We start from the raw sequence: 72,089 nt of genomic DNA on the forward strand, positions 1-72,089 counted from the left end.
ATTTCACGCCAATGTGTTTAACTCTTTCACTACCACAGAGAAACCTGCTGTGGCAAGGCATTCTAAATAACTAAACGCTACCCATCCCTCATTCAGCTACAGTAAGATATGTAGATACTACTTACTGTTGTGGCTCCCGGGAGGCCTGTGGGGAGGGCTGCTGGGGACTTGGATTCATTGCACCCTCAGTGTCTGAAAAGTTACCCTGCTGCCCCGTCACAATCTTCCTTCTATCTGAATAACTTTTACAGCCACTGCAGTATTTTCTAAACTGTTCCTAATAGTCCCTTCCAAGGTCTCTGCTCACAGGTATCACCCTCCTGCTGCGGTGACAGCGAGGAACTAAGCAAGGTTCAGGTTTGCCTCTGGTATGCATTTTCCACCGCACCTTTCAGGGTGGATCCTGTGATGAAAAAAGTCACATGACAAAAAAGAAACTTTACAAGAACTCGGAAAAGGAAATAAATCAAATACACACACTTTATATTTACTTTACAAAAACAGTAGACTGCTTTGTTGCTGCTTAGGATGTAGCATACGAGCTCTGGTATATTATTGTATATATTATTGCTGAGGACATACCATATATTTGTGATTAAATATTTATGTGTATATATATATATATAACATCCAAAAATAGTTACCGGCACTCCAGGGACTTCTTTAAATAATCACTCCAGAAACTGCAGTTTCCTAATCAACGTTTCAGTCTATTTATTAGACTTTCATCAGGACATGTTTTTGGATGTTATATGATTTGCTGTTGCAGCTACTTGGCACCGGGCTAAAAAAGTGGTGATTGGTGTGCAATTGTTGATTTTGGACTTTATATATATATATATATATATATATATATATATACATATATATATACACACACGCACACATATACATACTCATACATTGCCTAAAACAGTATTTGCCTGATTATTTATTCTTAAAAGATCAAACTAACTTTAAGATTAGAAAGAAAAAGAAAAAAACGTGAGACCAGCGTTAACTAAAACCATGAAATTCTATAATGGTACAATAACCACTTGAATAAATTATTATTATTAAGTATTTTTAGTATCCAATTGAGACTATGTAGTTATGTAGCAAAACACAATTAGTCACGACAGAATGGATAGAATACAATACAGCACAGTAAATCAAATGTATGAAAAGTGTTCATATAAGCAAATGTGTATTGTTCCTGCATGATAATCGCTTTTTCCGCAGTTAATGGTGGTTAGGACACTCCAAAATAGATATCATTACTTGGTTACATTTCACAAAGAATTAGTTCATCCATGTACAATCTACAATTCAGTTTCGGTATAATAAAAATTGGTGATGTTCAGAAAGCTTCGCCATTGATTACTCACAGAGCTATGTATAAGCCACAGAGCTACAGATGTTCAGCGTCGGTATACTGTCAGCATTCAAAGGAAAATGACCTCCTCCTGCTTACTCAGCTGCTAATACATCCACCATCAGGGAGCATAAAGGAAGAAAGAATGCCCACAATAGTGAAAGATTTTAAAATCAGTTCCTTATTCTCATCAATAGCACAATACTCACAAGTGGCACTCTGTTTTGCAACTCACAGCAACAGATATGATTGTATTCTAAAGTGTTATAAAGTTACCACCAGCCGTGCTGATAACTCTATATCTATATGCATACTGGGGAACGTCAGTATTCAAAGTAATTGGCAGCTACCAGCAGCCCAAGTGACCAATCAGCTGCAATGATTCACTAGTGTCTCAACTAGATGCGCAAGTAAGCCAAATATAAAAAAAAGGAAAGTGTGCTGCATCACACTTAAAAAAAACAAATTGACATTTCCATTTGAGTATGGAGTAAAAAAAACTCCAAAACCAAGTGAAAGAGAAAACATACAGTACTGTTGAAACGTTTTAGGAACCTGTAAAAGAAATGCTGTAAAATAAGAATGCTGTTAGAAAATAGATATGTTAATAGTTTATTTTTATCGTTTAACACAATGCAAAGTGAGTGAACATTAGAAAAATTTAAATCGAATCAATATTTGGTGTAATCAACCTTTGCCTTCAAAACAGCAGCACTTCTTCCTGGTAGAGTTGCACACAGTTTTTTAAGGAACTCGACAGGTCGGTTGTTTCAAACATCTTGGAGAACTAACTACAGTTCTTCTGTGGATTTAGGCAGACTCAGTTGCCTCTCTGCCTTCATGTAGTTTCAGACAGATTCAACAATGTTGATATCAGGGCTCTATGGGGGTCATACAATCACTTTCAGGACTACTTTTTGTTCTTCACACTGAAGATAGTTTTTGATGACTTTGGCTGTATGTTTAGGGTCATTGTCATGCCACAGAAGAATTTAGGGCTAATCAATCTGGAGGTATTGTATGATGGATATGTATCTGCTTGTACTTCGCAACATTGAGGAGACCTTTACTTCTGACCAAATCCCCAACTCCATTTGCAGAAATGCAGCCCCAAACTGGCAAGGAACCTCCAATATGTTTTACTGTTGCATGGAAACATTAACCTTGTACCTCTTTCCTGAATTAAAAAAAAATTTTTTTATACATAATTATTACAACATGATCATATTAACATATTATACACATGTAGTGTCTACGTGCTCAGGGGAAGTGGGAGATTACTTTTTGTGTTTTCTTTTATGTTCCAGGTATGACAGCTTGCAGCACCGATCCCAAAATGTGACTGAAAGGTGAAAAGGTAGAACAAAAACCTCAAATGAGAGGGGTGTTACAGACTACCAATCAAGACTTTTTTTGTTCTTTCACATATCCACTCAGGAGAATAAGCATGGTGAAACTGCAAAGTGGATGTGAAAAATGCTTTCTTTCTTTGTAACACCAACTTTGAAAGGTGTTGGTGTGGAATCAGCTGTATGGGACAGAGTGATCTGTCAAAATTCAAAGTTTAAAAACCGAAATGCCCATGTTCCAGTTTTGAAAAATGCAAAGCCAAACACTCAAAGGTGCACGGTGCCAGCTAACTGGTCGGGAAATCAGCTGGCTGACATACTGATAAAAAATAATGATTCCAACTGTCATACAGAGATCAAGGGTTGTGAAGTCAGTCACCGTAGTGCTACAATTAAAAGCTGATGATAAGTGTTGTAAAGGATTTGAGTTCAAAGGTTGGAATTGAGGGGTATATGGACTAGGAATGAGTTTCCCATTAGGGTTTTTATATATGAGGTTATGGGTTGTTTATTTTTAGATGTGTTTGTAAACTGTGTTTGATACAGTTTAGAGGTATTTGTGAAAACCTATGGTCTAAGGATCAAAACCAAATTACATTGTGACATTTTCTTTGGTGTATTGTGACATTTTGCTGTATGTGTGATGTGCGAAGCCAGAGAATCCATGCTAAGGGGCTTGCGGTATCAAAATTCAGCCTGGTGTATTCTGCTTCAAAGTTTAGTTGCCATTACCTAATACTTTATTTATACGTTTTCTTGTTGAAGCTCTCAGGAATACTGAACAAATTCAGATTTTCAAAGGGTCTGACATTAGCAATTAATCAGCTGTGAAGTACATGTTTATAAATTAGCTGTCTAAAGGACAGAAATTTCATCCCTGTACACCACTGTACTGTTTCCATGGCAACTCATATCTTGAAGAAATTAAGTAAAAACTAATGATAATGTGGGAGCCAGATGTATCTGCATTGACCTTGTCACAAATATGGTTGTACGTGTTAATATAAATCAGTAACATTATATGTTGTTGATGTGGTGTAGACGTGCGCCAAGATGGAAAATAGAGACCGATAGAAAAAGGCAGAAAAAAGCAGCTATGATCACCAGAAAGTTATTCCCACTACTCTCAGGAGAAATGCAGAAATGGAGTACTATTGGTGAAAGTGCTTAAAAGGAAAGGAAGGTGATACTGCTATAGTACAATACAATACAAAAGAGGCAGGTAGATGCAATAAATGGGCAATTTAATACAATAATAAATATACAAGACCAAATGGGTGGAGCCCTAGTGCGACACAGGAGCCCTGACACATTAAAACATTTAAAAGTTTAAAAGTTAAACCATATTAAAATTAAAATATGAATACTTCAGATACAATGAGTTACATAAATTATTCCTAAAATAAATTAGCAGTATAAATATAAATACAAATAATACATTTGGAATATTAATAAATACATTTCAATCAATTTCAGGATGATTAAGTCATCTACTTCTAAAAACCATTGTTTCTCCTTTTCCTTCCAGTGATTTGATTTGCTGTTTTACAACTCAAGCTCAAAGTAAGTATCCTTGTGAATCGCTCCTTGACTAACTCTCCTCTAAAGCTCACAAATAAGGCAAATATGTGAGAGCAAACATTAAGGAGCTCTTCCCAGTTGGGAAATAGAGCTAGTGACGCCTGATAAAGTCAAACAGGGGCTACTTATAGAATTACACATTAATTAAATGTTTTAACTTGAAACAGTGTCCATAATTACGATAATAGATGTTCATTTTAAAACATTTTTGAAAGGTTTAGGATATTTTGGGAAATATATACCATATTTGCTCGATTATGCTCTGAAAAATACCCCTTGTCTTATAATCGGGGTCGTCTTATAATCAGACCTCGACTATGAGACGACTAAGATCCATGTCCCCTCCTGTCTAATAGGGTCGTCTTATAATCGAGCAAATACAGTATATACTGATTTTTTTTATTTATTTTGCATTCCTCGTGTATTAAAGTATACAACGTTGTTTACAGGGACTATCCACAATTTCTAAAGCCACCTTCAGAGTGAAAATAAAGAAAAACTTGTGATGTCTTCTTGAATGCCACGCACCATCTGCTTGTAAAGTAAAGTTGTTATTGCAATGATTGCAGAATACACCAAGTGATGGATGAGTCTACTGTGACTGCTATTACTGAATTCTGGATATATTTTCTATAATTCTTCTGTGACATATAGTGACCTTTAACCAAACTGAAAATTCATTCTCTCTTAGCTGCATTCCAAAATGGTTTCATTTCTCCTTACATTCATCAAATGATCACTGATACTGCTATGGCTTCTTGTCTTTTCAGAAACAATATTGATTCTTTAAAACCACTAGTATCTTATAGAAAATTTAAACTAAAATGATTTAAATACTGTATATTTTTTATTAATTGCTGACATTTTATTTTCTTTTATATTAATCTTATATTGCCTTGTGAATATATATAATCTTATATTGCCTTGTGAATCTTTATTTAATCTTATATTGCCTTGTGAATATATATAATATATATATATAATATATAAATATCAAATTTTCTTTTATATTAATCTTATATTGCCTCGTCAATTTACTTGTTAGCGGTTAACGGTTTGAGTGCATGATGTGCTCTACACAGTTCTAAAGTACTAACATCTTTGCATTTTATTAACCTTTATTTATTAAGCACTAATATTCCATAACACTGTGTTTTCACATCTATTGTTTTGCCTTGTCCTGTTTTGTTAGTGTTTGATGTTCAGACAATGTACTGTCTATGGTTTGACATGGTTCGTAGAATATATGTTGTTAATAGTGTGTGTTGATTTTTGGAGTTAGTATGCAAGTGTGTGTGTTGGTGTTCTTGAGTAAGTGTATGCTGTTAGCATGTGTGCATGTTATTTAAGCGTTTTCTCTCACAGCAATTACTGAATGTTGTCACCAGAGGAGAAAACCTGGGAACTTGGGCTCTGGCTACCAGGAGCCTACCCTTGCGGGACTCGGCCAGGACTACCTGCCAACGTCAGTGGGCATTTCCGCTGACACAATGGGCAGGGAGTGGGGCGTGCCAGGACCTCGCTCACACAACCCGGAGAATTTGGGTATCAACCAGAGAAGCAGGGAAACCGGGAGAGTTCCAAGGCATGCAAAGGAGGAGCCCCGCACCCCACTAAGGATGGCTACTTGCCAATCCCCAGCTTTACAACCAGTGACTACAATCAAAATTATGTAACACACCTATTAATTGGTATATTAAAAAATGGATACTTATTTTTCTTGTGACCACAATATGTAATATAGCCTTTCTATGCTTTAGTAGTTAGTTTTGGGTATCTATATCATATCTTATAATCGCAATAGACACAGATATTCTGACAAATATTGGATTAAATGTAAAGTATGACAAAATAATCATTTGGGATAGCTATTGCATCAAAGGTATAGGTTTTCTAGATTTTTCTAAACTGCAACTCCCATAATGCATTTCAAGTAAGCTGGTGCTACTACTTTAACACCAGACTAAAACATATTGTTTGGCTGTACCTGTTGTAAGTTTATCACTGATTTTCTCACACAAGCATTGTGTGTCAAGAAGAAATGTGCTAATAATTACTCTAAACCTTGGTGTACATGCAGCCATTAATGGCCCTTAAACTACAGGATGAACTGGTTTTGGAGTATAGAGTTTGAGGGAAACATACTACCCACAGTGGCAATTCATTCATTAGGTCAAATTAAATTACAATGTTCTAGAGCATGTGAGACAAGACTACAAGCATGTTAACACTTACATGAAACAGAGGTTAATTGAAGTTGCGTACTCTGTCACTGATTTGTTCAAAGAATAATGATTCCAGTAGAGAAAGTGTACTTAGAGATAACAAAAGGTGAATGAAAAAAGCAGTAGCTTTGTAAAGCTAATTTAGTCCCCTATTATCATTTGGCCAAAGCAATCTAATGTGTTCTCTGTAGGTAGTAGGAATAACAGAAATGTATTTAAAAGGATTTCTGACAAATCACAACTCTTGTTGAACTACTCCAGTTTCTTTATCAAGATATCATCCAATAACTCATGGTATAAACTATAAATTGGTTTACAATTCTGAAGTAGACCTCTTAGGACATGCACTAGTCTTGTCATATACAGTTGCAAGAAAAAGTAAATGAACTCTTTGGAATGATGTGTTTTTCTGCATTAATTATTCATAAAATGGTATCTGATCATCATCTCAGTCACATGTATTGACAAACACAATGTGCTTAAGCTCATAACACACAAACAATGATAATCTCTCATGTCTTTCTGTAAGGACTCAAATGGAGCCTCCTGTTAACTGTTCACTTTGTCGGTCCACTTTTCTTGTGACGGGGCAGTCTCTGGAGGGGATCCCTCACAGCTGCACTTCTGTAGGGTCTTCACACCCATTACACTCACACAGTGCTGGTGGAAAATGTAAGTTAGCCCTTGGATTTAATAACTAGCGGAACCTCCTTTGGAAGCAGTAACCTCAAACAAGTGCTACTTTGCGGATGTTCAAGAGGAACATTAGACCATTGTTCCTTCCTGAATTGCTTGAGCTCAGCCATATTCTTTGGCTCTTTCGAGGTAATTCCACACCATCTCAAATGTGTCTGCACTCTGACTGGGCCACTCCAAAGGGCGGATTTTCTTTTTTTGAATGCATTCTGTAGTAGATTTACTTTGATGTTTAGGGTCCTTGTCCTGTTCATCACCTAACTTCTACTGAACTTAAGCCACCCTGACATTATTCTGTATGATACCTTCATAGTTTCATCAGTCCATTCTTCTTTACAGAACTGCTTAAGCGCAGCCATATTCCTAGGAAAAATTCTGTAGATTTACTTTGATGTTTAGGGTCATTGTCCTGCTACATCACCCAGCTTCTACTGAGCTACAGCTGGTGGACAACCATCCTGACATTATCCTGTATCATACCTTGATAAACTTGGATAACATGTATTGTCCCCGCAATGATGACATGATGTCCAGACCCCCCCGAGACAGAAAAATAGCCCAAATCATGCTGCTCCCTTCTCCATTGAGATTATGTCTTCATGTTGGTATGCGGTGCCCTTTTTACATCGTACGTAGTGCTGCATGTTCTTTCTAAACAATTCAACCTTAGTTTCATCAGTCCACAAAACATTCTCCGAAGGTGCTCCATGGTGTGGACTGATGAATTTGTAAACTCTTTGAGATTATTTTGTAACGCTTTCCAGCATTATGCAAATCAACAATTCTTGATTGTAGGTCTCCTGAGATTTATTTTTGTGAGACATCAGCAGATCCTCCTGGAGGATAGCAAACTCGGAAAGTTAGAGGGTTTTTTTTTCTTCTTTGAGCAAAGTAGCTCTAAAACACTTCTCCAATGCTGTCTCATTGACCAGAATCCAGGTTTGCTAACGCCTGACTATAATTAGCTTTTGTTGAAGTGATTATTCTAGGGGTTCACATACTTTTTCCATCCAACAATGCACATTTTAAATAATGTTTACAATATGGACAAGAACAATACAATGATTTGTGTGTTATTTGATAAAAATTTGTTTTTCATATCATATTTTAAGACAAAGTGATACATAAATTCCAGTCATTTGCAAGGGTTCACTTACTTTTTCTTGCCACTGTACATGTCAGACAGGAGAGTGTTTCTACTGAGTGTTTTTGCCTGGGACATAAATACTGTAGAATTGTAATGCAGGAAAAATAGCCATGTGAGAGAAGGTGGACACTGAAGCAATTATCAAAATGCACGATATTGATGAATACTAAGAGACTGAACTCATTCAATAAACATTTTCATAAGATTTTGGCACAATAATTTCCTCAGTAGTATTTTTTCCATACTTGTGTCGAAGATAAATGTGAGGTGTGCTGTTTAACTTTTCTTTAATAATAGGGCAGAGATGTGCTTCAGATGTTAGAGAGCAAAGCCTTCATATCAACAATATTTCTTTCCATTTCCGTAACGGTCTTAAGGGATATTTAAATGCGTGCAAAGCTTACTGTGTCTGACATTTAAAGTCTCTAGTGCATAAAACTAACTCTTGGTAACACAGCATGTGCCCAATTCTAGAGGAAATGTCAGAACAGGCTGTCTCATCCTCTTGTTATAAATGATATGGATGCCTCGTACCTGTAGGAATTAGGATAATGAACCAGAACGCTCACTGAACATATATTGTAGCTAAAATGTGCATCAGAAAGTTTTGCAAGAGAAGCTGCAGCAGAGCTCTGTGAAGCAAATAATTAAGAGATCCAGTGCTAATGAAATCCAAGCATTTAAATACAGTTCTAAAAGATGGCTTGTTTCTGCAGGGTATAGTCCTATGTTTACATGGAAATGCAATACAAAAAAATAGCAGGGTAGGTATTGTTTTACCCAGCAATATTAACCCTTTCTAGAATTATATTTAGGAAAACAACCATGTATTTATTTGCCTTGTGCATCAAAGTTAAAATAAATAAAATAAACTATCACCAGAAATGACTCACTCTGAGTATACATTAAAATACAAATGTATAGGTAGGCTCTAATTGTGAAGAACTGCATGTCATGGTTCAATATTCCACAACACTAAAAGTCTCTTTCTGTTTTAAATGCCCATTATTATATTACATTTGTTTATAGAGCGCCAGCTCTATTACATTAGTGGCGTGAAAATTAACAGTGAGATTAAATTTGACAAAATACAATGCGACAATAAGATTAACACACGTTAATATGTACTGTCACAGAGTGAGAAGAGGGCCATCCTGATGAAAGTTTACAATCTATTAGATCGCTCAGCAATGCTTTACAGTCCACAGATCAATTAGTCTCCAGGTTTGTGAAGAAAATGCTGCCTCCTAGATGATTTAGTCAAAAGGTTGACTTTTGGTAATTTTCCACACAGTCTCTTATAAATCCTAGTGGGTGCTAACAGGGCCAGCCTGGGGAACAAAAGAGGCACTGGTGCTTTAAGGACAGCAGCTGCAAAATAGTGTATGTGTGGCCACCGTCTGGATATGTACAACCACATTCAACTGCAGGTACCCAACTTGTGGCCGCACATTAAATTGCCAAATCAACCGTGTGAGAGACAGTACAAGTAAGCAACCTGGAACCAGCTCACAGGCCACCTGTCCAGTTTGCCAGTGTCACAGGAACAAGGGTCTTTAGCCAGGATCCCTGGTCACCGTGGTGTGTCCTTCTCAGGTCCTCTGGGAGTGGTCCTACAAAGCTCCCAGTCAACAGTACTCAATCTTCAGGAGTAGACTTGTTCTCAGCTTTTCCCACCCAAATAAAGCAGACAGACAACGACTAGTAAGGAGTGTAGCTAAACAAACACCAATGGATATGCAATAGACAAACAGAAAGATGATTAAACAATGAGGGGAGGACAACCAATTAAAGAAGTGCCTACCATCTCTGTGTTATTCAATGGCTATTGGCACAGGCATCCTGGATGCTCATAAACTGTACAGACTGCACAGGCTGCACTTTATTCTAGACGACCATTCATGTTCTATATTGAGGATTACAACCATCAGGAGCACCCACACCATGACATCATTCATAAATTACTTTTCCTGTTTACAAAGCCAATACACCTTCTTGCTACAAAAAGCATTGTAAACAGTTCCATGATTCTTAATGAGCCAATATAGTCTATCACAAAAATATAGCGGTTTACATGTGATATTGCTCGGAACCTTGCATGACAGAGGTGAATGCTTCATAAGCTTGACGGCTAATTGATTTACTTATGTTTAAGTTCAAATCCTGTGTGAAAATCAGCACTGTGTATATGCTTTGGTTAAAAATGCCTATCCCCTATCTATTATTTGTGTAAGGGTGTATAGTCAGTTCTGAGCGAATTCAAACCCTTACATTTCATTAGTAATTACAATGCTGTGGGAAGACTGAAATTATCTATTGATTAAAAGCTGTTCTTTTGGAAACCCCTGGTAGCTGATAAAATCTGTTAAATTTATTTTCAAATGTCTGTATAATAAGTATTTAATCAGCCTATGAATACGAAATTACAAGATAATTACTTGTTTGCACATCTACAGAGGAGGTCTGCATAGAACTGGAATGCAAACTATACTGTAAAAATATATATTTGGAGCTTTATATATGTCAGCAACTTCAGAAAACAAGTATTATTTAATTACACAATTTCAGTACACCACTTCATCCATATAAATTTTGATCTTAAGTAAAAAAGTGTGTTTGTAATTGTTAGTATCCATATGATCCAAATTAGGTGAAACAAATTGTACAATAAAATGCAAGGAAAGAGATATTATATTTTCTTGTATATATGTAGGGGATTTTAGTTGAGACGGTGACCTCTTTATGCCTCCATGAATAAATAGTTCTAGCGCAAAGTTTATTCTTCTCCCAATGACATGCTTTAGTGGGAACCATACATGTTCAATGTAGGAAAACCAAGAAAAATAATGGTAGGTCACATTAATATTAGTGTAATTGTTGAAAAGCTTGATATAATGGGAAGGACAAAGCATAAAAACATGCCAACAAGTTAAAGATCTGAAGGTTGGTCTAAAACCTAGAATTTGAAAATTATATGAAGTTTAATCAATTTAACACATATGCTGCCTGAAAATAACGCTACCAACATTATTAACAATAACCTGACAGATCAGAATTATTTTAATAGATTTTTAAGTTAAGCTTAGAAACTAAAATCAACTATTTTTGTTCTGCTATATGTAATAGCTTCACTGAAGACCTGCACAGAAGTCCACACCTAAAGGTGCTTGTGCAGGTAGAGACCAAGAAACGTCTTTGTAAAAGCCATCCTGGGATGACAGTAGGATTCCAATCATGGCCAGACTGAGGAAAACTAGGTTTCAGGCCACCTGCTAACATATGTGTACACGTACCTGCACATTCAATTTGTATATTCACAAAGTGTACACAGGGCAAGACCCAATCTTGGTGCAACAGGTGGATGAACATTTGAAAGCGTATTCTATAAATGCATTCAATAACTTCAAAACAGAATATGAAAAAAGTCATATATTCCCATCAAAGGTTTTGCACATTTCCTGGATACTCTAAGAGGACTGTAGTTGCCCCAAGAAGTTGAGTTCTATAGGTTTTTCTATAGATGCTTTCCATTTAATAAGGCCATACTTGCATTCTATAGAATGTGGCCACTAATTAGTTTATGAGTATTCTACAAAAATCATGAATATGGACTAAAGAACAGAGGAAAGCTCATTTTACAATCTTATGTGTGGGATGCATCATCTGTGTGCATGGGATGTGGGTTATGCACATGAGCTTGGCTTATGTGTGTGGGGAGTATGAAATGAATAGAGGTGGGTAAAACATTTTAAATGGTGAAAATGCTACTTTCTGTTAGCAGATACTTCCTCAGATGGCAAAATGTATTTTCCCACAATAGTTTCCACATCTTCTTTCCTCATGTGTGCCATGACTTTTATACCACAATGCATGCAATGTTTTAGGTAGACAGTCATCACATGCCTTAGGACATCAGTGAACAACGTCGATGTATTTGTATTATGTATTAGTATCGCCTAATGCCCAGCATTTCATAAACTAACTGCTTTTGCATGTTTTTTTCTTTAATATACATTATGTTACGTATAAAAAAAGTTTTTCTGTAACAATTAATATTTTAGTGTTGTCTGTAGTAGGAGTCTGAGACAAAACACCATTAAAACAGACCTCCGCTGTATGTACAAAGCAAGCAGATACTGTGACAATTGTAAAAACAGAATCTGGCAAGCAATGGCTTGTCAAACAACTTGTAACCGTGAAGCAGGCAGTGTGCAGGAAATAAGTAGCTACTTGTTAATGAATTTGAGGAGCATGGTTTTCTTCCCTTGAATTGAAGACTATTATTTTTGACACAGGTAATGAGTTGTATCAAATTAGCAGTAAACAGAAGGCTTTTTTTTACCTATAACATAATTAAAGTTTTTTTTCTATATATAAATGAGAACATTGAAAGTGCATACTGCTTCCGAAGTACTAATCTATTTTAGTTCATTTGAAAAAATAGCCCATCACAGAAATTAAAGACAGTAACGCTAGCAGGTGCTTCCTATCTGTTTACATGCTCTCATTACACCTTTCGGCAATAAAGCCTTAATGTATGAGCCTCGATCCCACATCGTTAAGCACTTGATCTTTACTTACATTCACAGTATGGCCTCCTGATACAAAAGATTATAACAGTCATCTTGTTAGAATCACTATATGTCAAGGCAGACTAATGAAGCTGAGCAAAATTCAAATGAAAACTGCAAACATGTGACTATCTCATTTAGTATGTTAATTGTACAGTTATAGGGAAGAAAATTACACTGAGCGTTGCTGTACCCGTAGTGACCATCAGAACAACGGCCGATCTCTTGCAAAAGTTGCTGCCTGAGCATTATGAGTCTCATAGTTCACATTTACTGATCTGAGGCCATCTACCTCTGCATCAGAAGGTCAATAATGTTCCCACTAACCTTGTCCCTTTGGTTAGGAAATAATCAAATCTTGATGCTCTAATATTTCATCTGCAAAGTCTCCCTATTTAACAGGAACTGTCCCACTTTTGGCCCGAAATATACCTATCCCTCTTTCCTTCCCTGATGTCCTTTTTATTCAGAATGTTTGGGGGTAAAACACATAACAATGTCCTACAACCTGAAAAGCCACAGTGTATATACACAGGAGAAAATGATTTTCTCTATAATATTGTCTGTGCTCTTTCTCTAGTCTGAGGTAAAGTATCCAAGTTTGACGAGCCCTATCTAATTTTTATGGCTCTATTGCTCACCAAGGTGAATCTGTTAGACTGCTTTGCATTTTAACTCAATGAGATTCTCAGGCAATTGAAAGCCTTTTCTTGACACCATTAATGAGCCGTCTGTGTGGCAGGAGGGGCTGCCCTTATGTTTGGTCAAAATATTCACAGCACATAAAATATACAAAATAGGGGAGCCCCCCAACCTAAAAAGCATACACATTCAGATTCCTGGGTTGCTGCTGAAAATATTGCCCACACAAGTCAAGTGCCTATCTGCCATTTGGGATCTGAAGTATGTATCCGTTGCCTTGGATTTAAGTTGCTCTGTATTCTCTCCTTTCATCGTTGTCCGTTTGATATGTAACTTGCCCAGCTTTACGGCTGTGCTAATTCAGTTCATGGCAGCAGGTAAATTCCATGCTTTATGTTCTCTGCGTTGGCGCTTGTTCTTGCATTTATGTGTTATCAGTCGAGGTCAAGATTAATGCTTAGACTTGTGAGTATAAGTAAAAACCTTGATGAGCTGACAAGCTTAATATATAAGGCCATTAGCTGGAACTAAGCTGCTACTGGTTTATCATCAGTGCTACATCCTTGTGCTAGCCCTGATTATTAGGTTCATGGACAGATTATTGTAGCATGTCTTTCCAATACCTGTCCATTAACCTGCATCCAGCATACATACATTGCATCACCCTAACGTTTGCTACTGTTATAGGTACCTGACATGTAGCCACAAAACCTGAGTAGCCTACCCATGGCCATGTACCCACGGGTACATTTTTGTGTCACTTGCATATCATTATAACTAGACTTGTGCACGGTGGTAAAACTTACACGAAGACGAAGACACACAACACGAAGAATCTTCGTGATCGTCTACTAATCTCCCTGGTCCCTTCCCCATCCGGCCTACCTTATCTCAGCAGCATCGCAGGGGTTGACGGAAGCAGAAATCTGTAGGTTCGCCGTCAGGGGTTAAGGGGCCGTGCAAAAGACTCTATTGGTCGCCTGCAGGCTCCTCCTCTGGCATCAACCAATGGCACTGCCTTTTTAACTCCTGACGGCGAACCTACGGATTTCTGCTCCAGTTAACCCCTGCGATGCTGCGGACACCACTGGTCTCCCTGCTATAACAGTTAAAGGTCTGTACAAGCGACTTTATTGCTTGTTCGTACGGACTTTTAACTGTTGTAGCAGGGAGACCTAATTACAACCTCCTATGGTCGTCGTACCTTCATTGTTTTCTAATGAACCGTCTAATATATCTAATGCAATAAGGTATGTATGTAGAAGATCCATATTGTTTTATATACAGATCTCCACTATTGCTATAAAAACAACATTTCAGCAAAAATCCTTGTAGTTTTAGGAGACACTAAGAGCAAAAGCTATGTATCTTCTAGTTTAATATTCTGTGAGTTTTTGAAGGGAAAACATGGGGAACCAGAAACTGTAAACAAATAATCCAGGTTCATAGCTATTTATTGTTTTATGAATTGCTACACAACATAAATCAAACATGCTTATGTAGACATCACATGTGGTGTGGTAACTTAAACCAGGTAAATTACCAAGTGAGATTTGACTCACACCTGTCATTATTTCCAGTATTTTAGTGGTTGTATTGAACAAATACTAAAACATTCTCATAGGAGAGCTTCATGATGTATGTTTCTGACACATATTTATATAGTCTGTTATATAGATATATTGTTTATTTCGTATCAGGCTCATGCTGGTGCCCCCCTAGTTTTTTGTCTACTTTATAATATGTTCATTTTTTCACCATGTAACATCCCGCTGAAAGTGTTGGCACATTATAAGTTAAAGTTAATAATAGTATTAGCAATCTGCTGCTACCTTGAAGAATTGATGTCTCTCAATAGGGTAGTTGCAGCTTTTTGAATCGCTATTCACTATGGGAAAATTTCCATCTAGTTATCATTTGTGATAGTGACTGCAATAAGGTTTTCCCAGGTTGGTAGTTTTTTCTATAAGGTGATTACTTCTTTAAGGCATAAAACTTAGCGAAAGACTCTCTAGCATGCAATAAGTCTATTTTGGTGCTCAAAGACGGACGAATAAAATGTTTCACTGTATTTTCACAGCAGAAAGTTATAAAAGGACATATGGATTTTTTAAATAAATTTAAAAAATGTTATTTACACAAAACCCAAACATTTGCACAGAAAAGGTGTCCTTCTAATGAGCCTTAATTTTAAGCCAATGACTAGATTTAAAAATGAAAAGAGAAAAACGGACACAAATTTCTCCACTTTGGAACAAAAGTAGAAATGAATTACTATTTGACAGGCATTAAACAGGGTATGTTAAGTTTACTTCTTACCCTGTTAGTGCCAAGATTGGGAGTGTTCAATTAATTCACACTATGCCAAATAACTCTGGGGACCTAGTAGACTTGCGGATTCGGATTCATACGAATTGCAAATGTATCGAATGTTGGTAAATTCAGCAATTCCTAAAAAGTCATGAAATTAGGCCAGACCCCCCCCCCCCATTGCACAAAAATGAAGCAAAAAGCTCTAAATTTTTGCTTCAAATACGTGGGCTCACATTCACTCTTATTCACTCTCTCACGCTCTCTAAATGCTTCCCTACCATCTCTGTCAACCACTTCCCCATCATCTATCTTTTATCTTTAATCTTCTATCTTCAACCACATATCCTCGGCCAGCAACTTTCCCCAAAATGGGACTTTTGGCAACTGATCCTCCAATATAAACAGTAGAAAATTATTTTCTCTATAATATTCTCTTTGATCTTGTTCTAAATGCCTAATCACAGAGGCAAAGTACTTTGTTTGGCGAGCCCCATCTAATTTTTCATAGCTATATTGCATATCAAGGAGCTGAATTAGTTAGACTGCACTACATTTTAACCCACTGAGATTCTCTAACAATGTAATGCCTTCTCTTAACACCATTAATATGGCATCCGTGTGGCAGGAGGGACTGCCTTAAAGTTTGGTCAGAAACCTGCAATTATTCACAGCACATAAGATACACAAAATACAGCAGCTTCCAACCTAAAAAGCATAAAAGACCTAAACATTCAGATTCCTGGGTTGCTACTGAGAATCAGCGGAGAGGACGTCACCGAATGCACCATTGTTTTGCCCCAACTTGAACTCAGGAGCAATAGGGTGACAGTATCGGTGAAGATATTTCCCCTGATTGAAGGATCGGCTTGCGGAAGTGGTCGGCAGAGAAGAGAAACATTTAGAGAGCGCAAGAGAGGGAGTGAACGAGAATGAGAGTGGATGAGAGTGAATGTGGGCACCGGGCAACACAATTCGTTCCTGAATTAAAAATGCCTCTGAATTTCCAGCAGAACCCAATTGGTAAAAATAAATAAATTGTTGCCCTTAAACAAATGGGCCAAAAACAAACCAAAACATGTGAATAGTTTTTTGCCACATTTGCACATGTATAGTACTTAGGAATGACTACAGGGGCACAACTCACAGAAACAACCAATTAATTTATATAGAATTGGCCAAGAAGAATAGTTTTGGCTCCTAGAGAATGGACCTTAATATGTAACATTTGAAGAAGTAACTGTAATACAGTTTTATGTACACACAGTCAATGGCTTTTTAAGTTAGGTGCATACATTGATACACAGCCATCCAAGCCAAACTCAAAAGTACACATATCTCTTCATGCATTGCTTGTGAGCTTGGTACATTGACCCAAAATATCCTATATGAAGCTGGGCATATACGGTATTTGCATAGATAGTAGATAGACAATCCCCTGTGTAGAGAAAGCAGAATAATTAGAGTTAGTTTTGGGTGCATTTTGTATATTATACCAAACAATCTTGTGTAATTAGTGCCATAATTGTACCCGTATCATACCCGAGAATGCAATTCACCTGTCAACACAGAGATGTGTTCAATGTCACTAAAAGGCTTTGAGGTTTTTGTTGATTTAAATGTTGCTCAAAGTGACTTGGGTGGCTGGCCATTTCTCATCTGTCACCTCAGAGTACTGGCATTTCATGTTATTAGCAAGTTCCTAGCAAGTTGTCTGTTAAAATGTACTAGTTGGAAATTCAAAGTTTTCAAGAATTAAAAAGGCATACAAAACCCTCCATTATTTTACTTAAAATCTGAGCTAATAGCTGCTGGTCAGTGTTTAAAGAAAATATTATTATTATTATTAATAATAATAATATTAATGCAACTGCTTGTGAATGTAAAATTCACAAATCCTCCATATAAATTATCAAGTTCATACCAAGCAGGCTGAGGGGAAGTTGACTGTCCCCTTTCTTTTCCTTCCCAATATGTTTAGGGTTGAAGCTTGATAATTTTCCTATGGGGGCATGGTGATGAAATATGTACGGGCTCACAATGCATTGTTTTAATGGGTTTAAGGACAACCCATTGTCCTTAAGGGGTTAAAGAAAACTTCTAAATTAAAAATAAACCTCACAAAACCCACTAAATCCAAAAAACAGAAATGGGATGGGAGGTTACGACAAGGCCCATCGAAAGAACCTGTTGCATCCCAGGATACCTAGGATAAGATTTTTACCAATTAACTTCCAATGCCATCAACCATTTAACTCATCTTACAGGGTGTGAAATCGTTAATTGGTAGGTTTGTCAGCTGGCTTTCAGTGTGGTTGGCTGGCAGTACATTTCAAAAGTTGTTGAATTCTGGGTATGGGCCTAGAGCTGCGTATGTATGTGTGTATATATTTTTTTTCCACATACATGGTTGTTTGATGTTCTTTTGTTAGAAAACGCACGTTCTATCTTATTTGGCTCCTCACTCGATGAATACAGGGAACATATCACAATATGCTTCTTGCACATGCTATGTAGAACTCTCATTCTAGTCAATAGAATCTGAGTTTCCTTTGAAATCAGTAGGAGTCACATCTATGCTACCTAAACAGTGATACTTTGCTGGCATGCATGCGATTGGTCATCTCTTGACTTCAATGTGAGTGCTAATGAGCACGTGCAACAATCTTACTACCAATGTTCCTGATTTAAGTAGATTTTGTAAGTCGACCATGGAATTTGCATGTAGTAAAATGCACTGAAGCCCATGCAAAATGCACACTCCGAGAAGCATTAAAAATATAATAAATAACATGTTGGAGGTCACACTGTTCTTTTAAGCTTTAAGGTCTTTATTTAAGCTCACATGCTATACCTGTGCAGATGGACAATTGCACCATGGACTCGTCCTAATTATCCAAACAGGGCCACCCCAAAGCCCAATTCGGGCTGGCAGAAGGGATCATGGGACAGTTGGGAAGGTCTTCTGATCTCGTCTGACCAACACATAGTGCTGTAAAATCGCAGCCATAACTCTTAGCATACCTGGGAATTTGTGGGCTCTGGCTACCCGGGGGCCTGCCTTTGCGGGACGCGGGCGGCCCCGCTGATGTCAGTAGGGAAATGCACCTTTTTAAATGGGAAATGGGCAGGGCGTGAGGCGTGTCAGGACCCCACTCCCTCTACCTAGAGGATTCGGGTTTCAACCCTGAGTTTCGGGGCTTCTCACGGAGTCTCCGGGCAAAACCAAGAGAGTCTCCAGGTATGACTTGTAGACAGTTAATAATAAAGACCCCCTTTCAGGCATTCTATAAATATCTAGTTGAGAACAGAAGTTCCATTGGGTTTCAGGGAAAACAAATTAGGTTGGGAGATGTTAAAAGCACAGCATTATGTTACATGCATACCCGCCAACTAAGAGTACCCACCAACTAAATACAGCTATAAATACTCTGCAGTCCAAGATTCACACCACTTTCTGCTGCTTGTAGCAGGATATCCAACATAACAAAGATTTTGTAACCTTTTTATGTAACTCAGTAAAGCATTTATGAGAATAATGCATTTTAATTGCATCGTTATTGTGGTTGTTGAACCTTTTGATACACTCACACCCACTAAATATTGTGAGCTTCTTGAAAAGGAGGGTAATATAAGGGACACTTGGGAGGTACACGTTTGTAATCCTGGAATTCTGGAAGCATAACCATAACTTTTAAAGAATTTCCATGTATGGTGTTCCACAAATATCCAGATTTAAATCCGGAATTAGGAAAGGGTATCCAATCTTCTAGAGATTTGTTGTACCATGAAGAAAGTGAAGTTCATTTCCTAACGCTGAGTAAAGTTATGAAACCCATTATGTAAACACCATATACCAGTCACGCGTTCGGTACGACGGAGAAGCAGTTTTGTCCTAAGCGGCCACCGTTCTGAGTCACTGTCATGGCGGCCTCCAACAGCGGCGTGAGTTCTGACTCCCTGCGTTATTCCGAGTATATACCCGGTACCAGGTCACCTCCCGTCGGTGACATTGATCGGGGACTGGTGAGTTGTGCATTATCGCTTCGGTTTAACAGATTTGTCGATGAAGCGTATTCTGGACCTTGTTTGATTCGATCACCTAGTGTACCGTATAAGCGAGAGTTATGTGAATATAAACGAGCCTGCCTTTTGCGTGCCGTCAGGTGTATTGATTCACCTGCTAGGCGATTATTACCGGAAATATGCGTTTCAGCCTGACACTAGTAGAGACACACGTTACCGGTGCGGGTGTAACTATTTGTTATCGTATCATTCTGCTAGTTTTGTGTAACGTTATAAACCGGAATAACCATAATCCAGGGTGCCAGAATACTTCTAAAGTAGGTCTGCATTATGACAGTTTAGAGGTAGATTTTATTATCTTTAGATTTTGTCAATAAAGCATACATTCAGTCATTTTACATAATAGAGAAGAGATCAAGGTCCTTACATGAAGGACGAAGGAAGATTACAACACTATTGCGTAAGAGCCCACCTCTCTGTACGCAAAGCTGGAGTGTTTTCCTAATGGTTTCTTTTGTGTTCACTCGATAGGCTTTGCAGTCTGTTTGTGTTTATATATATTTTTTAAAAAAATGTGTATATATGTGTTTGTATATAATTGTGTTGGTTAGTTTTAACCCCCTTTTTATTTTATTTTTATTTTTTACTAATGACATATTGTGACCTACCTTTTTTTTATCATATTGTGCAACCATAATTCCCCTTTTTGATTTTAGCTTACCTCCCAGATTATACATAGTGCTATAAATAACATATTGTTTCCCCCATATAAGTAAAATTTTTATTAAAAGCCCTGGCCCGGTCTTAGTAAATATATCACATAAGCAGTTGTGTAGGGCTGCAACTAACGATTATTTTCATAATAGAGTAGTTGGACGATTATTTTTTCGATTAATAAAATACATTTACATTTTTCATTTATTTAAAATAATTTAATAAACAAACAGCAGAATAAAAAACTTTGAGAAAAATGCATTTCTTGTTTTTATTTCCCAACTTGCCCCCCCCAGTTATGTACATTTGAGCCCAGGCTTGCCACATACCCCCCAGATGTGCCACATACCCCCCAGATGTGCCACATACCCCCCAGATGTGCCACTCTGCCCTCCCCCATATGCCTTATATACCCTATAGGCCTTATACCCCCTGGTATGCCACATACCCCAGTATGCCACTCCGCCCCCCCCCCAGATATGTCATAGTGCCCTCATAGATTTGCAGACTTATTCGCAGCACACTGCCACAATACTTTTAGAAATAAATACAGGGTTAATCTTCACTGCCCCCAGGATTTAGATTAGGGCCGAAACAACGAATCGATAAAATCGATAACGGAAATCGTTGTCGACGATTTCCGTTATCGATTAATCGAGTGATCGATTCGTTGTTGGCTCCTTTTACTTACCTCCGCGAGCGTTCCCTGCTTCCGCTACACGCTCTGCACTGCGTGACGGATGTGACGCGTTCCGGAGGTAAGTATTCTTTATGTCTGTGCGAATCGCTCTGTGCGAGTGGCTCCGTTCTCACAGAGCGGTTCGCTCTGTGCGAGTGGCTCCGTTCGCACAGAGCGATTCGCGGGGGTGGGGGTGGGGTTTCAGGGGATGCAGGGCAGGGTGGGGGGGCAGGCCAGGGTAGGAGACTGAGTGCAGGGCAGAGTGGGGGTGGGGGTGCAGGGCAGAGTGGGGGTGGGGATGCAGGGCAGGGTGTGAGTGTGGGGGCAGGGCAGGAGACTGGGTGCAGGGCAGAGTGGGGGTGGGGGTGCAGGGCAGAGTGGGAGACTGGGTGCAGGGCAGAGTGGGGGTGTGGATGCAGGGCAGGGTGTGAGTGTGGGTGCAGGGTGTGAGTGTGGGGGCAGGGTGTGAGTGTGGGGGCAGGGCAGAATGTGGGGGCAGGGCTGGGTGCAGGGCAGAGTTGGAGACTGGGTGCAGGGGCACAGTGCAAAGTGCTGGGTGCAAAGTGCCAGGGCTGGGTGCAAAGTTCTGGGTGCAAAGTGCCAGTGCTGAGTGCAAAGTGCTGGGTGCAAAGTGCCAGGGCTGGGGCAAAGTGCTGAGTGCTGGGTGCAAAGTGCCAGGGCTGGGTGCAAAGTGCTGGGTGCAAAGTGCCAGGGGTGGGGCAAAGTGCTGAGTGCTGGGTGCAAAGTGCCAGGGCTGGGTGCAAAGTGCCGGGTGCAAAGTGCTGGGTGCAAAGTGCCAGGGGTGGGGCAAAGTGCTGGGTGCAAAGTGCCAGGGCTGGGTGCAAAGTGCTGGGTGCAAAGTGCTGGGTGCAAAGTGCAAAGTGCTGGGTGCAAAGTACCAGGGCTGGGGCAAAGTTTCTTGAACAGTAATAGTCCACCTCTTTTCAGAATGTTTGGGGTTATTTTGTTTCATAAATATTGTGTTTGGGTTTTTGTACTTTGAAAATATTGTTTTTTATTACATCATAACAAAATAAGAATGTTAATGTAAATTTTAAGTTGTTTTTTAACATCCAGTTCATTAAATTATTTTAAATAAAAAATTTGCATATTTTTTTTATCCGATTAATCGAAAAAATAATCGGCCAACTAATCGATTATTAAAATAATCGTTAGTTGCAGCCCTAATTTAGATTCCCCTTAGTTTGTCCCCGTTTACCTGTAACTGCACCTTAAGTTAACCTTATTAAATTGATTAAATTAACTCTGAGTCCTCAGCATTAAATTAACCTTAAAGACCCCCTTAACTTTAAAGACCCCATTAACCCTAAAGACCCCATTAACCATAACTGCCCCTAAATTAACCCTAAAGACCCCATCAACCATAACTGCCCCTAAATTAACCCTTTAATGACCCCATTAACCATAACTGCCCTTAAATTAACCCTCACCTTGCCTAACTTTCAGCAGCCCAAATATTAATTTTATACTTACTGTTAGATGAGTTGCTGGGCAGTGTGGATGCTATAAGGAAAGGGGCGGGGCCAATCGTCAGTGACTGCAGGGAGGGACTGGGAAGTAGCGACTGCTGTGAGAGACATTGAATGAACCGAAGAATCAGATTCGAACTTCACCGCACAGACACCCCCCACAGGCTGTTAGAGAGGAGGATCTGGGTCCTCTGCAGCGCTGCAGGGGATCTGGATCTTAGTGTTATTATCCGACCTCTATTTGAGGTCAGATTATAAAGCGAGGGGTGTTTTTCAGAGCATTTGCTCTGAAAAAGCCGCCATTTTATAATCGATAATGAAATTTGTTGCCAACGATTTTCATTATCGATTAGGAAACTAATCTATAGAGAAAATACAAATTTCCACAATAGCGTCATACTTTTTCACTACAGTTGCTGAGGGTGATAACCCACAAATGCTTATTTACCTATTTTCTTATTTGCAAAAACTAACTATATTTGTATAAATTGCTGTGTGTGGTTTATTGCTACTTTTGTAATGATCTAGGGCTGCAACTTACGATTATTTTAATAATCGATTAGTTGGCAGATTATTTTTTCGATTAATCGGATACAAAAATGAAAATTTTTCTTTTATTTTAAATAATGTAATGAACAAACTGGGTGTAAACTTTAAATTTACACTTTCATCTCTTTATCACGATGGCATTTCTCTATTCACCTTCTTATTTTACTGACATAATAATGAAAGCTACAACAACCCAAACCCAGTGTTTCTCAAACTAGGTTTTAATACTTAGTTATTAGTAAATATTAATTCATGTGTTAACTATTTTTTCATATTTAATAAAAACTATGAGAAAAAATCCTTGTTTATATTTTCTTTTATTTGCCAAACTGCCCCCAGTTATGCACATCTGACCCCCAGCTTGCCACTCTGCCCACAGATATGCCTTATACCTCCTATATGCCAGAGATTCCACTGTGCCCCCTGATATGCCACTGTGCATGTGCATATGTCTTATGCCCCCCTGATATGCCTAATACCCCTTATATGCCACTGTGCCTCTTATATGCCTTTTAACTTCCAATATGCCACTCTGCCCCTCAGATATGCCTTATACCTTCCAATATGCCACTCGCCCTCCATTTATGCCTTATACCTCCCTATATGCCACTGTGTGCCATGATATGCCACTCTGCACCCGCATAAATGCCCTACACCACCCTGAAATTCATTATACTCCCTGATTCACCACTCTGCCTCCCCCAGATATGCCACTCTGAAATTCATTATACCCCATACACCACTCTGCTACCCTGAAATTCATTATACCCCCATACACCACTATAACTCACCCATAAACCACTCTGCCTCCTCCCCCCTCCCATACACTGCTCTGCCTCCCCCACCTCCCATACACCACTCTGCCTCCTCCCCCCTCCCATACACCACTCTGCCTCCTCCCCTCTCCCATACACCACTCTGCCTCCTCCCCCCTCCCATACACCATTCTGCCTCCCCCCCCTCCCATACACCATTCTGCCTCCTCCCCGCTCCCATACACCACCTCTCTCCCCGACTCCCTGGTGTCCTATGAACAGACGTTGCTGACAGGCACTTTCACTGGAGCTTCACAGAAGCCCCAGCGGAAGTGAAGGGGAGTAACGAAGGCTGTCTGTGCGCATCGTGTAGACCACCACCGGCTGACAGAGAGGATGATCTTCTGCGGGAGAACTAGATTTTCCTCTCTGTCAGCCGGTGGGGGGGACAGCCTCTGTTACTCCCCTTCACCTCCGCTGGGGCTTCTAGGATGGACCTACGGTGAAGGTCATGTGATGCTCGCGCTGCATCGTAGAAGCCCCAGCGGAAGTGGAGGGGAGAGGCGGAAGTTGTCTGTGCGCATCGCACGGACACCCACCGGCTGACAGTGAGGGGAATCCAGTGTCCCCTGCAGCTCTGCGGGGGATCTGGATTCTAGTGTTATAATCCGATCTCTGTTTGAGGTCGGATTATAGAAGGAGAGGAGTTTTTCAGAGCATTTGCTCTGAAAAAAACCCTCTTTTTATAATCGATAAAAGTTGATTTGACTAATCGATAAAGAAAATCGTTGACAGCGATTTTCATTATCGATTATTATCAATTTTATCGATTAGTTGTTGCAGCCCTAGTTCAGACAAATTTTCCTGAATGCCAGGCGGCAATAAATTGTCTGGTAACATGCAGGCACTTTTCTCGTTATCGGTTCCCATTGTGAGAGGCAGTTGCTTACATTGGTACTTTCACAGATTCGTATATTTTTGTGGCAGCAACAAGAATTCCCTTTAATTCTTGTATGTTTATCTAGTTTATTCGCAGATGAGTATGCATAATTATAATTTAAAATACTACCAGAATAAAAGGTCAAACTGAAATGCTTGAATGATTTTAAGGTTTTGTATACAATGAACAGTTTAGGCTGATTACTAGTAACCCCTTAAGGACCAGGCTGTTTCTTTATTTTTTTGTACCCTTCGTGACAATGGCTGTTTTTAACACTTTTGCAGTGCTTGTGTTTAGCTGTAATTTCCTCCTCTCCTCTCCATTTAGTGAACCCACACAAGTTTATAAAATATGATGAAACAATGAAAAAAAGCCATTTTTCTCACTTTTGTTTGAAAGATCTAAATGAAAAATCCTGCTAAATAAATTCTACTATTTGTCCTGAATTTAGAAATACCCAACGTTTTTATTTTTGCTTTTTTCTGGAAGTTATTGGGCAATAAGTACAAGTAGCGTTTTGCTCTTTCAAAACCATTTTTTCCAAATCTGGTAGGCAATTCTGCTTCATATGCTATTTTGTGTATCTTTAAAGCCGGCCAATGCAATTTACCCCATCAAACCATATATTTTTGAAGACTAGACACCCCAAGGTGTTTCAAATGCTGGTATTTTAACCCTTTCCATGAGATTCTACCACCAGCCAAAGTTTGCGGTAGTAATTTTTTTTGTACTTTGTCACACAAATTTACATTATATTTATTTATAAAGCGCCGGCAGATTCCGCAGAGCTGTTACAGTCAGTAGAACAATTTCACATACGAAAACACGTACAATAACAAACTGGTACAAAAGGAGAAGGGGGCCCTGCTCTTGCGAGCTTACAATCTAGTCGGTGGTTGAGGGGGAAGTGAGACAATAGGAGAGGACTGCTTGGATGGGGATGAGTTGATCTGGTTCCGATGGTGTTGTAGCCGCTTTCTGCAGTGGTACCTGGTGTGCCGTTTCCCTCCCGTTTAACTCCAGTGTAACTCTTACATAGCCACTTATAAGGAGGCCAGGTGGAAAACAGGGATAACAGCAGAAGATGAGGGGTTCAAATGAAATAGGGGATATTCATACCAGGTGGAAAACAGGGGTAACAGGGGATATTCATACCTGTAAGAGAAGGAGATATGCTGGACATTAGTGATTGTCAGGGATGGATGAAAGCATGAAGACCAGGGATGGATGTCTGGATAGTCCAGTGTAACTCTTACATTATGACCACCTGCCTAATGTTGTGTAGGTTCCCCTTTTGCTGCCCTGACCTGCCTACACATGGACTCCACTAGACATCTGAAGATCCTTTAAGTCCTGTAAGTTGTAAGGTGGGGCCTCCATGGATGCATCCTGGTGCCAATGCGTACTCCAGGTAAGTGACGCTCACGCACCCGGCCACCCACATTCCATAGTCCAGTTCTTATGCTCACATGCCTATTGTAGGCGTTTTCGGCAGTGGAAAGGGGTCAGCAAGAGCACCTTGACTGATCTGGGGGTACACAGCCCCATATGCAAGAAACTGCGATGCACTGTGTGTTCTGATACCTTTCTATTAGAACCAGCATTAACTGTTTCTTCAACTTGAGCTACAGTGGCTTGTCTGTTGGATTTTACCACACGGGCCAGCCCCCCCCCCATGCATCAAGGAGCCTTGGCCCCCAATGACCCATTAGCAATACTAATATTTTATGGAATCAACTTGGGGTGGAACTGGTGCTGATCTAAACCATTGTCTTGGGAATAAAGACTTAATGTTAAAACGTGCCAGCCTTTATTTTGTTACCAGTCTATAATAACAATTTGATCATAATACTGAGCTCCCTTCAGCATGAGATTTATTTTAAGAACGGTACCTATGTAGGCTATTTCCCTAAAGAGAAGTTTCCATTTACTGATTTCCCTATGCATTATTAAGGACCAACCCCCGTAAGCCTCTCCTGAGGTATTCATGCATAATGCAAAGTTTTGGTAATTAGATGGCCTTTTATAATTTTACTGAGTTAAATATTGTCACTGATTCCTGCAGGAGCTACTACCTGCTGGCTCTTACTGTGACATGACGCGGGAGGGAAAAGATTAACGGAAGAACCAGACCGGACGCTCACTCACCTCTCTTCCCGCAGGGCTCAAATTGACAACACCTTAACCCAGTTCGGTTCACCCCAAAACCCAAAAACTACTCACTGCTACCACCAAGTTCTATTTAAGGTTTTGCAAATACCCAAGGAAGCTTTGAAGAAGCTCAGACTGTTCAAACTGTTTAAAAACCCAATTTTGCCACAAAAGGTGTAAAAGGTTAATTTAGAAAAAAATGGTAACATGGTCAAAAGCACAAATACAAAGCTGATTAATTTATATTTCATCCAAGCAAAAATACTTTTACGAAAAGAATGGTAAAGAAAATGTTTTTTTGCTCTGGTCCCAATTCATATAAAAATCTCCTTTCTTTGACTCTAGCAGACTCCCATTTAGTGTCAAGTGGTGGCGGGGTGAATAGCCCAGGCACTTTTTGACATTCTAAGTGATTTGGTTCTTGTAACCTTGCACTAGGTTAATAACTCTGGGGTGATCAAACACCCCTATCAACCTGTCAGACAGGTCACCCATTACTTTTCAGGGTCCGTTTAGCCAACTCCTACTATGTTTCCTGTCATTTTGGAGGCACAAAAAACAATTATGTAATGAGTCTATTATCCTGGCTAAACTATATTTCTGGTAACATAACTCTGAAAATGTTAGGTGATTTGACCCCAGTTCCTGGTCCATGTAAGATTTTCCTTATAGCACCAAGGACAGTACATCTGGCATCCTTTGAATTTGCTCTATTTGGGGGCTCTTCATGTTTCACTGATTTTATGATGTGGCCTGGCCAGGTCTCAAGATAACATTTATGGCAGCATCTGGCCTAAGAAAAAGTTGCATGACAATTATGTTTTTATAAATGCCCAATCAAGCCCTTTCGTCAGGAGATGCTTGTCCTTTAAAATGGCACATTGAAGTTGGTGAGTTGAAACTCACCAAATTGCATTTTAACTCAATTACCTTACAAAGTATAGAATTTCTTGCTAGTACGGTCATTAAATTCCCAGTCGTCATATACGTGTGGTGTCACCATTGCTGTGAAGGTGTTAATACCTGTATAGTCAAACAGCAGACCTGCATTAGTAAGGGAGCCAATTAATGACTGCCAAGTTTTACAATGAGAATGGCCGGAAAAGGAAGAGTGACAAATGGCACAGAAAAGTGGACAGTAAGAGCAGTATGCCAGTAATTTCACACCCTGCTTGCTTAAACTTCTAAATATCGTAAACCCCTTGTCTGACATAGGCCCTGGTGTGGAAAACTTTACTGTATGCTGTGAGTTTTAAGTGTAAATGCATGAAGAACTCTTTAGCTTTATGTATAGCCTCTGCTTGTTTTAATGTATCTAATAAAACAGGGGTGGGCAATTAATTTTCCCATGGGGCCACATGAGAAATTGGAATGGTTTTAGAGGGCCAGACCTCTACAAACTACAAACTCCGAAGCCTTGTCCATTTTGTTAACTTATGTGCTGTTTAATAAAGTTATTCAAGCCTACGTCATTGGTAGAGGTGCTTGAATAAGTAAGGCCTGAATAACTATTAGCACAGCACAGAAGTGAACAAAATGAACAAGGCTTCGGAGTGCATACCGTATTTTTCGCTCTATAAGACGCACCTGCTGATAAGACGCACCTAGATTTTAGAGGAGAAAAAAAAGGAAAAAATATTTTGAGCTAAAAAATGGGCTAAAATATTTATTACAATAACTGAATAAGCTATGAACACAGTAAGACACACGCAGTAAGACACACACAGACACAGTAAGACACACACAGACACAGTAAGACACACACAGACACAGTGAGACACACACAGACACAGTAAGACACACACAGACACAGTAAGATACACACAGACACAGTAAGACACACACAGACACAGTAAGACACACACAGACACAGTAAGACACACACAGACACAGTAAGACACACACAGACACAGTGAGACACACACAGACACAGTAAGACACACACAGACACAGTAAGACACACACAGACACAGTGAGACACACACAGACACAGTAAGACACACACAGACACAGTAAGACACACACAGACACAGTGAGACACACACAGACACAGTAAGATACACACACACACAGTAAGACACACACACACAGTAAGACCTCCCTCCCTAACCCCCCTTCTCAGTATCTCCCCTCTAACTCCCTAACCCCCCCTTCTCAGTATCTCCCCTCTAACTCCCTAACCCCCCCTTCTCAGTATCCCCCCCCCCGCCCCGGTCACTTACCTTAAACTCCTGTGTTGGAAGCGTGAGGCGTTTGTCTCGGGTGCCGGCGCTTCACTGCTGATCGCCGGCGTCTGACGTCATATGCCGGCGCCCAGCGTAAAGCGCCGGCACCCGAGACAAACGCTTCCAACACAGGAGTTTAAGGTAAGTGACCGGGGCGGGGGGGGACACCGGACTCATTGGTGAGTCACCAGGACACTCTTTGCGGGCCGGTCCGAGCTATTCAGCGGGCCGGATGTGGCCCGCGGGCCGTGCTTTGCCCAGGTCTGTAATAAAAGAATGAGCTATATAGGAAAAAGTAGTTGCAATGAAGGCAGAAGCTTTTTAGAAAATAGATGTGGATGGTCAGACTGATGCAGCGATGTCTTTGTAAGACAGCATAGGGGATAGGTTAAGGTCTTTGTATAGGGTTTGTGGATGTAAAGGGGAAAAAGGTGAATGATTTGTCTTAATGGAGACCCTTGAAATAAGGATAAACAATATTCTGCCTTTTACCACAGGCAGCATGATAATGTATATGGGGCAGTAGTGGGATTCAATTTTTTTAGTAACCACTTCCAAGCTTTCTTACTAAAAAATAAAAACCTCACACACACACAGAATCAGGCAGTCTCTATTGCACACACACTGAGACTCAGGCAATCTCTATCTCACACACACTGAGACTCAGGCAATCTCTATTTCACACACACTGAGACTCAGGCAGTCTCTCTCTCACACACACACTGAGACTCAGGCAGTCTCTCACACACACACACTGAGACTCAGGCAGTCTCTCTCTCACACACACACTGAGACTCAGGCAGTCTCTCTCTCACACACACACTGAGACTCAGGCTGTCTCTATCTCACACACACTGAGACTCGGGCAGTCTCTCTCACACACATACTGAGACTCAGGCTGTCTCTATCTCACACACACTGAGACTCGGGCAGTCTCTCTCACACACACACTGAGACTCGGGCAGTCTCTCTCACACACACACTGAGACTCAGGCAGTCTATCTCACACACACACTGAGACTCAGGCAGTCTATCTCACACACACACACACACTGAGACTCAGGCAGTCTCTCTCACACACACACACTGAGACTCGGGCAGTCTCTCTCTCACAAACGCACACTGAGACTAAAATAAGAATATATATATATATTTCTCTCGCTCTCTCTCTGTCTCGCTCTCTCTCCCTTTACCTCCCAAAGAACCCAACAAACCCATGCATCGGGGGTATCACTGTACTCAGGAGATGTTTGACAGGGACTTATTCCAGGAGCGGGAGATTCATACTTGAAGTATGTGGGGGGAAAAAACACAAAAACCACCACAAGTTTTGATAAAGGCTGGTGGTAAAATGTGTGCATGGAAAGCGTTAAAATCCCAGCATTTGAGATATCCTGAGGTGTCTAGTTTCCAAACGTATATGGTTTGATTGGATAAATTGAATTGGCCAGCTTCAAAGATGTCCCAAATAACACATGGGACCAAATGCAGAGGCGTATCTAGGGTATGGCACCTATGGCTCCTGCCATAGGCGCCATTTGAAGGGGGCGCCGGTGATCGGCTTTCAAACGCCGTCTTTTTTTTTTGATGCGGAGGAGAGAGAGGGGCGCCTAGCAACCGCTCGGCGCTGCTCGTTCTCCCCCGCATAAAAAAAAAGACTGTGTTTAAAAGCCGCTCGCTGGTGCCCGCTGCTTCACTGCTGAGTGCCGAAATACGATGTCATATTACGGCGCTCAGGAGTGAAGCAGCGGGCACAAAAAGACAGTGGAGAGGGGTTAGACAGTGATAAGGGAGGGAGAGGGGTTAGAACGTGATAAGGGATGGAGAGGGGTTAGAACGTGATAAGGGAGGGAGAGGGGTTAGAATGTGATAAGGGAAGGAGAGAGGTTAGAAAGTCATAAGGGAAGGAGAGGGGTTAGAAAGTGATAAGGGAAGGAGAGGGGGTAGATATAAGTAAATAATTAATGTGTGGATGAGTTGTCTGAATGAGGGAGAGCATGAGTTAATGTGTGGATGAGTTGTCTGAATTAAAGTGTGAATTAGTGAGTGACTGTAAAAGTGTTTGTGTATCATAGATGTATAATTGTGGAAGGGCAGAGATGGCACTAGCAGGAGGTTTGAGCCTTGGGGACCAAGATGGCACAGGCAGGGTGCATATGGGACAAAGATGGCACAGGCCGGACTGTTTGGGGACAAAGTTGTCTTGTGCTGGGCTATTTGGGGACAAAGATTGCAAATATTATGTGTGTAATCTGGGTGCTGGCCAGGTTCTATGTGGGCAGTGTGGATGCCAGGGCTGACTTTGGGGTGTGCAACCTGTGATCTATGCCTGTAATTTAGGGGGTTTTAAATATACCTTTAATGCCGTGTTTTATGTGAATTCCAATTGATATTTACCTGCAAAGCTGGGTTTTTGTGTAGATCCATATGTGCTATGCTATGTTTCCATACATTCTTTATGTGTACCTGCAAATACAGGGTTAATATGTCTTATTCAGTTGATTAATACCTGCAATGCTGTTTCCATGTATGTATTTGATCTGTATCTGCAATGCTACGTTTTATATATTATTGTATACCTGCAAATACAGGATTTGTATGTCTGATTCTGTTTATTTGATATATACCTTCAGTGCTGAGATCACAAGTGAATTTCAATTAATCTGGGTTTGTGTGTTGATCTATACCTGCTATCGGCAGCAGGGACTAATATTTATATATATATATGGGCAGCAGGGGCTAGTAAATGGGTTTTAGATATTTGGACAGGGGCGCAATTTCAGTGCTTGCCATAGGCGCTATTTTCAGTAGATACGCCTCTGACCAAATGTCAAAATTCCTATGTGAAAAATACACGCTTCCCAAATGTGGCCTTTTATCCCCCAAACAACCTGACAAACCCATGCATGGGGATATCACTGTACTCAGGAGATATTGCTGAACACATATTGTGGTATTGTTTGGCTGTGCTATATACCAGGGGCTATACATTCATACCTAATGTAGAATGTGTGTAGAAAAAAATATTACTGCAAACTTTGATAAAGGCTGGTGGTAAAATGTGTGCATGGAAAGAATTAAAATACCACTGTTAGAAATACCTTGGGGTGTCTAGTTTTCAAAAATATATGGTTTGATGCCATAAAAAGTGGCTGGCTTTAAAGATGTACCAAATAGGACATGGAGGCAGCTTGATCAGATTTGAAAAAATGGTTTTGAAAAAGCAATATATAATACTTGTAATTATTGCCCTATAACAAGCAAAAAACATTGGGTATTTCTAAACTCTGGACAAATAGTAGAAACTATTTAACAGGTTTTTATATTTGCTTTTGTAGATTTTCAAGTAAGTCTTTTTTTTCTCAATTTTTCACCATATTTTATACTTTGTCAGTGTCTGGAAGGGGTTAATATTTCCCATGTAGCTTTGTGTCAAGATCCAGGTTTCATGAATGAAATTCTTAAGGTTAGAACTGAATGCCAGTTCGGTGTATTGGACATTACACACGCAAGCACACTCTGTCATTTGATGCAATCATTATAAGACTACATAAATCTTTTTTTAATATATTTTGTTTAGTTTTTTTAGTCAGACTTACCAAATTTGATTTTTGACTACCTAATCCAGAAATTGGATACAAATTTAGTAGAAATTTTACATAAACATACTTCTTACTGTCCCCTATACGTGCATCTGTGGTTTTGTGTATGTACATATTTTTTTTTCCTCATCATTCTGCAGGTATTCCCATTTCTTGATTTATTTTTATTTTTTTGGCAGTCACTGTGCAGAGTCAGCATGATTGTTTTCAGCACTCTGAAATAAAATCAAAGTGCTTTGTTCACAGAATTCGAAATAAACATCAGAACACATAAACAACACAAGGATGTCCCATAAATATCTATAACAGACACCTCAGCAGAATGGAAAATGCCAGTGCTAGAAATGGGGAGTGAATCATATCTGATTGGTAGGGTAATTCTTCTGCCTTCAGAAAGTTTCCAACAGATGGTTTTCCTACATCTTCCAAGTATTGCTAGTATCCATATATACATGTAATCGGTGATCTGCAGGAACATGGTTGTTGGGGACTCTCTAATACCACACTAATAAAAAGGTCATTTTCAAATAATGACGATAATGACTTATCTAAGCCATAGACGTAAAGGTGCTGTTCGTCTTAGACAAAAAATTAATTGTACAATAAGCAAAGACACTTGAGTCATTCCTATGAAGTTTAATCTCATAAAAAACTGCAAATAGATATTTGCGGGTTCCATGGCAAAACCTTTCGGTGCCTTTTTTATGAAATGGACAAAGTTTTTTACATGATTAAATAACTGGTCACATTTGTAAGCATTCCATGAAAAATTATAAATGAAGCGGATAAAAAAATTACTGGGAAGGGTTTGAGCATTCAGCAATGCTAGAAATGATGTTTCTAATGCTACGTTTAACTGCAAGGGTGTTGTATTCAGGGTAAGGGTAAGAAGAGTACATTTTAACATTGAAGTCATTTTGATTCAGCCTGCCAAGAACGCTTGCAGATTTACAGATATTATATTTCTTTAATACCCTAGACAATATCGAAAAAGTATTTTCCATGTTATGTATCGGTTTTTCAGAATCTTATCATAAGGCTCTTTCCTAGAAATAAAGATTCCTATTCAGGAACTGCATAGTTATGCATTTCATAACCCAGTAGAGCTTGACTCATAAAAATGAACCACTGTTTGGTAGAAGGATGAGAAATATAGACAAATCATAGTAAAACACTGCTTTTCTCGACAGTGAATTAACAAAAGAAATCCCAAACACGCTGTTCTCAACTCTGTGGTGGACTTATGTCACTATCGGTGTCATATATATAGGGCCAATGTTTGAGGTGTCAGTGTCATCGGACTCTGACTTTTTTTGTGTATCTATATATATATATATATATATATATATATATATATATATATATATATATATATATATATATATATATATATTAATTTTTTTTAAAGAGCTTTTATTTATTTAATTTTTACATTTTCCCTCTGCGTACCAAGCCTACATAAACCACCTTCCTGTTTCTTCCTAATTGCCCACAAAGGTTTTATTTATTTATTTTTTAGAGCTTTTATTTTTAATTTATTTTTTCTACCAACAAACTAAATTCTCAATTCCCCTCAAATTAATTTAAAAACGGAAAAAAAAACTTGTACAGAAACTGTATAATTGATCAGGGTTCTCTCTGCTCTCAGTTTATCACTGAACAATGTTCAGAGAACACTAAAGATGGAGGCAGAGAAACACCTAGTGTGCCATGCAACTTAGGTTGCTAATTGATCGGTGGGTATTTAATGACGTTCTTTGCCATTAACCTAGATTTTTGGGCAAATTCTTTCACGGTGGCACAGAATCGCTACCCAGACTTTGTAATTATTATTTCTTTTTTTTTACAAATAAGGCAAAATAGTTGTTAGCAGTTTAATTGAGAATGTTTAAGTAGGTTGGCCATAAATGTGACTTAATCTTTACATTACAATGAATATCTTTCACATTAAATACATGTGAACCTTAATTACCTTAATAATTAAGCTTACAAGTTAGTTTTTTTCTCCATAGGGTGGAACTTTATTTGCAGTTGGTCTTGGAGTAGCGGCTGCAGCCTTTGCAGGTAAGATGAGCGACACTTCAATCTTTTCCTGGCCTCCCAGTGAACTTTCGACAGTTTTTTGTGCACATTTTTCACAAGCTCATACACTGTGTATTATACATTATATAGCATGGAGCAGAAACATACAGTGGTGTATTTAGGCAGGGTGCTGCCATAGGCCCAAGCAGGAGCAATTCTCCAACCTACCATCCTCTGTACTGAGTACTTGGTGGAGTTCAGCATGCTATAGAGACTGTGCCAGCTTGACACAATTCTCCATAGTGTAACTTGCCCTGTTACAAGGGAAATCTCTGATCTCCCTACTGGCCCAGTACCATAGTCCTACAATCAGTTTCACATAAAGACTGGATTTGTCTTCTCAAATTGCCCTGCCAAAGAAGGGCTGAAATATTGGCGCATTCTGTAAAATGTAATTCAGCAAGACATATATAGCACAATGACAGTTCAGTTAATACAAGGTTTATCCAGGTTTCCGAAGCTGCTTATTGACATAAAATTAGCTTGGGTTAATTAAGGTGCCCATTTTCATTAGAAATGAAAGTTGCCATAGTTACGTGTACATGTTCTACTGCAAGATGACTTGTAGCCAAGGATCAAATGGAGACTGCCTTGCCAGTCCATGTGGCAGTGTTTCAATAATGTAAAATGTTTCTCACCTAACAATTCAGTACAGAGAACCTTAAATCAAGTGTATAAATGTGCAAAAAGCAACTTAATTATTTACAAATTATTATTTGTGGAGAGATGATAAAAAAGAACATTGTGTGAATTCTTTCAGGTCGCTTTGCTTTTCAGCTGTGGAAGCCTTTGGGACACGTTATTGCAGAAAATGCCAAAAAGATTTCAACTTCAGTAAGTGCAAATTTACTCATTTTATAAATAGGACTGGGCTGTGTGAGGTTTCATTCTAATTCATAGGTTCAGCATCTGGTCAAGTTGCTTTATGTGATACATTGCTGTGATCTCAGCTATTTTACTTGTTTTCTTTCTCTCTCTTTGTGCAGAGCCTTTCCTATTATTACAAAGGAGGATTTGAACAGAAAATGAGTAGGCGAGAAGCTAGCCTTATTTTAGGTATCAGGTGGGTGAGCTACATTATGGTTTTTTTTCTATCTAACACCACATTTAATTAAATCAAATATTTTCTGATTATGTAGGGGATGAGAAATGTGTTTGAATGTTATAAGGCTATCCCCAGCTGTCTCACAAAATTGAGTTTTCTGTCCTTGTCTCCTTGCTTCTGATATATTCACAAGGAACTGCATTATTTTCAGTGTCACTCTGCGGGTTCTAAACTTTATTTTTTTCCCACTTCTGCAAGTACAGTCACCTACAGTCACGGTTTCTATGGTTTTACATATCAGATCATAGTAACCATCATCTGTTCCTTAGCAGGTCTAAAAATTAGGTAAATACAACCTCAGATGAACACATGCCATATTACACTGTGTCATGATTTCTTCAACAAAAATAAAGCCAAAATGGAGAAGCTATGTGCGATAAACTAACTTACTGCTTCCATATAAATTAAGATGCTAAGTAGCAGACTGGTGCATCTATTCAAATGCCCTTGATTGATTGATCATCACCAGGCATGTCCACTTCAATAAAAGCCAAAGTTTTAGCAGGTTGCTGGTCTGGAGCATCCAGGTATGCGTTAACACAATGCCATTGAGGAAAGACATGAGCCATTGACATAGAGAAGCAATTGTTGCTGCCCATCAATCTGGGAAGAGTTATAAGGCCACTTCCAATCAATTTAAAGTCCATCATTATACATTTAGAAAGATTATTCAAAAGTTAAAAAAAAAAAAAAAAGAGCGGACCAAGAGCGGACAGAATGATTGCTTCAAGTTATTGCTGCTAAAGATGGTTCTACAAGCTACTGAATCATAAGGTATACTTAGTTTTTTGCACATAGCCTCTCCATTTTGGCTTTATTTTGTTGGATAAATCATGACACGGTGTAACGCATGTGTTGTTCATCTGGAGTTGTATTTACCTAATTTTTAGACCTACTAAGATCCTGATATGTAAAACCATAGAATTAAAAAAAGGGTGTGGTTTCTTTTTTAATGTAACGCATTAATGTTAGTAATTTTAATAAACCTTTTTCGTGTATTGTTTGTATTAGTCTGATTAAATAACCATTCTCAGCAAATTGGCTATAGTACTTAAGGTCGCCTTGAATCTTAGTCTTGTAGCGAACCTTTTTTTTTTTTTTCTGCACAAGGATAAACAAACATGTAGCCAAGCTCAAGCATTCCATTTCACCTATATTTCTCACATGATGCACATAGATTTGTACAGAGATCTAAGTGCATCTGACTGAATTATATCTTTGAAGAGCTTGTGTCAGATCTACTCTTAAATCAGTAAATCTCCTTTTATATCAGAAAACCTTCTTTCTTGCATAATATATGTATATATATATATATATATATATATATATATATGTGTGTGTATGTATATATATATATATATATATATATATATATATATATATATATATATATATACATGTTTAGTTGTAGATAATGACATTTTGTAGTAGATATTAGCTGGATAGCTCCTAATGAATTTTGACTTAAAAAATGAGAGATGGACATGTTTGTTGTGCTCTACAAGCCTGGTCAGACCAGAGCTGTAGGAAGGATGCAGCAAGTGAGGTGCTCGCCTCAGATGCAGCTGTAAGGGGGCACAGGATGTGTTTCCTTCCCTTCTCCACTGACTGCTTCCATGCCCTTTCTCGTATTCTGCAGTTTTTCTTGTTCTGTCTTCTTTCTCTGTTTACTTCTCCCCGGTATGAGCTGTTCCTGGAGCAATTCTGCAAAAGAGCGGCGCCTTTGCACATACCCTCTCTGCAGATTTGAGGAATGTGGGAGAGGACATTCATGTGGTGTGTGCACTTTTTCATAACTACTCCAAGAAGCCAGAAGAGCAAGAGAAAAGACGGAGAAAAAAAGACACAGGGACACTGAAACCGGGGAAAAGTAGATGTAGAGGAAGAGGCAAAAGAAGAAGTGGATTTGTGGGAAAGTAAACAAGGATGTGGAAATGGTCATGTAGAGTGACATGAAGAGAGAGTGAGTGAGAGTGTGGGAATTTAACAGAGCATGAGTAAGACCCCCATGATGCCCTTACAGGCAAAAAGTATTTTGTGATATTTGCTGAGCATCATAGAAAGGGTAGTTCTCAGCAGCAGTATACATTGGAAGCTATGCTGCACAACTATTTGTCTTTCTTATTTTATAGTAATGGGAGTTATGCTGTACCATAACATGTGCCTAAATTACTATATACTTATATGAGTCACGATGCACCACCCTCAGTCCCTGACTCATCTATGATGATAGAAGTCATGCTGTGTCACGGTCACCGTGTGGCTCACTATATCATGATATGAGTCATGCTGTACAACCGTCTGTGTCTGGATAACTATGTGGTGAAAGGAGTCATGCTGTACCACTGTCTGGCTTGCTATATAAGAATGGGAATTATGCTGTACCACCATCTTTGTCTGGCTCACTATGTAATTATAGGGGTCATGTTGTACCACTGTCTGGCTTGCTATATAATGGGTACTGTGCAACAATCTGTGTCTGTGCTATATAATTTGGAGTCATGCTGTACCACCATCTGTCGGCACTGTATACTAATAGGAGTCATACTGCATCACTGTCTGTGTCTGGATCACTATAGAATGATGGGAGTTATGCTGCAGCCCCGTCAGTGCTGGATCACTATATACCATATTTGCTCAATTATAAGACAAGTTTTTTTCCAGAGCAAATGCTCTGAAAAATACCCCTCGTCTTATTGTCGGGGTCGTCTTATAATCAGACCTCAACTAGGTCTGACTATGAGACTAAGATCTTCCTGTCTCTCCCCCCCCCCCACTTACCGGTACTTCTGAGTCCCCAGTGCTTAGTCCGGGCAGCGAGTAGAGCTCTACTCGATTCACGTACACAACTTCCGCTGCAGCCGGGAGGAGGTGCGTTTGGCAGCGGGGGTTGTCTGCGTCCATCGTGCAGTCCTTCCCCGGCTGTCAGAGATCAGAGTTCCCCGTGATTTCTGACAGCCGGGCAAGGTCTGCGCGATGGACGCAGACAACCCCCGCTGCCAAACGCACCTCCTCCCGGCTGCAGCGGAAGCTCTACACACTGCCCAGGGACTCACTCAGAAGCTCCGGTAAGTTTGGAGGAGGGAGGGAGTGTTAAATGGGGGGCATAAGGCATTTCTGGAGGCAGAGTGCTCTGTGAAATGGCTTTTAACCCCTTGAATGCCACTCTGCCTCCATAAATGCCTTTTAACCCTCTATACGCCACTCTGCCTCCTGAAATGCCTTATACCTCCCTATATGCCACTCTGCCCATAATATGCCTTTTAACCCCCTAAATGCCAGAGTGGCATATAGGGGTATAAGGCAATTCTGGAGGCAGAGTGGCACATAGAGGGTCAAAAGGCATATCATGGGGCACAGTGGCATTTAGAGGGTTAAAAGGCATATTGTAACGGGTTCACCAAGAGAGCTGTAGTAACTCCCAGAGATCACCCACATGTATCCTCCTCTTGTCCCCGGAATCACTTCCAGCACCAGCCAGCATGCACACCTTGGAACCCTGCTATGTGTACCCAATAAGTAGACACACAACTACCTTGAATTGAGTACAGCAGGAATTAACAGTTTATTGTTGTAAAACATAGACTGATATAGCCACAGAACTTCATTAACATAAATCAACATTGATAAACAGGTGCATGTAGACAACCCAACCTTTAATCCCCTTTAGCTACTGAATATCCCCCTGGTAGCCATCCTGTTAATGGGATTAGTTTACACAATGGAGTTCCTGCCTGTTTGGCAGCCAGGCTGGAGCCATCTCTGAGTACCTTGGGCTCCTGTATGACAGGTCATTCTGTCACACATATCATGGGGCACAGTGGCATATAGGGGGTATAAGGCATTTCTGGGGCAGAGTGGCAAGCCAGGGGGCAGATGTGCATAACTGCGTATTATAACCAGTAGGCATACCCTGCTGTAAAACAAAGAGTTTCTCCCCATAATGTGTGTAATATATATATGTAAGGTTGAAAAGAAAAAAAAGGAAATAAAAACAAAATTTTTCTCAATCCATAGCTTTTATTTAAAAAATAATGTTCACATAGTTTACATGAATTAACATTTACTGGTAAAACTTTTTTCCTATAGGGTCGTCTTATATTCAGGCTTTTTCTTTTTTTCATAAATTAATATTCAGATTTTGGGGGGTCGTCTTATATATATATCGAGCAAATAAGGTAATCATAGGAGTCATGCTGTACCACCATCTGTGTCTGGATCACTATATAATGATGGGATTTATATTGTACCATCATTAGTGTCTGAATCACTATATAATCATGGGAGTTGTGGTGTACCACTGTCAGGCTCAATGTATATTGATGGGGGTTATGCTGTACCACCCTCAGTGTTTGGCTTGCCCTCTGGGTTCTGTTCTGGGACCAATTTCATTCAACATATTTATAAATGACCTGGCAATAGGCGTTGAAAGTCATGTTTCTGTGTTTGCAGATGACACTAAACTAGGTAAAGTAATACAGTGCGAGCGGGATATTACAGTGCTGCAGAGGGATCTAGATAGACAGGGGGACTGGACACACAAATGGCAGATTAAATTCAATGTAGATAAATGTAAAGTTATGCACTTCGGGGAAGGAAATGCACAAGCAACCTACACCCTAAACGGTAGTGAATTAGGGATAACGACAAATGAGAAAGATCTGGGAATTGTTATAGACAACAAACTAGGCAACCATGTGCAATGGCAGTCAGCGGTTGCTAAGGCCAGTAAGGTATTGTCATGTATAAAAAGGGGCATTAATTCGTGGGATAAAAATATAATTTTGCCTCTCTATAAATCAATGGTAAGGCCACACCTTGCCTTGAACATGCTGTGCAGTTTTGGGCACCTATTCTAATGAAGAATATCATTGCACTAGAAAGGGTGCAGAGGCGGGCTACAAAATTTATAAAAGGAATGGAGCACTATAGTTATGAAGAAAGGTTAACGCATTTAAATTTGTTTAGTTTAGAAAAACGGCACCTCAGAGGGGATATGATAACATTATATAAATCTATTAGGGGCCAATACAAACCATTGTGTGGAAATCTGTTCATAAACAGGACTATGCATAGCTCACGTGGTCATGCGTTTAGACTGGAAGAAAGGAAGGAGTCTGTACAGACGTTTAAACTGCAACTGGATGGATACTTGGAAAAACATTATTTTCGGGCATATAATCTTTAATTATGGTGAAACAGCTTATTGATCCAAGTAGAAATCTGACTGCCATTTTGGGGTCAAGAAGGAATCTTTTCCCTGGTTAGTGCAAAACTGGAAAGAGCCAAACTGGGTTTTTTTGCCTTCTTTTGGATCAACAGCAACAAATTAACAGATATAGGAAAGGCTGAACTTGATGAACGCATGTCTTTTTTCAGCCTATATAACTATGTAACTTTGTAATTATGGGAGTTATGCTGTACCACTGTCATTGTCTGTAACGGGATTTATGATGTGCCACATATGCCACTAAAATCTGCACTGTATAATTTCTATGTCTGGCTAACTGTGTACTGTTGAGGACTCTGCTCTAACACACGCACAATGGGGATTATAGTACACAACCTGCCAATGGTTTCTTTACTGTCCCATTAAGCTCACACGAAACACATACTCACTGGATTTGGGAAAATGGGTTGTTATTTTTAGATCTCATTAATTCCTCGTTACTTGTCTACTTTCATCAAAATAACCTCTGTAAAAATATAAAAGGGGGCACAAGTTTCTGTTCTTGTCTCAGGCGCAAAAAAAGCTAGCTACGGCTCTGAGTCAGATCCTAAGACTTGGCACAACAAGCCTTGCATGATCCAAGCCAGGCTCGTCAAAAACACAGGAAGAAGCAAGGAAAATTATTGTTCCAATGGCAAAAACCTAACAAGAAAAGTCATTCAAGCCAGCTTGGCCTCCTCTTGTACTTCTCTTTTGTATTTTCAACTCTTTTCAACTATGGCTTGCCCATCTACAATAGCAAGTATTGCTTGCTCTGCAAAAGTAACTAGCATAATCGCTTTACCAGTACAACCAAACAGAACTCATCTTTTAGAAGAAACTTGTTCCCTACCACTCAATTAAAGCTTCAGATTTTTTACATAGTAAACATTTCTCATAACTAAATCATAATCCAAATATTCGTCCATGCAAGATAATGTTGTAGCTGTTTCTGTTGTCCACAAGATGGCAAAAGTCCTGCTTTTTCTGCCTCGCCGAGTTTAAAATGTAATTTACAGTAGTATTAGAATTTGTTTTTTATTGTAAAACTTTATTTTTACAGTCCTTCTGCTGGAAAAGCCAAGATTCGGGCTGCTCATCGCAAAACTATGATTTTGAATCACCCAGATAAAGGTAAGGAAAACATTGTTTTGATTAGCTATAAAATCACCTTAGAGTGATTGTGCTATGAAGTTGTTGGTTTTTTCCCCTTTATCTAGAGATTATCAAGAATAATTATTTTTTAATTTGTTAAAAATAAGTGAAAAGAGATGCTTCTGATGGTGGTAACATGCCATATAGAAGGCTTTATGAACTAAATAATTTGTGACCGTAGCCATTGGTATTTAGTGAGTCAAATCCAAGTGTTAACCTGCAGGATTACAGTCTCGATATAAATGTTCACAGAAGCTATAATGAATTGTACTAAAAATTAACAATTTGGTGCAAATATGAAAATAGCAGAAGAGGTAAAAATAAAGGGCAGTGGGTTCACTGGATGGCAGTGAAAAAACCTTTATGCAGATAGCTATAAGGCATCCTAAAATTGCTCAATCGATGGTACACACATGAACACAGCGTGGTACCAGATAGCACCTAATGCATTTAGTGCGTTAAGCACATAGTCATAGGGTGCTCCATCTGCTCTGTATGATATAAGCAAAGAGCAACATTAAAGAAGCAGCCAGGATCATTTTCAACTGGTTTATTTCATATAAAATGTACCTTTATGCTGCAAGGAACACTGTTCTGAGCTTATAAACCCCTCTGTGTCAGTGAGGCTGTCATCCTCACTGACACATTGAGGAGTCCCAGAAGAATTCCTTCAAAACAGTTCAGACAAAAGTGTGTATGTGTGTCACCAAAATAGTTTTTAGCCTATAAAAGCTCAAAGGTTAACATATTTAGAATCTTTTTTTCTTAGTTTGTGTGTATTAGTAGGTGTTAAAATATTTCCAAATTTGTTATACAGAGATCTCTATTCTCAAGCCAGGTAATTTTTATGTGATAAATGATGAGTAGATCCTTAAGTCAATGTTAAATTTTGAAGACTGTCTCTTCTGAAGATCGCAAATCAAGTCAAAATGTTTCAGTCAATTTATATTTATATTTAACTTTAGTTATGTATGTGTGTATTACACAGCTGTGTTAACTCAACATAAATCTCCTCTTCATCAAGACATTACAATACAATAAGGCGGTAAAATAATTTAAAATAACACATACTGGTAAACAAGGAAAAGAGGAAAAGAGCTCTTCTGAGCTTACAATCTAGGTGGTGTTTGAGAGAAAGTGAACAAGTAGAGGAGGGCTACTGATTAAGAACAGCGTAGGGAATTCCAGAGAAGTGGTACAATGGTCATATGCTATCTGTATATGTTTGGAATTATCTACATATAGTAGTAACAGTTGTGTTGAGAAAACCAGAAACTGAGCATTTTTCCTAGAGATAAGGTACAGGTCTGTACAGAATAAGGTTGTCTAAGGTAGCTTAAATTAATGTAAAAATATACCATACCGATATATCTTCTTAATTATTTATAGATTTTCATCACACCGAAAAAGTAATGCTCTGCGATTAGCTACATTTTGGTAATACATGGGAAAGTTAAATCTTGTACAATTAAAATTTCCCTTCTCTAAACTTGTCATAAAATATTAATGCCATTCAGAGTTTGGAAAATTACAGACTGTAGAATCAGTGCGCAAATGCTGTAACTACCCAGGTTTTGAATGCAAATGATTTATTTTACAGAAAGACTATTATTATAACTTCTAAGTAGACCGCATCTGCTGGAAAAAAAGCATGCCCATATGCTCGTTCCTGCTTCTGCTTAAAAATAGCAGATGGCAAGACATTACACTGTATTTCAAAAGTCAAACAGGGGAAAGTGCATTTTTTTTTCTTTCATTGTGGTTAGATTTACAACACTCTCCACTTTTTACTGCAAATTGCTGACACTTTACTTGCACCAACAAAATTCACTGCTGTGATCTTGGAAGTAGAACTTTGCACAGACCAAACAAAATTACATCCATGTGTACAACCTGGGAACTGGAGGACAATAGCTAGGATGATAAAAATACCAAGTAATGCACATTGCTAGTTAAATAAGACATTAGCCTGTTATGTGATAAACCTTTGGAATGGCCTGGCTTACTGCATTAATTGTTTGCACATCTTATGTACATCTAAGTCAGAAGTATAGCACAATGTGCTTTAGCTAATAACAATAACCTTTCATGTCTTTATTAACCCCTTCGCGACCTTTGCCGGTTCAGGACCGTCATGACATGAAGGTCACTAAATGACCTTTGACGGTCCTGAACCGTCAAAAAGTAAAATAAGCTTAGAAAGTGATCAACGATCACTTTCTTCGCTTAAACGGCGTTACTGTAATGCCTCGATGTCGAGGCATTCAGCAAGGCCGAGATCGGCATCGGGGGCCATGTCTGGCCCCTCCCCGAGGCGTCAACAGCCGCCATACATTGTATGGCGGCGGACGCCCGTTTTAAAAGCGTAAACTTAAATGGTGTCGCTGGAATGCCTTGATCAGGAGGCATCCAGCGACACCAAACACTTACCTCTGGGTGGGCTGTGACCGCTCCGGAGAGCGGTCACAGCCGCCGCTGCCGGTGATCTTCGCCATCAAGCAAGATGGCGGCGGCCCGGGAAATAAAACAATAAAGACGAAAAAGTTCGCTAGAGGGTCTCCAGACCCTCTAGAGAACTGGCTCCACTTGCTGGTTGAATACAGGTACTGCATTCAACCATGCAAGTCAATGGAGCCCAACTTTCTAATCACTATGTGATTAGTAAAATATTCAAAAAAAATAAAAATAAATAAATAAAAAATGGAAAAAAAAATTAAAAAAAAATGTAAAAAATTTAAAAATAATTATGCAGTGATGTCACTAGATGAACCATCCAGTACCAGCAAAATGTGTAAAAAAAATATAAAAAAAGTATTAAAAAAATAAAATTAAATTAAAAAATAAAGTTTATTATTTTGAGCAAGTGCTAAAATTTCTCAAAAATCTCAACAAAGAGTTAAAATAAAAGCACTTCAAATACCCAAGGGGTGTCTAATATATAAAAAAAATGGCTGATGGGGTAAATTGGAGTGGCCTAGCTCAAAGATAGGGCATAGGTACAGACCGACCAAAATGGAGAAAAAAAGCGCACTTCCCAAATGTGGCATTTTAAATCTGAAACAACCCGACAAACCCATGCATGTCGGGTATCACTGCACTCAGGAGATGTTCCTGAACACACATTGGGGTGTTGTTTGACAGTGGCATATACCAGGACCTGTATATCTATAACTAAAGTTAAATTGAGTTAACCCGGCTTCAAAGATATTCCAAAGAGGAGAGGGAGGCACAATGACCAAATGACCACCTGAATTACGCATGCCCCAAAAGTAGCCTTTTACCAGCCAAACAATCTGACAAACCCATGCATGTGAGGTATCGCTGTACTCAGGAGATGTTGCTGAACACATATTGGGGTGTTGTTTGACAGTGACATATACCAGCACCTGTATATCTATAACTAAAGTACAATTTGTGTGGGAAAAAAAATAAAAAAAATTACTATTACAAAGTTTGACAAAGTGTAGTTGTATAATTGGTGCATGGAAAGGGTTAAAATAACAGCATTTGGAATACCCTGGGGTGTCTAGTTTTCAAAAATATATGGTTTGAATGGGTTAAATTGAGTTAACCGGCTTCAAAGATGTTCCAAAGAGGAGATGGAGGCAGACTGACCAGATTTGTTAAAAAAGATTTGGAAATCATAAAATGCTGCTTGTACTTATTGCCCTATAACTTACAAAAAACAGCAAAAAAATATAAAAACATTGGGTATTTCTAAACTCAGGACAAGTAGTAGAATCTATTTAGCTAGTTTTTTTACTTGCTTTTTTAGGTGAGTAAAAGATTTTTCAAATAAAAGTCATAAAATGTGGGGTTTTTTTTAATTTTTCACCATGTTTTTTTAATTTTTTTATAGTAAATAAGATGATAATGGTATCTGAAGAAAGCCCATCTTGTCCTGAAAAAAACAATATATAACTTATGTGGGTACACTAAATGGGTGAGGAGAAAATTACAGCTGAACACAAGCACCACAAAAGTGTCAAAACAGCCTCGGTCCCACAGGGTACAAAACGAAAAATGAGCCCGGTCCTTAAGGGGTTAAACATGACCATTAACCATTCACAGTGCCGGTGGAAAAAGTAAGTGAACCCTTGGATTTAAAAACTGATCAAACCTCCTTTGGCAGCAATAATCCCAAACAAGTGCTTCCACTAGCTGCGGGTCAGACCTGCACGACATTCAGGAGGAATATTAGACCATTCCTTCCGGAATTGCTTAAGCTCAGCCATATTCCTTTGCTCTCTTGAAGTCATTCCACACCATCTTAAATGGGTCTGCACTTTGACTGGGCCACTCCAAAGAGCGGATTTTCATTTTTTTAAACCATTCTGTAGTAGATTTACTTTGATGTTTAGGGTCTTTGTCCTGTTAAATCACCCACCTTCTACTGAGCTGCAGCCACCCTGACATTATCCTGTATTATGCCTTGTTAGCTTCATCAGTCCACAAAACATTTTCCCAGTAGCATTGTGGAGTGTAAAGTTGCTCTTTGGCAAACTCCAGATTAACAGAGATGTTAAATTGGATTAAAATGTTAACCAGTTCCAATTATTCCTTTAAAGTTTTAGCTGTTACTCTATGGTTCTTTTTTTTTTTTTTGCCTCACTGAGCATTCTGCGTAGCGCCCTTGGAGTCATCTTGGGGCGCCAGTTCTAGAGAGTAGCCACAGTAATAAATTGTCTTCATTCATAAACTGTTTGTATAACTGTGGACTCCTTGAGATTACTTTTTTACCCTTTCCAGCTTTATGAAAATCAACAATTCCTGATTGAAGGTCTTCTGCGATATCAGATCAACAGATGCTTCTTGAGAATGGCAAACTCAAAATGTTAAGAACAGTACAATAACTTGTGTGTTATTAGTTAAAACAAATTGTGTTTTTTCATTATTGTAAAATGGAGATCAAATTCCCAATATTGTTATGGGGCTGTGACTAACGGGCAGGATTATATCCCCTATAATAGGGGGACATGAGGGGAGGAGAGACAAAAGGATTTGGCTCCTAAAGAGGGACATTAACATACATGTTTGGGAGGGATAGTCTAAAGTACTCACTCATGCTGTAAGATTTTTTCAGTAGTACTGTACATTTCACTTTTTCTAGTTTAGGTAATAAGTACATGCCATTTTCTTTCACAGTAACCAGAATATCCTATTATTTTTTTTAAACCAACTTAGATTTAAATGCTTCTTAGGCAGTTGCATTTTATGCATTAAATAAACGTAATGTACTGGAACAGATACATTGTTAATGTTGTTAAGAAAACCCTAAATTATTTTAATAGTTCTGTCTTTAACGTACCATAACATAGCTTGTTTGGGCACATCTTACACAATCGCTTAGCGCTATCCCAGCTTTTTATTTTGGACGCAAAAGAAGAAAAATGAGGCAGGATGGAAACATACATAACGCCACCTTATTTTCCTTCCAAGTACTTGGGTAGAGGCAGGTATTAATCATACCCTCCAATGTTATATGCCTCCAGTGTGTCCACCAGCATCTGTTGATAAATGTTTTTGAAAGCTGTGCTTGGCATCTGAAGTCACATCTATTTGTGTGCTAGAAATTTTTATTTAAAAAAATCCCCAATTTATATTATTATTATTATATTAACCCCTTGAAGACAATTGACGTGCCAGGCCTGTCACGGAAATATATCCCCTCAACGACAATTGACGTGCCTAGCATTTCATGGGGTTAAACGAGCTTAGAAAGCAATCAATCGAGGTATTCAGCAACACCAAAAAACATATAGGGGCCCTGTAAGACCACTCCTAGGAGAGATTGTATTCACCATAGTGAAAGGCTATATGTCTTTTTTTTATTTTTTATTGTTTTATAAAAAAAAAAAAGGATCTAGGAGGTGATCAACAATCGCCTCCTAAGCTCAGCCAGTGTTGCTGAAGTGCCTCGATATAGACACGTTCAGCAACACACACACACACACACACACAAAAACCAGGGAACGTCCTAGGAACGGATCAAAACACCACCTGTTAGAGAACTTTGGTTCTCAAAAGTACTGCAGCCAACCATGCAGGTCAATAAAGCACTGCTAACTAATCATTATGTGATCAGTAAAATAAAATAAAAAAATGTATAAATAGTGAAAATTAAATAACATGTACAAATAAAGACACCAGCAATTCTAAGATGTATCTGTTTTGGGTTTTTGGGGTTTTTTTTTTTGCTATCTGGTTTAATTTCTAGTAAATATGATTCTGCTAAGTAAGTATTGTGTATGTTATACGAATGTCATTATTACTTTGTGCTGTTTAGCTGAGATCCATTCTGTTTTGGTAGTCATGTCTCTGTAAATGTTCCTTTCTTCTTCTCCCAGTGATTCTAACATTGCTCGAGGTTACTTTTGCAAGTACAGCCATTCTGCTTAATTTATAAACAGCAGTTGCATGTTTTCTGTCACTATTTGAACAAGATGGGTCTTTAAAACTACCAATTTTTTTGTGTGCAGACGTATTCCCTATCGACATGAAGCATTTTTAGTACTTTTTCCCCCACAATGCAAAATATCACTATTTTGTCTTTACAGGTGGATCTCCTTACTTGGCAATGAAAATAAATGAAGCAAAAGACTTACTGGAATCCAGTAACAAACAATGACCTACAGTATGTTAAAAGTTAATTTATAGATCCCTCCCCCCCGCTTGGTGTCACAGAGGCCTACAGTGTGCCATAGACAGTTCCATAGATCATTGTTTTTTTCCTTTCTAGTCTCCTTATTTATAATAAATTATAAAGTTACTGTGCAACATTTTGGACCAACCCTTTATATTATGTAGGGCTCCATTAATCCTCAAGGATTTTTCGGCAAGATTTTCTTTCAAGAGAAGTCTATTACATACAACAATAATTAAAATAAAATGTACGTCTGTAGTTTTATGGTTTATATTAAATATATTAATATTGGACAACATGCTGCCTTGGTGGAAATCCTAGATGCATGTCTGAAGTTAGTCATCTGACCTTAGTAATAAATATGTCAGACTCTCAATTTCACAAAATGAAATGAAAATGGAACCCAAGAAAGGGCTTTTTTATTGTCAATCACATTAAACTAATATCAGATTGTAAAATGGTAGTTGTAATAAATGAAATGTGGTTATACAAAAATACAAGTGCAACTTCTATAAAATACTTAGTGACCTTGTGTATGAGTAGATGCATCCTACAAATTTGCATATGGTTTGGAATCAAGATCTATCCAGATTTTGATTTTTCAACAGTTTATTACTGTGCCAAGGCAAAAACATTGTGCAGTTACCTTGGCAGGCTCACAAGAACAGCAGATGAAGTAGGAACTATGGATGCTTCATCACATTTTGTGCCTGGATCCCAGCTGTTCTAATAAGGGCTATCAGCCGGCTTCACAATCATCTCTCATTTTGGACTGCCTTGTTTGTACCGGGAATTCTGAGCACATTGCATATAATGCGAAAAAATAAATATGTAATAAAATGTTTCAGTTGCTGCCAGTTTTCTTTCTTCTCCTAGCTATGCAATCAGCAGCTACTGGGTGAAAAGAACAGTAAAACTATTAAACTACCCAGCACGCACAAATGCAATATAAATGGATGTGAAGTATGGCTACTTAAAGCATAAATTACAAATAAATGATACCTGTACCATACTTTAGGTCATCAAAGCCCCCATATTTTAATCAGCTGTATGTTTAAAGCATCAGTCAATGTAAGTTGGCAAAAGACAATGCAAGCCTCTGCTCTGAATAATCAGCTGGGAGATGCATAATGTCAAAAATGAATCTGAGAATAATCCTAACAATGCAATATTCTTTGATATACGATACCTTCCTTACTTTTCATGGATGGATAGGTCAGTGAGGAATTGGTTATTGTTTATCTAATGGCCTATGGATAGGCAAGTGTTTTCAGTGGGGTTTTTGTAATAGAAAGCTTTATTATTCTTCTTCTCCTACACCTATTTCTTTTAATTAGCCATTTTTCCTTTAGTTACACAAACTGATAATTTTTTCATTCATACTATAACTTGATGTTTTACTGTTATATTACCCATACTCACTCATGTTATCATTAAGCAAAAGTCATGTTATATACATTCTGGGTTTCAGCAGCTAAACATTTTGTTACAGATTGAAAATGAAGATGTTTATAAGTCATAGGGCATACCATGGTTCGACAACCAAATGACCCCGTTATAATGTAAATATGAAGTAAGGACTGTGACAGAATGACCTGTCATACAGGGGCCCAAGGTACTCAGAGATGGCACCAGCCTGGCTGCCCAACAAAGATAGCACAGGTGGGAGCTCCATTGTTTAACTAATCCCAATAATACGAATGCTGCCAGGTGAATTAAAGGTTGGGTTGCATACATGTGTCTGTTTATCTATGTTAATGCAATTCTGTGGATATATGAGGCTATGTTTTACAACAATAAAATGTTCATTCCTGCTGTACTCAATTGAAGGTAGTTGTGTCTACTTATTGGGTACACATAGCAGGGTTCCAGGTGCGCATGCTGACTGGTGCTGGAAGTGATTTCGGGGACAACAGGAAGATACATCTGGGTGATCTCTGGGAGTGACTACAGCTCTCTTAGTGAACCCGTTACGAAGACCTAACTACATTGTTCTGTATTTTTCACTTAATAAGCAAAATAGCGTGTTCAGCTTCAGAGATCAATGAAACAGATAATGTATGTAAACTGGAATGAATGTAGTGGAATGAATTGGCTGTGGATGCATTTTTGCAATAGGATTGGTATCGAGGTTACACTATTGCAAATGTATGGGACCAGTAGTTAACCTTTTGGTATAGTAAAATGAAATATTGCTTATGCTATACCATACTAGTTATGATGGCACCCTTTTTTCTGTATGGCCCATAACCTTGTAATAGAATGGATGCTTGCAAAAACTGAGCCCTTTATACATTTGGTACTGGTATATTGGCATGTTTATTTCTCCCCTCGTAGCAGTGCTGTAAAGCTTGTTGGTGGTTTGTAAAAGTATTAAAAAACAGCTACTAATAATCATAGTAGTAATATGGTACAGTTGGAGTCCCTATCACAAACCTTGCTCTTCAAGCAACCTAGATAGCAGACCGTTGCGCATTTTCAATGAATCTCTGGTACCCATTGAACCAAGTTGAGGATAGAGAACTCTCCTCCTTTGATGTCCTGTAATGTACCTCCTACCAAACAAAACCTCTGTTCTGTTACGTGAGGTTTTAAGGGACAAAAACCGAACTTATTAAATAAAACACAAAACTTTGGGTAAAAAGTAGGGCCCGTCTTCCCCCGCTTCAGCCCACCTGCTTCACTGCTGCTCACTAGTCTCAAGGTCAGTTCAGACAACTTAACGGTTTCCTTAGTAAACAGGCACCCCCATAACTCTGCTATTTATAATTAAAATTGCTGCAAATAGCACCACGTGGTAAAGTGCGAGCGCAACTAGAACCTTCTTATGCTACATTTATTTAATTTTTTTGCATCTGACTTTTATAGACTTATATGATCTATTTTGTTATATATAATCATTTGACCTCAACCTGCCCCCACAACCTCCTGTGACCATGCCCTAAAGGTGCGGGTTTTTTTTTCAAATGTTTATCCCATCATTTTGGCTCTAGAATTGATTTAAACCAATTGAATAAAAGGAATTATATTATTATATCTAATTTGTTTCTTAATTTATCATAAAAAATAGACCTGTATTGAAGGAAAAGATCTAGAAATGCCATGTTACTTTGCACATGTGTGTACTATACACTCATTTGTCAAGTCTCTAAAAATAAAGGAAACTATGAAAGATTCTACAGTAACCAAACATATCCTGTCCTACAGAAACAACTTTTCATGTGTCTGTTTCTGCATCAGATAAATCAGTTTGTGCAAGCTCTGGTATGGGAGCCTTGCAGATCATATCGGCCCAGATTCCCAAACCCGTTTGCAGCTATTGCCTGTGCTGACAAATTTGGTCACACGCAGTGCATTTTGAAGTGCTAATTCCAAAATCTAGCAGAATTACTTTTTAAAGTGCATCTAATGTGCTAAGGCTAACAAGATTGCCTCATTAGTTGAGTAATTGCACAAATAGCAGTGAAATGGAATGATTAAAAGGCAAATTAATTTATTACACGCTGGGTTGTTTCATTAGATGCCTGTTCAAACCACCCAGTGAGCTTTACACTTTTTGCCAATGTTATGATGGTCAGTGTGAGCGCTGAGCTTTAGATGCTAGAGAACCAAAGTTACCAGAGAGAGGACCTGCAATGGCAAGCATAATTATATGAGCAGGTATTTACATTCAAACACATCTTACTGTCTAGTGAGTAATTGAGTATGACATACCTATATACACTATAGGGTCAAAGGTATATTGGGACACAGCTCTTAATTATTGAATTTAGGAGTTTCAGTCAGACCCATTGTTACAGGTGTATAAAATCAAAGCAACTAACCATGCAGTCTGCATTTATAAACAGTTAAAAAAATTGGTCGTTCTGACGAACTCAGTGGATTTAAGCGTAGCACTGTGATGCCACCTTTGTGACAGGTAATGCCTGCTAGATATTCCGTGGTCACCTGTACGTGGTATTATTGGAAAGGGGAAAGTTTAGGAACAGCAGCAACTCCGCCACAAAGCGAAAGACCACATTCACTGAGCGGAGTGCTGAGGCGCATGGCGTGTAAAAGTCGCCAACACTCTCCAGATTCCAAAGCTGAAGAGTTTCAAACTTCCACTGGCATCAACTGTGTGGCTGGAGCTTCATGGAATGGGTTTCCATGGCAGAGCAATGCCAAGCGTCAGATTCAAAGCACACCTCCACTGGACTCTGAAGAAGTGGAAAAATGTTCTGCGGAGTGACAAATCACTTTTTTGCATTCTGATGGGGAATGTGGGTTTCGCGGATGTCAGGAGAACGTTACCTGTCTGACTGCACTGTGCCAACTGTAATGTTTGGTGGAGAAGGGATAATGGTATGGTTGAGTTTTATGTGGAAGAACTTGACTGGCCCACACAGAGCCCTAACCTCAACCCCATCAAACACCTTTGGGATGAACTGGAACGGAGATTGGGAGCTGTTATAGCTAAAAAGGGAGACCAATCACATATAAATGTCTATGTATTTACAATGTCATTAAAGTCCCCGTGGGTGTAATGGTCAGGTGTCCCAATACTTTTGTCCATATAGTGTACCTGTTTTTCTTAAGTATCCTTGTAGAGTTTATGTGCACATTCTGGCATCCTAATGCACATGTGAAATAAGTATATATTTTTTCATATTTACCAATGCCATTTCCTCCAATCAGCCTCCTTACAGATTATAAAATAGCAAGAGCAGGCACTCTTCTCCTTCTGTACTAATACATCTAAACATGTGTATGATATTGTAAATTTTACTGATTAATTTTTATTTAATTTTCCAATGTATTATATATATATATATATATATATATATATATATATATATATATATATATATATATATACACATATACAGAGCGAAGGAAAAAATATTTCATACCCTGCTGATTTTGTACGTTTGCCACTGACAAAGACATGATCATAATTTAATGGTAGGTTTATTGGAACCGTGAGAGACAGAATAACAAAAAAATCCAGAATAATCCATATCAAATAAATTATAAATTGATTTGCATTTTACTCAGTGAAATAAGTATTTGATCCCCTATCAACCAGCAAGATGTCTGGCTCCCAGGTGTCTTTTATACAGGTAATGAGCTGAGATTAGGAGCACTCTCTTAAAGGGAGTGCTCCTAATCTCGGTTTGTTACCTCTATAAAAGATACCTGTCCACAGAAGCAATCAATCAGATTCCAAACTCTCCACCATAACCAAGACCAACGAGCTGTCCAAGGATGTCAGGGACAAGATTGTAGACCTACACAAGGCTGGAATGGGCTACAAGGCCATCACCAAGCATCTTGGTGAGAAGGTGAAAATAGTTGGTGTGATTATACGCAAATGGAAGAAACACAAAATAACTGTCAATCTCCCTCGGTCTGGTGCTCCATGCAAGATCTCACCTCATGGAGTTTCAATGATCATGAGAACGGTGAGGAATCAGCCCAGAACTACACAGGAGGATTTTGCCAATGATCTCAAGGCAGCTGGGACCATAGTCACCAAGAAAACAATTGGTAACACACTACGCCGTGAAGGACTGAAATCCTGCAGCACCCACAAGGTCCCCCTGCCCCAAAAAGCACATGTACAGCTGAATGATTCAGAGGAGAACTGGGTGAAAGTGTTGTGGTCAGATTAACCAAAATCAAGCTATCTGGCATCAACCCGCCGTGTTTGGAGGAGGAGGAATGCTGCCTATGACCCCAAGAACACCATCCCCACCGTCAAACATGGAGGTGGAAACATTATGCTTTGGGGTAGTTTTACTGACATAGTTAAAGGGAAGATGGATGGGGCCATGTAACATCAAATCTTGGGTGAGAACCTCCTTCCCTTAGCCAGGGCATTGAAAATGGGTCATGGATCGGTATTCCAGCATGACAATCACCCAAAACACATGGCCAAGGCAACAAAGGAGTGGCTCAAGAAGAAGCACATTAAGGTCCTGGAGTGGCCTAGCTGGTCTCCAGACCTTAACCCAATGGGAAATCTGTGGAGGGAGCTGAAGGTTCGAGTTGCCAAAGATCAGCCTCAATACCTTAATGACTTGGAGAGGATCTGCAAAGAGGAGTGGAACAAAATCCCTCTTGAGATTTGTGCAAACCTGGTGGCCAACTACAAGAGACGTCTGACCTCTGTGATTGCCAACAAGGGTTTTGCCACCAAGTACTAAGTCATGTTTTGCAAAGGGGTCAAATACTTATTTCACCAAGTAAAATGCAAATCAATTTATAACTTTTTTGAATAATTTTTTGAAATTATAGACTGATCATGTCTTTGTCAGTAGGCAAACGTACAAAATCAGCAGGGAATCAGATTATATTTTTCTTCATTGTGTATGTGTGTGTATATATATATATATCTATATATATATCTTAAGCTATATAAACGTCAAATAGTAATCTTAAGTAATTGGAAAAGAAGGTGCATAATGATTTAGAATCCCCCATATGGTGAAGCTACCGTAATACGATACTTTAGGAAGGAGAGGAGGAACATCCTTCATCCGAAAATCTCTCCTAAACAAATAAAATGTCTATATACCGTATTGGCTCGGATATAGCCCCCCCCCGTGTATAGGCCGCACCCTAAATGTTTGGTGCTTTTTTAAAGAATTTTTTTTTTTTAATAGACATGCTGCCACTCTGTCTCCCCCCCCCCCCCCGAGATATGCTGCCACTGTCCTCCCCCCCGAGATATGCTGCCACTATCCTCCTCCTCCTCCCCCCCGAGATATGCTGACACTCTGCCCCCCCCCCGACTTACCAGAGCAGACTCCCGGGTGTCTTGCGGGGCCGGCGGGGGACATCTACGCAATACGCGTATACAACTTCCGGTGCCGGGACTCAGCGGATGTGCCGGAACCGGAAGTTGTATACGCGTATTGCGTAGGTGTCCCCCGCCGGCCCCGCAAGACACTCGGGAGTCTGCTCTGGTAAGTCTTGGGGGCAGAGGTAAAACGCATCGTGCGGACGTTCACCGCTGCCGGTGAACGTCTGCACGATGCGCTTAGACAATCTCCCGTGCCAGCACTCCCCCTGTGGGAAGTGCTGGCAGGGGAGGCTGTCTGAGCGTATCAGAGAGTAGGATGCAGGTCCCCTGCACCGCTGCGGGGGATCTGTATCCTAACCCTGCTGCCTGCCCTGCGCCCGGCACTGCATGTCCCGGGCGTCGGGCGCTAGACCCCGAATATAGGCCGCACCCCCACTTTAAAGACTTAAAGTGGGGGGAAAAAGTGTGGCCTATATTCGAGCCAATACGGTATATGAGGTGCCGTTAGGGACATTATTTCAGTTTTTTATCTCACATATATCATATAGTGAAAAGCATATATCATATACTGAAACGCATATATCATATACTGAAACGCATATATCATATACTGAAATGCATATATCATATACTGAAACGTATATATCATATAGTGAAACGCATGTATCATATAGTGAAACGCATGTATCGTATACTGAAACTCATATATCATATACTGAAACGTATATATATCATATAGTGAAACGTATATATCATATACTGAAATTTTTCAGATATCATATAGTGAAACGCATATATCATATAGTGAAACGTATATATCATATAGTGAAACGCATATATCATATACTGAAATTTTTCATATATCATATAGTGAAACAGATGGAGTGAAATTTGTATATATATAGACTGAAAAAACACTTATATCATATAGTGAAACAGATGGAGTGAAATTTGTATATACCGTATTGGCTCGGATATAGGCCGCCCCCGTATATAGGCCGCACCCTAAAAGTTTGGTGCTTTTTTAAAGAAAACTTTTTTTTCTTTAAAAAAGCACCAAAAAAACATGCTGCCACTCTGTCCCCCTCCTCGAGATATGCTACCACTGTCCTCCCCCCCAAGATATGCTGCCACTGTCCTCCTCCCCCCGAGATATGCTACCACTGTCCTCCTCCCCCCGAGATATGCTACCACTTTCCTCCTCCCCCCCCGAGATATGCTGCCACTGTCCTCCTCCCTCCCCGAGAAATGCTATCACTGTCTTCCCCCCCCGAGATATGCTGCCACTGTCCTCCTCCCCCCGAGATATGCTACCACTATCCCCCCCCCCGAGATATGCTGCCACTGTCCTCCTCCCTCCCCGAGAAATGCTATCACTGTCCCCCCCCCGAGATATGCTGCCACTGTCCTCCTCTGCCCCCCACTGGATGTGCCGGCACCGGAAGTTGTATACGCGTATTGCGTAGATGTCCCCCGCCGGCCCCGCAAGACACCCGGGAGTCTGCTCCGGTAAGTCGGGGGGGGCAGAGGTAAAACGCATCGTGCGGACGGTCCGCACGATGCACTTAGACAACCTCCCGTGCCGGCACCCCCCCCCCCCGTGGGAAGTGCTGGTAGGGGAGGCTGTCTAAGCGTATCGGGGAGTAGGATGCAGGTCCCCTGCACCGCTGCGGGGGATCTGTATCCTAACCCTGCCCGGCGTCGGGCGCTAGACCCCGAATATAGGCCGCACCCCCACTTTAAAGACTTAAAGTGGGGGAAAAAAGTGCGGCCTATATTCGAGCCAATACGGTATATATATATATACTGAAACTGGTCATCAGTCACATGATCATGACATGATCATGACCCTGCCAGGTTGACTCCGCCTCCTAGAGCTCATTCTGAACTTGCTGGTAAGCAGTGTAGGCCTCTCCATTGAACTGGGTAAGTTTTTCTTCCCATTGTTTTTGTACATTTGAGCCCCTTTGTTTAATTTGTGATCATTTTCCTCATTTTGAATTGTGTATTATATACATTTATGTTAGTATCTGTGAAATGGTCTCAGGGTGGCATATAGGGGGTTAAAAGGCAGTACATGCTGGAACCTGGGGATGATAGGAGTCTGAGTACAGCCTCCCTATGCCATGCTACCACCACCACCACCCTTAAACATCCATACTAACACACACTCATTCACAAACATTTAAATACTCATTCATTCCATTAATCACACATACTCAGAAACCCTCCCCCACCCCCTTACCTGAACTGCAGATCTCTCACTGGAAGACTTCTGCAGGGGCCCGGCTGTGCGAGCAACTTCTCTGGCCCCGCCCCCAGAGGAAGGAGGGGGGAGGCAGAGTTATGTGACACTCTGCTAGCTTCCTGTTCTCCTGCTGCTCGCGACCAAAGCCCGGTAAGCAGCATGGCCCCAGCGGACATTTTGAGGTCTGATTAGAAGACGACCTCGATTATAAACCTCGTCTTATAATCGAGCAAATACGGTATGTGAGATAAAAAAACTGAAATAATGTCCCTAACGGCACCTCATATATATAAAAGTTTCTAGTTTATATTGTGTGGGGCAAGGCACAAACAAGGTATACGAGTGGGGAAAAACACCAGAAGGTAACATGTTGTTCCAAAAAAATGTTGTGAGGAAAAAGCATTTTGGTAATAAAATGTACAAATCTGTTGGTTTAAAAGGTGTTTACTTCTTTATATTCTGTATTAAAACTTAACTAAATATAGGAAGTCAGCTTGAAACTTCACTTTGGTTTTTTTATTTATTTAATTTTTATAGAATAGGGAAATTAGATCAAATTTCCTCTGGAGCATGTTACTAGAGTTTCTGTTTCTATCTTCCAAATAGAACTAGAAACACATATTTAAGTGATGTCAAATAATGTATAATAGGTTCCTTCATAATTTCATAGAAATCCCATGTCATATAAACACACACTGCCTAGAGTTATTTCCTATTAAATTGACACACATTTTCCATTCCAAAATGCGTGGGCCGCTAATGTGTTTTTACGCTACATATCACCTTTTGCAAGTCACATTTTTTTGGCATGTACAACATCAGGTTATAATGAAAAGACAAACATATCAGAGAAGAAATTGATACAAGTAACCTATAAAGCAGCCATCAACATTTGATTAAAATGTGTAACATATATATATATATATATATATATATATATATACGCAACAATATATTTTACAAATGTAAAATAACCATTTTCCAAATTAAAATATATTGAAGTATGTCTTCCTGCAAAACATATATTTTTTTTTATTTTTTTTTTATTATTTTCATTTTATACAACTACAAAAAATAGACACATACATAGTAATAAATATATACATAAATATTCATACAACTTCACTGTGATAAATACACATATAAACACATGTTACATATAACATACTGCAAAACATATTTTAACACATGTAATGAGAAATTAGTTAATTGAGTATACAGAATTATGGAAAACATAACTGAAGCTCATATCAGCAAATGGGACTGAAGAGTGAAAGACACTTTAATTGTTCTTACTTATTAACATCTTATTCTCTACATACATTTCTGCATGTAAAGATATTAATATATTCATTTTTTGATATAATGTTCACTTATAGCTTGGAATTGCAACAGCAGCCATTTATTTTTATTATTATTATCCTTTATTTATATAGCGCCAACAGTTTACGCAGCGCTTAATACAATACATAAATTCAAGGGATATGACAAGACAAGAATTGACAGACTAAGACAAACCGATACATTTGGTGGAGAGAGCCCTGCTCGCAACTCTAATGCTTATTACAATGGTAAGCATATAACATGGACAAAACCCAAAACCTATATGACCTGTATCCGTGGTATAGCATTGTACATTTTATATTCCAGATTACACATGTATAATACCTATAAGCATATACTGTATATGCACAAACACACACAGTGCTGTAAAAAAAGATTTACCTCCCTTTCCGATTTCTTCTGTTTTTGCTTACTCAGATCATCCAACTAATTTTAATATAAGGCAAAGACAATATGAATAAATACAAAACGTAGCTTTTAAATTATCATTACATTTATTGAAGGTAAAGAGATAATCAAAACCTATATCACCCATGTGAAAGAGTAATTGCCCCCCAATACATATATATATATATATAATACATCTAATAACTGGAATCAACAATTGCAATCAAACCTTTGTGATAACTGGCAGTAAGTCTTTTGCATGGCTGTGGAGAAATTTTGGCTCACCTTTCTGGCAGAATTACTTTAATTCAGCCGAATTGGGTTTTGTGTAGACTTGGGCACCAGGGGGCTCTTCGTGTTCGTCTTCGTGCTCGTCTTCGGGGGGAAAAAAATCTTCGTATTCCGCCAATATTCGCCTGTTCCTGTCTTCTCTTCGGGCGAATATTTGTGGACATTCTTCGTGTTCGTTTTTTCTTCGTTTCCCCGGTTAAGGGGTTAATACAGGGTTAACGCAGCTCTGGCGCCAGGAGTTTAAATGTACGTGTGAGCAACTCTATTGGTCGTCAGCGAGGGGGCTCGTCTGCCATTGGTTGATGGCAGACGAGCCCCCTGCTGGCGACCAATAGGGTCGCTCGTACAGACTGTTAACTCCTGGTGCCGTAACTTACCCGGCACATCCCACTGGTCTCCCTCCCTGTTCAATTAGTTAAATGTCCGTACGAGCGACCAATATAGTCGCTCGTACGGACATTTAACTAATTGAACAGGGAGGGAGACCAGTGGCATCTGCAGGGTAAGTTGCAGCATTGGGGTTTTAAAAGTCTGTACGAGCGACCAACAGAGTCGCTCGTGCAGACTTTTAAAACCCCAATGCTGCAACTTACCCGGCACATCCCACTGGTCTCCCTCCCTGTTCAACAATTAGTTAAATGTCCGTACGAGCAACTTTATTGGTCGCTCGTACGGACATTTAACCCGGCACAGACTAACTAATTGAACAGAGAGGGAGGCCAGTGGGATGTGCCGGGTAAGTTGCAGCATTGAGGTTTTAAAACCCCAATGCTGCAACTTACCCTGCTGATGCCACTTGTTTCCCTCCCTGTTCAATTAGTTAAAGACCAGTGGCATCTGCAGGGTAAGTTGCAGCATTGAGGTTTTAAAACCCCAATCCGTCACTCGTACGGACATTTAACTAATTGAACAGGGAGGGAGACCAGTGGGATGAGCCTATTGGTCACCTGCAGGGTCTTCCTCTGGCATCAACCAATTGGTTGATGCCAGAGGAGGTCCCTGTAGGCGACCAATAGGCTCATTCGCACTGCCCTATAACCCGTGACGGCGAACCTGTGGATTTCCACTTCCGGGAACTGCCGCGAAGACAAGGTAAGTTAGAAGGGGGGGGGGGAATGGTAGACGAAGACGATCACAAAGATCTTCGTGGTGTGTGTCTTCGTCTTCGCCTACGTTTTACCGCCGCTGTCTTCTCTTCGGCGTGTCTTCGGAACGAACATGAAAACGCACTCTTCGTGTTCGTTTTCATATTCGCCGGAAGACGAATGCACAAGTCTAGTTTTGTGTGTGAACTGCCTTTTTAAGGTCATGCCACATCTCAATCAGATTCAAGTCAGGACTTTAACTAGGACACCCCAAGTTAACTGGTCTACCAAAGTTATCTCCATTTGTAAATGGTGGATCTCACTGTAGTTCGCTAGAGTCCTAAAACTTAGAAATGGCTGATAGATGTCAATGACTGTCTTTTCTTTAATTTCTTTAGATCAAGGCATAATGTGCTCCTTTTTGAGACTTTTTAGTCTACTTCACTTTGCAAGACATGTTCTATTTAATTTGATGTTTAGATTCAACAGGGCTGCCGGTAATCATGCCTGGTTGTGTCTAGTGATATTAAACTCAATTACCAATTAAATTGGGTTAATTGGTTGATTTAGTAACTGAGGGAGCTATTACTCTTTCACACAGGGTCAGGTAGGGTTGAATAGATTTTAAAACCTTTTAAAACATAAAAGGTAGCTATAAAATAGTTTAATAAATGCAATTCTACTTTGGTCATTTTTCTCTTAAAGCAATAACCTTCATATACAATTACATTTTTAAACTGCATGAGTATAACTTTAGCCACTATAGATATCTGCAATTGACAAACAGTCTGGCATTTTCCACATAGAAATGCACTTAGAAGATATAAAGTGCAGTAATCATTAAATTTATGGTATCACTATTCTACGATTACAAATAATTTTTATACTGCTCACCCAACATGCGGAAATTTATTTTGAAAAAAATAATGCCTGGATTGTTATATTTATATTGTATTATATTTGTATTATATGACATTGTGAAAAGCTAGAACCCTAGAAGCAGAGGTTACTAGGAGGCAAACAAACGTACAATGAGGGGGAAGCGATCGTGCACTCATAGGCTCAAGCCGTGTTAAATGTATTCCTGGTTTAGTCAATTCAACAAGCGATGGCAAAGAAGGGTATAACACAATTGGTCTAGGTTGTCCATTATGTGTTTCTTGTCCCTGCTTTTTTTATTGAGTTATCTGGCAATAAATTTAGCATAGCTATGATTTCAGCCTTTGCTATTCTCACACATGCCTCACCTGCACAATCTTCAAAATGCAAATATAACCCTTTTTTGAGCTTTTTCAGAGGTTTGACCCCCATGTTGTGTGGGGGGGGGCAGAATTTAAATATATATATCCTCCTTTTTAACCCTTCAAAACCAGAATGAATAAGATGACCATACCAATTTATCCTAATCAAGAAAATTGAGGCAGACTTTATTTCTTCATTAAAGCCCCGGATAGGGGCTAAAACATCACACATGTTCCTCTGTGATACCAATATTTGTGAATAAAACAAGTTTGTGTCTGCAGTAGAAATGCTTGCTGTGCTCTTTTATTTTCCTTTGTATGGATTTTGGTTTGAAGATGCACCCAGGCATGAAATCACCTTTTTGTGCACGGTTACTTTGGACTAATTCCTCTTTTACAGTATGCATATTACAGTGCTGTAAAAAAATGTATCCAACCCTACCTGGCCCTATGTGAAAACATAATTGCCCCATACTTACTAAATCAACCAATTAAACAAACTTAATTGATAATGGGGTTCAACTTCACTAGACACACTGACCCAATATATGGAGTTATAAATAAAACCTGTTAAGGCCCTGAAGAAGCCCAAATGACTGAAATGCTTGAGGCTATTGTGCCATGTTTTAATGTGTTTTCATTTGTGTAAAAAAAGCCAGCTTTAATCTGCTACACAATTGTCAATGTATCTTGTTTTTTTCCAATAAGTATTTTGCATGTTTGCACAAGGTCAATCTTATTTAACTTTTGGATCAATGATCATGAAGAAGTATAGATGCCAGCAGCGTTGCCGAGAGAAGACTTCCACATATATGTGATACACTTGGGATTGGCAGAATGAGAAGATGCTATTTGTTAACAAGAATGTCATGAAAGTAATGTTTAACACAACCTTCCCTTCCCTTTTAGATACATAGCAAATCCAGGTATTTGGACAGAACCCGTCGTGGGCACCACTATCTCCAGCTACAGATGAATGGGAAAAAATGGAGGCAAGAGAAATGGTCATTATATTGTGCTCTATTTGTGAAAAGATAGTATTCTTAAAGGTTTTGTAATAATTTAATTTTATCTGTAAATGGATGGTTGCCAAGATGTCCAAGAATCTGTAAAGTCTGTCAGTGCCAACCACATGTGTATGTGGTGCTGTAAGTTTCCCTATCCACAATCGCAGCTATTAGAAAACATTTTCCATTACTTTTACTATTTGTTTTGGGTTGCAGGTATGTTTGTTAGTTTGATTGTTTTTATATATTTACCCCATTCAATGTGATCGGATGCACAGTGTGCATTAAATTAGGTAATAGGTAAATTGTTTATGTGGTTGTCACCAAATCTAACTATAGCAAAACTACAAAAAATGACCTGGTCCCCCAAGGAAATATGTGGCCCAACTCAGTACGATCTGGGCCAACCAAGTATAATAGTGAATTTTTTTTCAAGCAGCTCACATGTTCCATTAAATAAAAAAAATCTATCTATCTATACACAAATGATATGCAGCTTAATTAAATTATGACCAACAGTTGCAGAAGACAACTTCTGGATGGCTTCTCAGAAAATAAATTTGAACTGTTTAGCGAATAAAATCTTGTGTTTCTACCCATGTAATAAAATTTATTGGGTCATAGTACACTATAATAATTGGAGAAAAAGATACTGCATTCTGATGGAATGTAGTGGATAATTCAAGGAGCTTTGATTAATTAAAAACCTAGGCATTCTGTGGCAGCTTCAAAGCCTGCATTGAAATGATATATACAAATGCATTCTTTGCTTTTCCAATTAGGCTTTGTGATAGTACAAAGATACTCTGCTTTTGAGAAGCAAATCTTTTTATACAGTCCATAATAACAGAATAAGAAATGTCAAAAGTTCAGTGAAATAGGAATCAAAATGATATGCCAAGCCTTGTATTGCCACAAAATGATATAATCTTTTCAGGATACTGTACCGTTTGAAATTTCCGGTACTTTAGCAGTAGATAAGCAAACACCTTGATCATACGATACTGAAAATGTTTTTTTAATGGTGAGAATTTCCTGTTGTGTTTTCTGATTCCTAAAAAAATATCCTTATTTTCTCATTTTTACTGTCTCATCTGAAGAACGGACCAGTGTGTTCTCAAAAGCTCGTATACAATAACATCTTTATAGGCTGTTTTATAGTTAACCAATAAAAATTGTAACAATGTGAAAATCCAGTTTTCTTGGGCATAAAAAAATCTATATTGGTACTTTTAACAGTTACCTTTCATTCTTCCCTTTTTACACGTGAACCTGTCAGTGAGGAAGTCACAAACACATCTTCCTGACCCAGTTATTCCCAAAATATATATTGTTTCACTGAAAAATGTTATCTGATTTCCAAGATTACATCATAGCTTGCATTTTTCTCATTCAGTGAACAACCATGTATTTTTATTAGAAATCTAGCTTTTTTTATGATGACCCCTTTTCTTTTAATTATTCGATTCTGCATTCAGTTCCTCCACTCAGTGATGTACCTATTTTAATGGATGAACAGGGGAACAGATGCATCCTGTGTTCACAGGAAGCAAAGATTTGTCTCGGGAGTGATAGTTCACATTAAGTGTATATTGAACCGAGTAATTAACAGAAATATATACTGAAAAAAAACTCTAGCCCACCAAACACCAACTGATCACCCACCCAGGAGCTCCAGTAAATAGTGTTGGTGCACGTTAGGGCCCTGATATATTATATTTATATATATATCCTTTGTGTAGAGTGAACTGACAGTGATGAGGGTATTACTTCCATAGTTCAGATGTTGTGCAAAGAAACAAAACAGGGGCTACATGTATATGCCATGGGAGACTCCATCTTCTGGTATCCTTACTTAGAATAGAGACAAGCGGGTTCAAGGCAGAGGAGATTCATTTGCCTGTACTGTATATATACATTAACTTATCCTTGCCTGCAGCCATATTTGTATCTACATTGCTGCCCTGGGGCAGGCCCCAGTTTTGCCCCACTATTGGCTATATCCATATTGCTGTGCTCTGGGCTATGACATTACATCATGGTACTCTGCCTGTTGAGGTCATGCAGCTCCTGGTACAATGCGTTCTGGAGGCTGTGCCCTCTTGGCCATGGTAAATGGGACAGTTAGGGAAATCAGAAACCTCTCTAATAACTGACACGTTGAGAAGCATCTTACTGAGGAAGCTGATTTCTCTACAGGGTGATTTGACTGCTATGATATGCATCTGCTTACCTGAAGTCTGGCACTGCTGATGGATATTGCTGCCATATGGGACATGCATGCACATTCATCTGTACCATTAATATGTTATCACGTTCAGATATGCTATGTAGTAGTAGCAATACCTGGGGACTTGTTGGCTCTGGTTACCTGGAGCCTGACCTTGTGGGATGAGGCCAGAACTGCCCACTGATGTCAGTGGCATTCCCCCTGACATTGCGGAAAACATCCTCATTTAAAGGGGAAATGGATGTGGAGCGGGCCGTGTCAAGACTTTGCTCCCACGACCCGGAGGATTCGGGTATTGACCCAAAAAAGTGGAGCTTCTCCTGGAGTTCTCCGGGCCAAACCTGGAGAGTTCCCAGGTATGGTAGTAGCCTTCAGTATAATTACACTACACCTATACATTTGCTGGCAACATGGCTACCACAATACTTAAGTGAAATGATGCAGACTGTTTTTAAGGTAAAGGACACCTCTACAAATGTGTGGTGCCTCTCGCTGTTCTTTAAGGTGTCCTAATTATATTTTCCACTGTCCATGTTTATTGCGCAAGAAAGGAAGGGGAATGGAAAGCAGGAAAAGGAATTTAAAGCCAACCCTGTGTGTAGTGTTGATTTGGGCAGTTTATTTGCCTTTTATACATGTTCTTTTATGTATATGTTTTTTTATGAATCCTTTAAAAGTAATACAGTGGCTGCCCTTGAAAACAATCAGGACCAATAAGAAGCAGCCTGTATATATTATTATTATTTATTGTTTTATATAGCGCCATCAAATTCTGTAGCGCTGTACAATGGGTGGACAGGACATAACAAGTAGTTTGTAACATAACAAATTGACTTACAGAAACAACAGGTGAGGAGAGCCCTGCTCAAACGAGCTTACAATCTAAATACTTATTTTCCATGTAAAGGTAAAGTTAGATTGTTTTGGGCTATAGCCAAGTACCTAATTAATGTGACAAATATTCTTACATTTTCAGTTCCTCAATTATATATAATTAATCATTTTCCATTAAAGAACACAATGCAGAATAAAAAAAAGTGCTATTTTCCAGTGGTAATGGACTGCCTGTGACATTATGGCTGAAACCCACACACTTTTTTTTATATTAAATAAATTACATTAATAGCTGTTTCACTCCTGCCTAACATGTTTGTTTCGTCTGACATTTATGGTACTGTCTACTTTTTATTGTAGTTTATGGTAATTAATCGTTCTTGAAAAAATAAGTGACTACATCCCTAATATGCATCTTGAGACAAAATGTAGAATGTGGTAACTCAAATTTTAATTATGTTCAAATTAATATTTCAAACTATGGCCTTTTTAAAAATCTTTTTTATTAAAAAAAACAACAATTGTGTTTATCTAGGATTTTTTTAGCCATTATATCCGTTGAGCTTCATTTCTTAGCGGCAATGTAAATGAAAATATCTTGTGTAACCAAAGCCGAATCACAAACTAGGTTTGAAATACAAAACCTATAACACTCGAATCTTTAAAAGAATATTTTTGTCTCTGAAATGATAAGCGGGAGCTTTTTAAAATTAAGTTTTTAATATTGTTATCCATTCCAAATGCCATTCCTTCTATTTTACTCAACAGGTAAACATTTTCACAGGCATGGACTTCATCCAAATGTTTGCATTAGGGCTGCAACAACTAATCGATAAAATCGATGATAATTGATAATGAAATTCGTTGGCAACGAATTTCATTATCGATTAGTTGAATCGATTTTTATCGATTATAAAATGAGGGTTTTTTCAGAGCAAATGCTCTGAAAAATACCCCTCGTGTTAGAATCCGTTAGTGTGACTCACAGGAGTCACAGCAGCAGTTGCTACTTACAGTTCCTCCCTGCAGTCACTGCCGATTGGCCCGCCCACTTCCTTTTTCCAGTCCCTCCCTGCAATCGCTGCTGGAGAAAGAAAGGGGCGGGGCCAATCGGCAGTGACTGCAGGGACGGACAGGGAGGAAGAAAGGGGCGGAGCCAAACGGCCGATTGGCTCCGCCCATTTCTTTAGCATCGCCATGGCTGTGACACTCATCTAACTGTGAGTATAAAATTAATATTTGGGCTGCTGAAAGTTAGGGGAGGTGGGGGTTAATTTAGGGGCAGTTATAGTTAATGGGGTGTTTAGGGTTAACTTAGGGGCAGGTATAGTTAATGGGGTGTTTAGGGTTAACTTAGGGGCAGGTATAGTTAATGGGGTGTTTAGGGTTAACTTAGGGGCAGTTATAGTTAATGGGGTGTTTAGGGTTAACTTAGGGGCAGTTATAGTTAATGGGGTGTTTAGGGTTAACTTTGGGGCAGTTATAGTTAATGGGGTGTTTAGGGTTAACTTAGGGGCAGTTATTGTTAATGGGGTGTTTAGGGTTAACTTAGGGGCAGTTATAGTTAATGGGGTGTTTAGGGTTAACTTAGGGGCAGTTATTGTTAATGGGGTGTTTAGGGTTAACTTAGGGGCAGTTATAGTTAACGGGGTGTTTAGGGTTAACTTAGGGGCAGTTATAGTTAATGGGGTGTTTAGGGTTAATTTAGGGGCAGTTGTGGTTGATGGGGTCTTCAGGGTTAATTTAGGGGCAGTTTTGGTTAATGGGGTCTTCTCGTCAGGATTAATTTAATGCTGAGGACTGAGGGTTAATTTAATTAGTTTAATAAAGTTAACTTAAAGTGCAGTTAGAGGTAAAGGGAGGGCAAACTGAGGGGAATCTAAATCCTGGGGGCAGTGAAGATTAACCCTGTATTTATTTATAAAAGTATTGTGTCTGTGAACGAGTCTGCAAATCCTATGAGGGCACTATGGCATATCAGGGGGGTATACGGCATACCTGAGGAGGACGGAGTGACATATCTGGGCGTATAAGGCATATAGGGTATATAAGGCATATGTGGGGAGGGCAGTGTGGCATGTCGGGGAGGGCAGTGTGGCAAGCCTGGGCTCAAATATGCATAACTGGGGGGCTGGTTGGGGAAATAAAAACAAGAAAAAAAATTTATTCTGCCGTTTGTTTTTAACATCCTATGTTACTTTATTAAATAATTTAAAATAAATGAAAAATTTAATTTTTTTTATCCGATTAATCGATTAATAGAAAAAATAATCGGCCAACTAATCAATTATGAAAATAATCGTTAGTTGCAGCCCTAGTTTGCATCTTCTTGAGTTATCTAATATTGCCGTGTTTGATCAGATATACATACCTGAACATTTATCGCACTGTGAATGGGGGAAAAAGTTCCAAATGTTGGGGAGAAACAACAGAAGGCTACACAGGGGACAGAGAACATTGGTGGTGGTTGGTGACAAAGGAAAATGCTAAAGGATAAAAAGGCATAATAGTAAAAATGGACCAGTGATTGTGATAGATGTAATGCAATAGAATCTCAGAAGAAAAAAAGGAGTTAGAAAGAGACTTTTGTTTTTCCTTTTAAATGTCAAAAAGTGGTGACAGTGAGTGGTCATGATTACAGTAGCCTGATAAATATGAAGGGCTGTTTATTGCAATTACAATATAACTGTCACACTGCCAGGCTGGTCTGATTATTATTATCTCCAGTTTGTCCTGCAAACTGTAACATTAACATAAGATCTTAGTAGGTGAACTTTTCAGATTCATTGAAACAATCGTAAAAGCAGATTTTTAGCTTAAAAACCACACTTCCTAATAACCCTAAATTGTAAGCTTCCAAGCAGGGCTCACTTTTGCTAATCTACTGTCAGGAACCACTTTTTTGCTGCCTGAACCATGGCTTTTTCATACCTGTGCCATTTACATCTGCTACCACTAGTGGCCACCCTCCGCCCTCTGGAGCACTCAGAACTCAGGTGTGCCTTGTTACCTGGGTTGAGCCCTAGTCTACATCCAGCTGGGCCTTATTACCTGGATTACCCTGCCTTTATGAACCTGCCCTGCCCTTTAGTCAGGGCCTTTGTATTGAAGTCTATGGACCTTCCTGCTGTGGCTCTGCACCTGTGCTGTTCCTGGTTCCCTGCTTTTGTGTCCTTCCAAGTGGACTCCCTGCTACTGTGTCCTTCCAAGTGGACTCCCTGCTACTGTGTCCTTCCAAGTGGACTCCCTGCTACTGTGTCCTTCCAAGTGGACTCCCTGCTACTGTGTCCTTCCAAGTGGACTCCCTGCTACTGTGTCCTTCCAAGTGGACTCCCTGCTACTGTGTCCTTCCAAGTGGACTCCCTGCTACTGTGTCCTTCCAAGTGGACTCCCTGCTACTGTGTCCTTCCAAGCGGGCTGTGTGCCTTTCGTACCCTTCCAAGCGGGCTGTGTGCCTTTCGTACCCTTCCAAGCGGGCTGTGTGCCTTTCGTACCCTTCCAAGCGGGCTGTGTGCCTTTCGTACCCTTCCAAGCGGGCTGTGTGCCTTTTGTACCCTTCCAAGCGGGCTGTGTGCCTTTTGTACCCTTCCAAGCGGGCTGTGTGCCTTTTGTGCCCTTCCAAGCGGGCTCTCTGTCTGTCGTGCCCTTCCAAGCGGGCTGTGTGCCTTTCGTGCCCTTCCAAGCGGGCTCTCTGTCTGTTGCGCCCTTCCAAGCGGGCTCTCTGTCTGTTGCGCCCTTCCAAGCGGGCTCCCTGCCAAAAGACTTATTACCTGTATTTTATTTTGCCATACGTCCGGTTACTTGCTTAGACTATATTACCCTTATTTGCTGGCCCTGTTATATACATGAAATACACTGCATTACCTGGATTTCTGTTTGTGGTGTCTTTGTTTGCATAATCATGCACCGTGGGTTACATACTGAACCCCAAGTATCCCCTGCGCATGGGCTCCTACCCGACCGGATCACCCGAGTCCTGACAGAATACAAAGGCCATTACAAGGAGTCTGCGGGGTTACTTTCAGTCATCAAAGTGATAGGAGAATGCTTGCTTGAACTGTGCAAATCATTAATGCAAATCTGGGACTCCAACTCCAATTACTCCCATGAAGACCATTCACCTACACCTGCTAAAGCACCTGAGAAATCCAACGAGCGTGTTACCAGTATTAAAAAGGAATCTCCTAGGAAATCTAGGAAACGTGAACCCCTTACCACAACCGAATTACAACAAAGGCGTGATGAGGAATCTTGCTTTTACTGTGGCAAAAAGGGACACTGGATCACCCAATGTCCTCTGAAACCTCCCAAACCCTCTGTACCGGTTGAACAGTCTACGTCACAAGCACAGAGCTCTCCTAAAAGGGGAAGTAGCTTTATTCCCCAGGACAGTGAACCTATAGAGTATATACCAACCCCTGTGATTCCTAATGCTTATCAAACTCCAGTGGATGTCCAGCTGAAGCCTGATGATGATTGTTCTGTGATGGAATGCAGCGTCTGTGATCCTATAGTCTGTAGCAGTGTGGGTTGCTCCCATATGGATAAACTTCCTATTGCTTTCTGTTCAGCCGTGATTGCAACTCCTATCACTGCTACCTCAGCAAAGTGTGATACACCAGAGACTACCATAGCCCCTAATATCTCCTCTGGACTGGTAACAAAGATGCATGACCCTATTCCATCTCTGGGTAAGAAGGGGCCTTCCATCAATGCTTCCCATACTGAACTGCCCTCAGTGGTGCCCTGGGTACAGGGCAGCTATGTGACCCCTGGTACATGGACAGAGAAAGCACTGAACCATACCTTCTCCTCAACTTCAGCATCCAGTCCTACTTTGACCTACAATTGCACCACAGATAACCTCTCCTTTGATTGTGTTATTACCCCTAATGGCAATATAATCCGAAAGGAAGACCTGGAGATCTGTGAACAAGCTTTACCGAAAAAGAAAAAGAAGAAAAAGAAATCACATTAAGTACACCCTTCTGCTCAGTTTATTAAAGTTGTACAGGTTTTGTTTAGACTGTTCGCGTTCTGTGACCGCTCCTTGGGGAGGGGGTACTGTCAGGAACCACTTTTTTGCTGCCTGAACCATGGCTTTTTCATACCTGTGCCATTTACATCTGCTACCACTAGTGGCCACCCTCCGCCCTCTGGAGCACTCAGAACTCAGGTGTGCCTTGTTACCTGGGTTGAGCCCTAGTCTACATCCAGCTGGGCCTTATTACCTGGATTACCCTGCCTTTATGAACCTGCCCTGCCCTTTAGTCAGGGCCTTTGTATTGAAGTCTATGGACCTTCCTGCTGTGGCTCTGCACCTGTGCTGTTCCTGGTTCCCTGCTTTTGTGTCCTTCCAAGTGGACTCCCTGCTACTGTGTCCTTCCAAGTGGACTCCCTGCTACTGTGTCCTTCCAAGTGGACTCCCTGCTACT

At 39.6% G+C, this 72,089-nt stretch overlaps 1 protein-coding gene across 1 annotated transcript; it reads left to right on the forward strand.

Annotated features, from left to right (window-relative positions):
- Positions 1 to 19,799: 19,799 nt before the first annotated feature.
- On the forward strand, positions 19,800 to 49,185 carry LOC149279483 (dnaJ homolog subfamily C member 15-like). Its single transcript, XM_089501123.1, has 6 exons — positions 19,800 to 19,901; positions 35,019 to 35,070; positions 35,849 to 35,922; positions 36,075 to 36,151; positions 42,466 to 42,536; positions 49,115 to 49,185. The coding sequence occupies exons 1-6, from the start codon at positions 19,800 to 19,802 to the stop codon at positions 49,183 to 49,185; spliced, it is 447 nt and encodes a 148-aa protein (XP_089357249.1).
- Positions 49,186 to 72,089: the final 22,904 nt, after the last annotated feature.

The sequence above is a fragment of the Sceloporus occidentalis genome, unplaced genomic scaffold (genome assembly GCF_023333645.1).
Source record: "Sceloporus occidentalis isolate IW3139 unplaced genomic scaffold, rSceOcc1.0.p SCAF_164, whole genome shotgun sequence".
Classification (NCBI taxonomy): Eukaryota; Metazoa; Chordata; class Lepidosauria; order Squamata; family Phrynosomatidae; genus Sceloporus; species Sceloporus occidentalis.

Coding starts and splice junctions, on each gene's coding strand:
- LOC149279483 (XM_089501123.1), top strand. CDS start 19,800: ATGGCGGCCTCCAACAGCGGCGTGAGTTCTGACTCCCTGCGTTATTCC. Junction 19,902..35,018: donor GTGACATTGATCGGGGACTG/GTGAGTTGTGCA, acceptor TTTTCTCCATAG/GGTGGAACTTTATTTGCAGT. Junction 35,923..36,074: donor CCAAAAAGATTTCAACTTCA/GTAAGTGCAAAT, acceptor CTCTTTGTGCAG/AGCCTTTCCTATTATTACAA.